The sequence below is a fragment of the Acomys minous genome, assembly GCF_964271855.1.
Source record: "Acomys minous genome assembly, chromosome: 17".
Classification (NCBI taxonomy): Eukaryota; Metazoa; Chordata; class Mammalia; order Rodentia; family Muridae; genus Acomys; species Acomys minous.
Window position 1 is genome coordinate 41,061,875 of NC_140500.1, and position 72,089 is coordinate 41,133,963.

Below are 72,089 nucleotides of genomic sequence, written 5' to 3' on the forward strand. Positions count from 1 at the left end.
TCTTTCAGCACCAAAAAGATGACCGTGTGGGTTACAGAGCCCGTATACAAGCTCCTCTTCCCAATGTGTGAACTGATTATACCCCTATCCTCTATTTTCCATCAACAATCAATTTCCCCTTAAATCCTTTAGTGGAACAGAAGTCCAAGCCTAGTGCACTGGGACTTCTAGTTACATTGGGACTTCACACAAAATCTCTACCTATATCTGGGTGAGTCTTGGACCATCTTCCTTCTCCTTAAAAATCACGTTATTATATCCTGACTTTTAAATGCGTGCTGGTTTTCAAAGGCAAAGATTTACATGTTTTGTTTAAGAGAGTGTTAGCTGCATTCCAATTAGTCCACAGACTGCTAAAAGAATTAATCAAAAGCTAAGGGCAAAGGCATAGGCATGTATTTTTGATAAGGAATCTACTGATTAAAGGAATGCATTGAGAGAGAGAGAGAGAGAGAGAGAGAGAGAGAGAGAGAGAGAGAGAGAGAGAGAGAGAAAGAGAGAGAGAGAGAGAGAGAGAGAGAGAGAGAGAGAGAGAGAGAGAAATTTAGTATATGCACACACCAAATCATTGAGAAGAGAGGCGAGATCATTATTTAGCATAGCACAAGTTGAAATTAAAGAGGTAAATTTTGAAAAGGAATGAAGAAAATTATTCCTGACAGTAAGAATAATTGGGCTGTAAAGTCGTGTTCTGGGAGAGACAGAGGACACTTTGTCTTGCATGATGTGCGAAGATGAGAACACAGCAAGGATATTCTGCACAACCCCAGGAAGGAATTTCACTTCTCTCCTGGCATATTGGTTTCATGTGGCTCAGCCAGCCTGTTATTTCTGTCTTTTGGAACCAATAGTAAAAAAGTGCAAAAGAGGCCTACCAAAAGTGATGAAGAAATGCACATATGCTCTGTAATTGTAGTGAACATGAATGTGTTCCAAAGCTTAAAATCATTAGCAGTGCTGAGAGGAGCAAGGAAACTAGGGGGTAGCAAGACCGCAGTCATTAAGCCTGCCTCAGCTTCCAGCTTCTGTAACTACAGAATAAGATCCCATAGGAGGTCACATAACTGAATTTGTGTGGGGGAGGGTCATAAAATTTTGATAATAATAAAAGGTTTCTGTATATGTAGTGACTAACAATTCAAAATCAGATGTGTAGTGAATCCAAGATGTTTCTGGAACCAAGTTACCCATGATGCATTGTGCAACATTACTTAGCTTTGGCTCTGAGATCAACAGCTACACCCTGCACAGCACATGACACATGTGACACCATGTAAGTGAGCCCTGACAGAAACACCAAGGCTCTGATTTAAGACTAGTGTATGTTACGAACTGCTGTGCTTCCTCTGCACAGTGTTTTCAGCTCTTCTAGAAACATGGCAGTGACACTGTGGAATGCAAGGAGTTTCAATGTTTTCCTGTCATCACTCCTAAACAAATTAGTCTGTCTCCAGATTGCATTAGGTTAAGATATTAGATTTTAAATTTTGTTTGAGGGCTGTGGAAAGAGCCCTATGGTTACAGGATTCAGTGGCTCAGATGTTCAAGAATGAAGATTGAGGTTGCATCTCCTGGACCCATGAGAGACTGGGTCTCTTGTCCCAGGGCAGGTATGTCACCACCAAGATTGGTGTGCCGAGATCACAGATAGAAGACACAGGAGGCTTGCTGGGACTTTGCCAAGACAGCAAGCTCTATGGTCTTAAGAGACACTGTATCCAGCAAAAGACAGGGGGAGTGCTAGGTGTGATGGAAGAGTAGAGGAAAAGATGGAAAATAAGAGATGATACTTGATGTTGACTTGTGGCTTATTCACATGCACAGATGTTTACAACAGTGCCGACTTCCCACTGTTGTATGAGTTGCAACTTGAGTTTCATTAAGACAGGTTAACATGAAATTTCAGACAGTTTCTAAAATGGACCTAACAATGCTTCTTCCATTTTGTTTCATAGTTATGAAAATAAAATAAAATAATGATCAACTCTGTAAAATGTAAAACATGGTCTGTGTAAGGTAGTGCCAAATATTCTGCCAAGATTGCATTGTTTATGTAAATATAAACAAGCACATCCATCTCATTAGTATACCAATCTGTTTCATCCTCCCCAAATGGTAAAACAGCAAGTAATTGTTTTAAAATAAAAGTCTTTGCCATTTATGTTCAGTGGATGTTTGATTTACAAACCCATTTCATAGGCTTTCTTACATATTGGGATCCTATAAAAAATATGCCCGGCAAAAGGTTGCCAAGTGGAAAAAGTTCAAGAAACCCTACCTTAAATAATAACTATCCTTTAACAGTGAGCTGTGTTGAATGTGTACACTCTTTTCTTAATAAGTCACACCCATTCTGGTAAGTCAGGTTTTTATAATCTTTTCACAAGAAGGAGGAAACTAGACTGAGAGAACTGAAACATCCAGCAGAGTTCTCACAGCTGCTGACTATGTGACTCATGGACTCAAGGCCTTAACCAGTTGGCTTGGCTTAGAAACTCAACTGCTTTCTTTCTGCCATGCTACTTACATACGTTCTCATAAGGCAAAGATGCTGAGGCTCACAGGGGTGGCACTTCTGCATCTGGGATTCCCAGATGGTTAAGACCAGTATAACACTATCCTCAGATCTGTTGCCAGCTCCTTAGGCAGACACTCTATAAGAACATCATGGCTTTAGGGGGCCAGGCAAGCCATAATTGCCTATCTAGGTTTTCTGTTTTATTGAGATAGGGTTTCTCCATGTAGTCCTGAGGACTTGTCTTGCAGACCAGGCTGGCCTCAAACTCACAGTGATTTGCCTGCCTTTGCCTCCTGAGTGCTTGGATTAAAGATGTGTGGCACAATTCATGGAGCCACTCTACTTTTTTGAAACTGGTGTGTGTGAGTGTGAGTGTGAGTGTGTGTGTGTGTGTGTGTGTGTGCGCGCGTGTGCGTGTGTATGTGTGTGTTTGTTTGTTAATATAGCCTCCTTTACATTGATATATTTTTATAATTGCTTAAGTTCTAAAAACTGCTGGAATCTTCCACCATGCCTGACTTTATACTTAAAAATTGGATATAACGTTTTCCCTAGTCAAGCTTGGTCACATGTTTACTTTCCTCTGTACATTCCATCCACAAATTCCTTCAATTCTCATGATTGACCATTTCTGCTATTTTCTACATTCAAATCAATTGCTCCTGTGCCTTCTTGCATGTACTGTGTTTTCCCCTAATTTGAGTATCCTGCCTCTGCCCAAGGCTTTGTTGGCAAGGACAGTGTTTTATGTCAAAACTGGCCTGACTTCTCTTTTGAGAATCAGGCTTCCTTCCGGTAATGAATTAAAGGTCAGCCCTTATGCTAGCTTTGTGGGGAGGTGCCCACTGTTCTCACTTACAAATGGCAAAAAGCCACTGGCTACATTCTCAGTACAAGTGACCTGGTTTACAACTTTGACTTCAAGCCACCCACAGCCTTAAGCCAAGGGGGTCCAAGACAGGCACTGAGATGAACATTTAAAGAAACAATGGGCATTCAAGATGAAAGTATCTCTTAGAGTTAAAGAGAGTCTTCCTTGGGTTTCTTCTTTATAGCATTTGCTTTTTCCTTTTCCTTCAAAGTCCTCATTCAATGATAGGGTTGTCTTTTTCAATTGCAAATGAAACACTGGCTCTCTAAATAGAGTTGGCTCTTGGCAGGGTTGGCGAATTGACCTTTCAAAGTTGGACTGAAAGTAGCAGAGGGTTTCAAATTCTGGCGACATCAAGCAAGTGATTTCCTATTGGTAGCAAGGGGTAATACCTGTGGTTGAGCATGGCAGACCACCCCCTTCCGATGGTCAAGGGGAAAATGTTCTTGCAAATTTAAAACGAAAATAGCAGTGCTCACAAAGGCAGCAAAAACATTTACATCTGGGAAATGTGGAAAACCTCTGCATTTTCATTGGCACCTGACTTGAAACTTACTGAGAGAAAACCACAGTCCTGGAGCTGAGAGAGGACATTACTGGAAGATATTTGGGAGCTTTGAAACCACAATGGACTTAACATTTTCATCCATGAGCAACAATGCAATTTATGACAAGATCTAAGAGACATCCCTTTCAGAAGAAAAACCCTTCACAAACGTGTTCACAAACATATACATGCAAGTGTACAGCCTGAGTCCACTGATAGGTGGTCAAAGGAACCCGACACCGTCGACTGGGTTCTAAAAGGGCACTTTAGAGGAGAAATAGTATTCTGTGTCCTGAACTAAAATTCATTGCACAAGAACAATGCTCTCTTCAAAGATTCTGGCACATGGACAGATAGAAGGAGCCATCCAAGAACCCTTGATAATAAACATACCGAGACGTTTGCTGTGACCAATAGCACAGAGCTGCAGCATGAATGAAATGTTTGGACCTCAGAACAAAAGCACTTCTTTGCCCGATAGTAAACTCTTGAAACTCAAGTCTTTCAGGGTCTCTGAAGTCTAATTTTTTTTTCTGGTAGTGTTAATATTTTCTCCCTTTTAAATTATAAGCGGTAACTGGATGATACAAGTGACCAACACACTGCAATTGCAGAAGAGACTGTTTGGTTTTCCTGTTTTGTTTTCTTTTTGTAAAAGAGGATCAGATGCTAAGACTTCTCAGAAACATGGAAAAGCATCCTCACAGATCACAACCCATACAGCTTTACTCACGAAAACAGGGACTCTAATCTAAAACCCACTCTGTCCTCGACACAGTTCCCGAACGGCTAATGTGGAAGGTGTATGCAGCTTTTGAACTTGCATTTCTGAGGGGGGATTTTGCATTGACAGTAATTCTGTGCTGCTTTGCTGTTTCTCTTTTGCAGCCACGTTGTAAGAACCACAGCTGAAATTTGGTGGTGGGTAGGTAATCTAGAAGAAGGCTACACACATATCAATCACCTGCTCTGAAGGTTGCTGTATTTAGCTTCTCTCTCTCTCTCTCTCTCTCTCTCTCTCTCTCTCTCTCTCTCTCTCTCTCTCTCTCTTGAAATATTTTCTCTGAATTTTTCTCTCAGGCTGATAGTTGATTTACTATTTGTGAGATGACGATATCTAGATTTAATGTAGTGAGAAAACTAACATTTCATGAATATTAAACGGCACCTCTCGGTTTATCACTCAAGTTTGATCAAGGCTTTGCTGGGGATCTTTGTCTGCTTAGTTTTTATTTTGTTTACTCGCTTGCAGCTTTTCTGAAGAAACCTAGCCTATTACTATTTTTACTTACTTTATAATATTATATTATGTAATATTTATGTGACATAGTTATAAATTGATTACGTATAATGCACTATATATTTACATAAACATATGCAAGGCATGTGGATCGTGCCACCCGGGGAAGAGGCACGGAACTGGTGAGGTGGAACATGTTCAAACCCCAGAAAATCTCAGACTTGACATTGGTAGGAGTAAGAACCCTCCCTCCCACTTCTGAGCCTGCATGTCCTGGTGCATGGAACCTGGCAGCCTTCAGCTCTCCAGATAGTAACATAGGCTGCACCTGGATGTAAACAGATCATCACCAGCATGCCAGCCACCACCAGTGGATTGTATTTACCCCCAAACCCCTCCCAACTCCCCAAGGTTTATATAGTGTTTGTTCATCTTGGAAAGGAGGGACTTGAGGTGCTTCACTAATAAACGCACACAGGCTGATCCAGGGTAGGCCATTTAAGAACCATTGATTCACTTGAGCTGTAACACTTGAAGGACTGGAGAGGGCCTTTTGGACCTTCGGACCTGCCCACCTGGTGGCCTTGCCGGCACTTGTGCTGTTCCCCTTCTGCTCCCTCTTGGCAAAGGGCTATAATCTCCCCACCAAAGAGCTGTAATCCTCCCCAGAGAAGGCCTTTTTCCCTCCCTACCCCAGCTCCCCAGCTGCACGGGAATCCTGCGGACCACACCAGTTCCAGATTGTGCTTCATTCTTCCTGGCTTGGTGGTGATGGTGTGTGTGTGTGTGTGTGTGTGTGTGTGTGTGTGTGTGTGTGTGTGTGTGTGTGTTTGCTCGAGTGGGTGCCTCACACCTTCAATTCCAGCACTTGGTAAGCTGAAGCAAAAGGAAAGCAAGTTTTAGACTTAGATTGGGCTATATAGCAAGACCCTATATCAGGTAAAAATACTGTAGGATGTGCATAATATAAAAGCGGTCAGTGATATGATGAGCAAGACAGTTGTGCTCCTGCCTTCGTCTCTCTTACCATCCAGCTGAAGAGACAACAATACCACCTAAGAAGTTACGAATCCCTGAGTGTGGAATGTGATCATGACTAAGAAATGACTGAGCCAATGAGGGGCTGAAATAGGAGAGAGAGATCTACTTTAAAAGCTATAGGTACAAAGGGTTCTCTAGGGATGTGATGTCTTAAACTCTCCCCAAGAAAGAATATGTAGTCACACAAAGCAATGAGCAGAATGGCAAGCTAAATGGAGTTAAGACTGCGAAAGGTGCCTGAGATAGGAAAAAGACTGGCACAGTGAAAAGCACTAAGACCAGTGAGGGAGGAGATGGGCTTCAGGGAGGGTCAGAAAACCCAGACAGGCTTCAAATGGCTGTCCGTACAAGCGTCGGACCCTCGGGTGAGTGTCAGTCTTGGAGTTTCCATGGACACGTGGGCGTCAACACTGAAGGGTAAAGCCCTGAGGGAATGACACCCAGAGTATATCTGTCCAAGGTGTTGATATCAAGTTCTATGAGTTGGGGACTACATTGAGTGGAATTGCTGATGTGAAGGCTGATGAATGTTTTTTTTCATTTTTGTTTTTGTTTGTTTGGTTGGTTGGTTGGTTTTTGGAGACAGGGTTTCTCTGTGTTATTCTTGGCTGTCCTTGACTCGCTTTGTTGACCAAGCTGGCCCTGGACTCACAGCGATCCACCTGCCTCTTCCCCCTGAGTGCTGGGATTTAAGGCGTGCACCACCGCACACGGCATAACAAATGTTTTCAATCATACTTTGTAGAAAATTTCAATACACAAAGCAAAATAATATTAGTTTGGGAGTAGCATAGAGATCAGTTTCAAAGGACAAAAATTGAAGTCAAGTAAAGCCAAATGACATTACAAAGGAGTACTGAGTCCCCTAGGTCCCTGGGAAGCACACGTGGCAGGCTGAGGTGGCAAGAGTAGAGAAGATCGAGATCAATACGGCAGAGTAGGAGCGGGGACCGTGTTCTTGGTGTTTGCAGACTCCTGTTCAAGACTGCAGAGGGAAATCTTCATCTTCACATTTCGTGGGAAAGAGGAGAAAATTCTACATTTTCACCAGTAAAAGAAAATTGAAGAAGGTTGGAAAATACTCATGTCTGGATATTATGTAACTATTAAATGAGCTTTATTTGCTTAATTGGGCTTTTAGAGACCAACTCTTAAATCCTAGAATTTGGCCCTCACAATGAACGTTGTCATGTTCACAAACTGGTGGCAATCCTTCTGCCTTAGCTTCCCAAATGCTAGAATCACAGATACATGTACCATACCTATCTCCAATGTGATACTTATGAAGAGATTTGGTTGATATTTGAACTGCCGCTTATAATTAACATGGAAAAAAGAAGGGTATAACAGGTTAAAACAATAAACAAAATGTTGATATCTTGATATACATACATTGAAAAAAAGAAAAGACACAAGCAATTATAGACCATGACATTCCATTATGAGATCTACCAGCTTTATTTTAAAAAAATTTTATTTTTCTTATGGGGGGGGCAGGAAGGCTTGCACACACAGCACCCTGAACATGGGTTTGTGTGCACCGTGTGACTGCAGGGGCCCCCAGAGCCCACAAGACGGTGTCAGATTTTCTGAAGCTGGAATTATACGTAGTTGATGATGTGATGTTGGTACTGAGGACCCAGTCAGGGTCTTCTGCAAGAGAAGTGAATGCTCTTAACTGTTGAGCCATTTCTCTAGCCTAAACGCTACCAATTTTAATAGTTGTTATATGCCAGGCATTGTGTTAAGCTGATATTTGTGATCACACCAAGCCTAATACAAATGCCAAGAAATGAAAGCGCTCTCCCTCCCTCTCTCTCTCTCTCTCTCTCTCTCTCTCTCTCTCTGTGTGTGTGTGTGTATGTGTGTGTGTGTGTGTGTGTGTGTGTGCTTTCCGGTGGTCTCCTGGGCTCATGTTATCTATGGTGCACACATAAAAGGATAATTTTCAGCAGTCAGTTCTCTGCTACCATAAAATCTAAAATCCAGGGACGAAACATATGCTGTCAGGCTTGCACCACAAGCCACTTCACCAGCCCAGTCTCTGAGGCTTAATTAACTCCCTTCGGGTCAAAGGCCAGACCGTGGCCGAGTCAAGAGTTAATCACAGACTACTGTCTAAATCAAATTTTTCTTTTCAAAATTTTCCTCTTTTTCAGTATGAAAAGAAAAGAAAAAAACATTGGAATTTAAAAAATGAGTCAAATATGGATTGCACTGAATAGACATAACTCCGCGTTGTGCTGTGTTGGTCAACCGCACAGATCCCTCCTCCAAGCACTTCTGGACTCTGTCATTACTGCCGGCTCTCTGGTCTGTTCTCAATTCATTAAGTGTTCATTTAGCGTTTGCTATGCTGGTGGTATTATTGATTCTCTTCACTCTCAGAATCACAGGGAATGCCAGCTCTCCTCCTCAGCACTCCGCCTTGGATGATGGGAATTGACTAGCGGCGCCAATGCCGGCTCTTCTTTGTTAAATCTTAGTTGCCACCGGAACCTCACAGTTCAAGTAGGCTGGCTGTTTTCTAACTTACCCTCAGCGGATTCTCTTTATTTATGTGAAGAGGCGGTGTCATGGTTTCAATGCACGGTTGTCTCACGATATTCATGTCTCTGCCGAGGAAATAAGAGACATTTTGCGATCCCCAAAGAGGCCAGTATGAATCGAGTCAGTGACAGTGTAGGCCTCTGCTTCTTGCTCCTGGCAACACATTCCTCTCCTTTTTGAATTGTGGGATCTGTGGTTTACACAGGCTTCATTCTTATCTTGTTTTCTGCTTGTGGCTTTACAAGAATTTTCCCAAACTGCTTTCCTATATTAAAATGCTTCTTAAAATGCTTCAATCATTTCTATCTTGATTTCCATTTGTGGTGGTGGTGATTTCTTGAAGTTTCTAACCTAGAAAAAAAAATGAAAATGAAACCATTGCTTTATTTATCCTACATATTTGTAAACATAAACATTTATAAACTGACATTTAAAAACTAATTTTAAAACATTTTTCCCCAAAAATGTTGCTTCTTCTTCTGAGACAGGTTTTGAAAGAGGTTTTCATAGTAGTAATCAAGACTGGCCTAGAACTAGCTTCAAACTCATAGCAATCCTCCTGCCCCTGCCATGCAAATGCTGGAATTATAAGTATGAGTCACCACCCCTGGGTTAGAGAATTTCTAAATGAAATTGCTAAGAATTTCAACATCATTAAACAACTTAAAAAAGCAAAACCATAATGGAAACAAGTCACTAAAGTGTTCCTGTATGCCTGACACTGCAGGATGCTTCGAGGGAAGATGCTGGAATTGAACCTCACGTAACTGCATCTACACACTTAGGGTTTGTGCTTTGCAGGAAATTTGTTATTATATTTATCATAACAAAATTATGAGCTAGTATTATTACTTCTCATTATGTTGCTAATGAGATCAAAAATTGGAGAGCATAGATTTATCTACGGACCCACATCCATAAAAGACAGACCGAGCTCATTCCCACATGGTGTGTAACTTTCACGGTCATAATATACTATAGGATTTAATTGTATCTGTCAAGTAAGAAGGTATTTGTGTCCAGTTACTTTTAAGTAAACTCTGAGCTTGCTGAGTCAGAAGAGTTTCATGGACACCCATGTCAGTCAGCGTAGGCTCTGCTAATAGAAATCTGCCCCTAGATTATTGATCAAAGGCTATAAAAAAGCACAGTGGAAAAGAAGAAAAAGGAGATTTAATTTATTGACTGTCAGTCCCTAAATGCAAATTGATTCAATCACGTCAATCTCCTGATTTTAATAAACCTTCTCTCTACCTCATGCATAAGCAATGGATTTAAACCAGCTGTCTCAGTTGGCTAACAATTATAATCCTTGAATTTGGGAGGCTGAGTTAGAATTTCTGTGAGCAGGAAGCAAGCCTGGGCTATATAGTGAGTCTCAGGCACACTTGGCCTATGAAGTGAGTCTCTGTCTCAAAAATAGTAAACACCTGGACATGGTGGCTCATGCCTTTAATCCCAGCATCAGGAGGCAGAGGCAGGTGAATCACTGTGAGTTCTAGGCCAGCCTGGTCTACAAAGTGAGTCCAGGACAGCCAAGGCTACACAGAGAAACCCTATCTTGAAAAACCAAAAATAAACAAACAAACAGGTTAAATTAGCCCTCTTATGTTCATATAGGACTAGTGTGTAACATGGAATAGTGAACATTGTATGTGATTACATGAAAATGTTTTATTTTGACTAATGTCAAGCTGGACCATTTCAAATTAAATAATGCTTGAAATTAGACACATGAAAGTGTGCTTTAACGACATCCTTATATGGATGACAGAGTACATAGTAAGGTCAAGGCCAGCCTGGGCTATGAAAGGAGTCTGTGTCTCAAAAAAAAAAGCAAATATACAAAGAAACAAGTTAACTTAGCTGTCTCACAATTGTATAATAAGAATGGGTAATATGTAACTCTCACCATCATATGTTGTTACATGAAAAGTATGTTTTATTTTGACAAGTGTTAAGCTGAACCATTTCAAATTCAATAATGCTTGAAACTGTGCATATGAAAGTGGCCTTTATTGACATCCTTGTATGGAGGAAGCAAAGGAGTAGAGTTGTCAAACGGCTATCAAATTTTAAAAGAGTGAGAAACTCTGGTGGGCACTGCAGTTTGTTGACCACAGTTACCACATTCTGAACATTTTGAGAAGATGAAGTGGCCCCAGATGTCCCTTGTATCTCCTTAATCTCCTTTAGCTGTCTTATTGTTTTGGCTAGAACTTAAAGTACTGTATAAAGTATAAAGTATCCTGAATAGATATGGAGAGAGTGGACAGCTTTGTCTGTGATTTTAATGAAATTGGTTTGTTTCTTTCCATTTAGTTTGATATTGCCTATTGGCTTTCTGTATATTGCCTTTATTGAGTTAGATATGAGCCTTTGATCCCTGAACTCTTCAAGACTTTTAACATGAATGGATGTTGAATTTTGTTAAAGGATTTTTGGGCATCTAATGAGATGATCATGTAGTTTTTTTCTCTTTCAGTTTGTTTATATGATAGATTACATTCATGGATTTTCTTATGTTGAACCATCCCTGCATCCTTGGTATGAACTCATTTAATGGTGAATGATGCTTTTGATTTTTTTTTCTTGGATTAAGTGTGCAAGTATTTTTGAATTGACATTCATAAGAGAAATTGGTCTGAAATTCTCTGTCTTTGTTGAGTCTTTGTGTATCTCAGGTGTTATGGTGAATGTGGCCTCATAGAATCAGTTTGGCAATGTCTCTTCTGTTTCTATTTTGTGAAATAGTTTGAGGAGTATTGGTATTAACTCTTCTTCGAAAGTCTGATAGAATTCTTCACTAAAACTACCTGGTCCAGGAATTCTTCTATTTTCTTTCTTTTCAAAATTTTATTTATTCACATTACATTATCCCCTCTCCCTTATCTTCCCATTCCCACCCTCCCTCCATCTTTCTCCCTATTCTCCTCCACTAGACCTCTTTTCCCCACCATATGACCACAAGCTATCAGGTCTCATCTGGATAGCCTGTTTCCCCTTCCTCTGTGTGCCCATACGGCTTCCCCACCAAGGGGAAATGATCAAATTGGGGGCATCAGACTTCATGTCAGAGGCAGTCCCTGCTCTCCCCATCACCTTGGAAAATAAGCTGTTCATTGGCTATATGTGAAAAGGGGGTCTAGGTTTATTTCACGCATTGTCCTTGGTTGGTGCAACAGTTTGTGTAGGTCCCTGGGTCCAGATCTGCCAGCTTTGATGGTCTCCTTGTGGAGCTCCTGAACCCTTTGACTCCTTTCATCCCCCTCCTCTTCCATACCACTTTCAGGGTTCCACACAGAGTTCAGAAGCAAGTCTCAGCACCTGCCCCAAGCCCAAGGTCCTATTTCAATTTAATTGTGTCTTTTAAGGCCTGCTTTGTGGCATATTATGTGGTCAATTTTCAAGAAGGTTCTATGAGGTGCTGAGAAGAAGGAATGTTTTTTGTGTTTGGATGGAATATTCTGTAGGTATCTATTAGGTCCATTTGATATGTAATATCAGTTAGTTTCATTATTCCTCTTTTAGTTTTGACCCAATGAACTGCCCATTAGTTAGAAAGGGGTGTTAAAATCTCCAACTATTAATGTGTGGGCTTAGATATGTGATTTAAGCTTTAGTAATGTTTCTTTGATAAACATGAGTGCCCTTGCATTTGAGGCACAGATGTTCAGAATTGAGATTTCATCTAGACGATTTTTCCTTTGACGAGTATGAAGTGTCCTCCATCTCTTTTGAATAATTTTGGTGGAAAGTCTAATTTATTAGCTATTAGGATGCCTCATCCAGCTTGTTTCTTTTTCCAACCCTTTACTCTGAGGTAATATCCTTGTCGCTGAGGTATGTTTATTGTATGCAGCAGAATTATGGATCCTGTTTTCCCATCGATTCTGTTAGTATGTGTCTTTTCATTGGTGAATTGGGTCCATTAATGTTGAGAGATACTAATAACCAATGATTGTTAATTCCTATCATTTTGATGTTGGTGATGTTAGTAGGTGTGTTTGTGTGTGCATCCATTCTTTTGTTTTTGCTGGTGTGTCATTTTTATTTCCTGTGTTTTCTTTGATTTACTTAGCCTCCTTGGATTGGAGTTTTCATTCTTGTATTTTCTATAGGGCTGGGTTTTGGGGTGGATATTGTTTGAATTTGATTTTGTCTTGTAGCATCTTGTTTTCTCCATTGATGGTGATTGAGAGTTTTGTTCAACATAGTAGTCTAGGTTGGCATCTGTAGTCTCTTAGAGGATGCAAGACATCTGTCCAGGCACTTCCAGCTTTTAAAGTCTCTGTTGAGAAGTCAGGTGTAATTCTGATAGGTCTGCCTTTGTAAGTTACTTTGCCTTTTCCCCTTGCAGCATTTAATATTCTCTCTTAGTTATGTGGGTTTATTGTTTTGAGTATTATGTGATAGGAAGATTTTCTTTTATGGTCCAATATAAGTTGGTATTCTGTATGCTTCTTGTATGTTTATAGGCATCTTTTCCTTTAGGTCAGGGAAATTTTCCTATATGATATTTTTGAAAATATTTTCTGGTCGTTGGTGCTGAGACTCTTCATTTTCTTCTATTTCTATTATTCGTAGGTTAGGTCTTTTCATAGTATCCCAAATTTCCTGGATGTTTTGTGTCAGGAATGTTTTATATTTACTATTTTCTTTGACTAGTATATTAATTTCTTCTATCATATCTTCTATGCCTGATATTCTATCTTTCATCTTTTTAATTCTGTTGGTGAAAATTAGTTATTCAAGACATGGAAATCCTTATTCACTCATTAAAATGTGGCTTTTGTTCTTTAAAGAGCCAAGAGTTATTGCTTATTAAATTTTCAAGCATGTATGTAATTGAATTTCTGGCACAACAGCATTGATGCAAATTTTATAACAATTGTATAAATAACTGTAACACCAAGGCTACTTTAAAAACTCTAGTAAAACACACCAAGTAATTTAAATAGGCTAATATATGTATCAAAGTGAACTTCTTACTTTTCTTTGACTGAACCTACCTTGCCACATAGTATCTTGGTATGGGGATAATTAAAACTGCAAGACATGATTCGCTACCTGGGCATAGGAGAGATGACTCACAGGTTAAGAGCACTTTCTTTTATTCCAAAAGTCCTAAATTCAATTCATAGCAACCACATGTTGGCTCACAACCATCTATAATGAGATCTGGTGCCCGCTTCTGGAATGCAGACACACATGTGGCAGAATACTGTACAAATAATAAAAGATTCCCTACCTGTGTGATCCACCTGGGGCACAGCCAGCAAAGGTGAGCTATGTTTTGTCCCATGGGTTCCATTGCCAGGAACCTTTTCACTTCTAAGAAGGCCTGCTGGACCCCAGGAACATTCAAGTGCACCTAAAATACAGCTACTGGAAGTGAGCAGCAGGCTGTATCCTGAGCCTCCCCGAGGGGTCCTGAACTGAAACATTAACCAACACCAATGACAACCAAATGTGACTTGATGAGTTGGGGTGGGTGATTAGGGGGGCTTCCCTTTTTGAGGAATAGGGCAGGAGGATGGGACGGGGACGTGAGGAGTAATGAGACTACCTCTAATATGGAAAGTGAATAAATAAAGTATAAAAAGAGTAACAATATAAATAATATTAACACTTTATCATGTGCCATCATGTGCTTTATTAACATGAAATGTAATTGTGGTTTTAAAAAGATGTTTTCAAATATAAATGTGAATTAGTATTCCCAGTAATCATAATAAAATTCTCACAATACATTGCTCTCAATTTATACTCATTGAGACCATGATCCCTGAATGATGTGTGCAAGGACACAGGCATTTCTAAACACAAATCTGTGATGAGTCTATTCTTCCATGCTGACATTTAGACGACATTGCTGCCATAGTAACAGTTTCAGGGATGCTTCACTGAGCAACTCTACAGAGTAATATTCATATGTTCTATAAGGAATTTAGTCCCGAGTCGTGTTTGAAAGCTCAAATTGGATGGAGTCGTATGCTGGAGCAATTGTTCAATATTTGCAACTCAAGTGGCTTTACATTTCTTCTTTCAACTATTTAACTATAAGATTCACCATTTAAATTTTTTTTCATTAATTAACATGACAATAACGACTCAGTGTATATTGCATTCCAAATTCATACACTATATAGAGCACTGAGTTTTAGAGGGTGCCATCAGTATTACTACAAATAACAGATTCGTGACAGGACATTGTCCTAAAGTTGTCCCTCTTACCTGACGTTGTCAATTTATGTTCTTTGAAATTGGAAACTACCACCCTGCCTTATATTACTTTGCTTTATATCTTTCTGACAGACTCTGAACTACTTTCATGGCCATCATCAGTATTTCTTCTCCAGCCTATGGCTGGCGGCATCTCCCGAGGGGCTCCTCAGTTCTTTCCTATTTCCTAGATAGTTAGCGAATAACCTCTACATACAATATTGTCTTTGAGACTCATGCCAAAGTTTCATATCTAGTATTGATTATATGTGTTTCTTTTGAAAATGACAAAGTTTCTTTGTATTTGTTTCTCTACCAGTCAGGATAATATTGCTCTCACGTGATTAACAGGATTTGTTTGAGGAATGGGCATATGTAAAGAGTAGGACACCCCCTCACATATACCATTCTTCGTTGTTATAATTGTATGTCATTGTTGTCCCCACCCCCTCTGGAATTAGAGTTGCTGGTAGTTGTGAGCTGCTTGATACAGATGCCAAATCCAAATCCTGGCTCTCTGCAGAAATAACAAGTGCTCTCGACTACTGGTGAACCATCTGCTAGGCCACAACCCCACCCCTTTAACACAAATTATTTTTTGTGTGTGGCAGTTTCTCTCATTGAACCTGGAGCTTACCATTACTTCATCTAGACTGACTAAATAAAAAGTGCCCAAGATCTTCCTATATCTGCCATTCACCCAGTATTGCGTTACAGGTCAGTCAGCCATGCCTAGTTGTCTGCCTTAGACTACAAATTAGCCGGAATTACAGGAATGTGTCACTGTGTTCAGTTTCCATTGATATTTTATTGGAACTTAAATTCTTTGCATACTATGGATCATACCAGCCTTGATGATTATCATATTTTACGTGTCTATATAAGGCTCATAAATAGAAAAATGCCACAAAATTGTGACTGAGTGCAAACTAGCATCCACGTGTTACAGGTTTTGAATTGTATCCTGTTCAAATAACCCTACATAGGGAGCCAGGATGAGTGCAAGTTTCAGCATATCTGCAAACTTAAGTCTCTCAGAGAAGATAAGAATTCATTCAAAGTTGAAATTAACATTATAAAATTCTCCTGCTCCTTTTCATAGCTATTTTTTTCAAACTCCCCACACAACACTTGTCTGTAAAGACTTTTCTGTTTGTTATATTTTACCACCTGCCATTTTTACCATTTCTCTTTTTCTCATTATCATGCATTTTATTTTATTTTAACTCTACTTTTGTGTATGTGTGTGCTACCAGTGAGCATGCCCCAGGGCAAGAGAATATGGAGTCAGCATGGAGGAAGGCTCTGTCTTCCACTTCCCTCTTGAGAAAGTATAGATTTCAGTTCCAGTTTCTTGAGTCTTGCAACAAAAAGTTAGACAAAGAAATGGAGACTATTTGTTAAGACAGGGAAAGGCCCCCCAAGAGAGTAGAAATTGGCTAGAGAGCTGGGAAAAGCCTGAGGCTTGAAAGCCCTGGACACCAAGACTTGTATAACTCATTTGCATAGCACCTGCCTTCTTCCACATTTGTTGACAGCACTATTTTCTTGTACATGTTCTGTCTCTTATCTGTAGCCCCAATGGGAAGGAATTTACACTCTTTCTCCCAACTAGTTTTTTAAAAATACATTCATCTAGCTGCTTCTCTCTCCCTGTGTTCTGCCCTCCTGCCACATATACTGATTCATTTATTACTTGCACAGCTTTCACTGTGTCCCCACACAGAATGAAGCACATTGCAGATGCATGGTAAGTTGAAAGAACACCTGCAATGCATATGATTACGTTTTCTTCAAACCTGTGGAGCCTAGAAAAGCTAAATCGTCTTATAGAGCTGAAGGAGGTGACTATGTATACTACATGCTGAGACAATCACTCTGAAAATACTGGATATAATCCTGTTTAACTTAATTGCTTTATAATTCTACCAAACTTTCATCTGGAATGACTGTTGATATCAAATCTCATTATGATAGCGATGACATTCCAAAAGAAAGTTTTCAGGTTTTGGTGAGAGTTTACTCAAAGTGCAAAAAGATTACAGGACTGAATTCCTATCTCAACAGCTATGGAAGATGTGCTTTGAAATCTTTTAATCCGTCTTAATTTCTATCTCCACCTGACTTCATCTTCTGTGGATGTTAAGTGTAAACATAAAATATTAATCCACGCAAAAAGTTGGTAGAATAAGCTTGGGCTCATAAATAGAACAGTTTCCCTCTTCCCTCTTGTTGCCTTCCCACTTCTCACTCATCCTCCCCAGAGGCAGGCCGCAGAAGCTAGAATTGCTCTTCCATCAAACAGATATTAGAATATCAAATTCTTGTTCCCTCAAAGCTAGCAATAAAAATGTTACTGTAGATTTTGTGTGTGTGTGTGTGTGTGTGTGTGTGTGTGTGTGTGTGTATGTGTGTGTGTGTGTGTGTGTGTGTGTGTGTGTGTGTGTGTGTATGTTTGTGTGTGTTAGGAAGCCACAAAGACAATCTCTGGCCTACCTTATTTGATTGTGAGACATAAGACCTCCATTTTAGAAAGGGCCCTCCCTCCAACGGAAAATGAATACTACATAGAAAGGAAAAAGGAGACTCTGATCAGCCAGGCCTTCCTGCCACCCACCCACATGCAGACAATTAGTATTTGATCATCTTTATAGGCAACTATCTTTGCCTCATCAATACACATAGATAACTTATCCTGGATCTTTGATCTTTCAACCAAAAGATATCTATGCCACAAAATGTAATGAACAAATTTCTTATGCTTTTCTCCCCCTCCTTTCCCTTTTATTTCTCCTCCTCCCCTTCTTCATCCTAGTCTGTCTTTTTCTTTCATACTGGGGAATGACTCAGGATCTTATGCGTGCTAGCTTTACCTCCTAAGTACCTGGGATTGCAGCTATGAACCACCACACCCAGCGTCTTATGCTTTTCTCATATTAATTCATCTTTTGTTATGTGGAAATCAGCCATAATTCTTTATGATAATCAAAACAGGACTCCTCCTCTTTAAAAGCCTGTAGCTTCCATAATTATATATTATCTATGAAGGTTAAACAGAAACAAGAAATTCAGCAGCAGTGTTTAAAAGGAGACATACCAGAGTTTACCAGGAGTCAAGTTTTCTTTACTAGGCCATTTAATCTCCACATCTTAGTATGCTAATTGCTTCCATGGGACTGTTCGTACCTTGATTTTTCCACTCACACCCTTATAGTTCAGATTGCTGTTTTTCAAGCCCTGGATTAGTTACCATTCAAATGAAATATTTAGGCTACCCAGTTAAGGCTTTATAAGTCAACTCCTTTGGGGTTATGTGTTATCATTTAGGCATTTTCAGAGTCCAGATGTAGCGTCATGCCTGGGGTGGAAGAGTCCCCAGATAGAGCATTTTACCAGGTGTGGGAAGAAGGCTTTGCTCTCCTGGTTATCTTGCAAAACAGCTTTTGATTCTGCTGAACACAGACTGATCTTCCCCTCCCCTTCACTTCAAACCCTGAGAACAAAGAAACTGCTCCTGAGAGAGATTAGGTATTCAGCAGTGTTTGAGATGATTAAAAAGGAAGAAAAAATATTCCTTGTGGACTTTTACAAGGATTTCTCCTCCCTGCTGGTGGAAAGAAGTTTTGGTCAACATTCTGCCACCAGACCTGAGGTTGCAGTGATCCTGAACAGAGCATAACCAAGTAAAATAAAGACTTCTCCATGACAACAATAACCTGAGATATGTTTTCCAGGCTGTGCAATCTCATTTCTCTATGTGGAGGGCACAAGTTGCTTTTGATCTAACAAATTCACAGTATAGCTTCAGGGAACTCTTGTGTTTTGGTATGTATGGACCATCATCTGGCTGTGTGGATGATCAACTCTGAATCAAGTCTCATTCTTAAAATTGTTTCGGAAGCAATGTTTACTTGAGATGAGTGTTTGGGAAAGAGAGAAGGAGAGGTATATGGCCTTTCAGAAATGTGGGCTTTGAGGCTATTTTGTCGGTGACACTGATTTATACCATTTTGGGGATATTTTTTTCATTACTGAGAACATAGCACACACAATATCTTCATAAAGGAATCACAGTAGTAATTTCATGTTTACTGGCAGGGGTATGTCCTGAGAGAGGTGACATTAGCAAATCTCATTTATATATATACACTATATATATAGTGTAGATTCACACACACACCTAGGCAACAAAGTCATGTCTTACCTGGACTGTAAGTAAAACCCATTATTTCTGTTTTTAATTTCTTTTCTCTTTCCAAGACAATTTTCATTAAAGATGAAGACTCAAACAAGACATTAGTATTAGTCTTGGCTTACAACATCATTTATGTCACTGTCTGTCTTCCTCTTCCACATCTTGTCTCTCTTGAAATTTCTTCAATTGCAATGGCAGTCAAAGGGCTGCCACCTTTTTTTGATCACAATGCTTTCTTCTGGATACCTCCTGAAAGACATGTGTCAGCCTAGCTTACAGTTGATGGTTTCTATTTAATAAGTATAAGCAAAGTGTTTATGTTAAAGTACTAATAAATTATAGTCCAATAAATACATGAGCAAGTAGAATGTTCCCTAGTCATCATTGTCAAGCACTATGTATTGTACCTGATTGTATATCCTAAATTTTATGGACCATCAACACAGTTGGTCTGTTTATACCAACATCACTATAAACACGAAAGTAACACGTTATTCTACAGAGTGATAAGAGCCTTATCAATAGGCAATGAGAATTTCTCAGCCATCTTAAGTCTTATGGGACCATGATTGTATGAAGCATGGGGTATGGTGCATGGTTTAACCCATAAGGACACTATTGGTAAGAGCTAATTCTTAAACTGGGTGTATTGCATTCTCCAAAGCTTTCAAAATTTCTCTAAAAGTAAATGCAAACTTGGAAACTTTAAACAACAACCTTTTTTTTTTACAAGTTTGGAGGATGGAAATAGAATATTAAGGAATTGACAAGGTTGTGTTCTCTCTGAAGCCAGTGGTTCTCATCCTGTGGATTGCAATCCCTTTAGGTCACATATTAAATATCCTGCATATCATATATTTACATTATTATTAATAAAAATAGAAAAATTACAATGAAGTATACAGCAAAATAATTTTATGGATGGAGGGGTTTCCATAATATAAGTAACAGTTTTAAAGAGACACATCATCACAAAGATTGAGAACCACTGCTCTAAAGACTGTAGAAGATTCCATCTGGCACACATGCCTTCTAGACGATAGTAATATGCCAACAAAATACAATGGTAAGCAGGTGTAGTTAACAGTTACAGGCAATCCCATTTAAAAGAAGGGAAAAGATGAAAGAAAGAATATGTTTAGTGCTTCCAAGACTTCAAAATACAGTGGGAGAAATTCTGTTTAGGTTTCAGGAATTGAATACAATCCTGTGTTGTTTTAAGCTATGATCTCTGGGTCTGGCCTTAGAGTTCTTTTTTATTTATTTTAGTTTTAGCTTTAAACAATATGTTTAGAAAGTTGGTAGTTATTTACAGTCTCTTTCTTGACAGTAGGATGCAAGATGTTTTACAACACGTCTTTATTATGTTCATTATTTATCTCTTATGGCTTTTTTTTAAATGCTAGAATAGTCTCAGAACCTGTTTTTCTCCCGTGTGTGCCATGAGGACTCAGCATTATAATAAGGCATCCTTTGTGGATGGTCAAGTATATCTTTATCTGTGGTCCTAGTTTCTGTTGAGACATTCAGTGGATTCATGCATCACATAACTGTAATTTGTAGTTAATTTGCTGTCCAGCCACACTGTTGTTCCTCTAAGAGCATGATTTCCTACAGTGAATTCTTATCTTAGCCTTTCCACTTTGATGTGGAATAAACATCTGGATCCTTGCTCTTTTGAGGCTGAGGTAGGAGAATCACAAGTTGCAACTTGTGAGTTATAATGTGACTTCTAGGCTAGCCTACATAAAGAGATCCTGTACTAAAAATGTTAAACAACACGCTTCTGGATACAACTGAGTGATGGGATGCTTGCTTATCTTATGAGATGCCCTGGGTTCAGTCACCATTATAATATATATTATATACAATAATTTATTATATTCATACAGCATATATAATTTATTAGTATATATTTATATAAACATGTTTATATAAACATATATAAACATAAATATATTCTTATTTAATATATCTATATAATATAATACACACACATATATATGTATATACATATGAATAAGAAGAAAAAGGAAGGGAGGAAAGGATGAATGGAGAGAGGGAGGAAAAAATGAGAAATAGCCTTCACTTTCTTTTTTTTTGCAATGTGGATACAAGATAAATTCCTGAAGTTATTCGGGATTGGCTCTATTCAGCTTCCTTTCTCAGTTTATTCCTTTCTTCCCATATTTACATTACACTCATAAATATTCATGTTAATAGTTCACATATTTTCCTTTTTGCACAATAGAAAATTTCAACCAAACTTTCTACCTTTCTACAATACAGACTCTTTTTCTCTTTAGTTTTTAATCATAATAGAGTCTTCCTTTGCTCCTGTCTCTTTATTCACAGTATTTCTGACATTCTCACTTCTTTCTTTAGTACTAACATTTGGTTAGCACAAAAAAAGAAAAAAAAGTCTCATTATAAGGTTTTAAAGCAGCCCTTTGTTCCTATTTGCCTCCCCACTTTTACCTGTCTTCTCTTGGCACTCATATGTGCAGCAACACTGCCTTCAGGGTAACATACACACTCTCCAATACTATAAAAGGAATCCTCCTTTTCTCATTTCCTTATGATTCCTCAGAAGAATCTTTTTCACAGTCCACATTTCCACCAAGAGTCTTTTCAAGAAAATATAGCCACTTGCTACCTTACTTTCCCAAGATCTATACATTATTACTTGGTTGCAAAGCAATGTCCACATTTCTAGGAATTTACTGATGTAGAAATTAAAAATATGTTTTAAATTCCAATTGCTGCCATGAGAAATGACGATGACTTGAAATAATAAATACTCATAAATTCCTAATTCTGGAGACCTGGAACCTGAAACCGAGTTATCAGAGTTGACATCACATTGAAAACCTGCAGGTTATGTTCACACAGAAGACTCCAGCAAGAATCTGATGTCTGTTTCTTTCTGCTGTTGTTGAATGTTTGGCTGTAGTCTGACAATCTGTGACCTTACCTTGTCTTCAGGTCTCCTGCTATTCAGTGTGTTTGTGTCCGTATTCCTTTTTACTCTTTCTTTTAAACAGAGGAAAGGGATGTAGGCTAGCTGGATGAGACCTGATAGGCTATGGTCATATGGTGGAGGAGGAGGTCCCTTCTAGGGGAGGAAAATAGAGCAGAGGGGGGAAGGAAGGTGGGAACAGGAAGATACAAGAAAAAGGATAACAATTTGGATATAATCTGAATAAATTATAATATTTTAATAAAAAAATAAATGGTAAGAATCAGAAAAAAAAACCAAGTTCACTCTACTAAACTATCACCTCTCTTGTCTACAGTGCTTCTGACATTGAGCCTTAATTAAGAGAGAAGAACAAGGGTTGGGGAGACAGCCTAGCTTATAAAGCACTTGTGAAAGCATGTGGACCTGAGAGTAGAACTATAAAACCCACATGAAAGCTGGACAGATGCTGTCTATAATGGCCAGAGTTAGGAGGCAGAGTCAGGGCATCCCTGTAGCAAGATGGCTAACTAGACGTGTCAGAGTCGGTAAGTTACTGCTCCAGCAAGAGACTCTGCCTTAGTAAATAGGTAGTAATCATGGACATACGCAACATCAAGTTTGGGACATATGCTTGAAGAAATATGTCCATGGGGGACCTGCAAACACATGATTGCCTGCAAACATAGTAACACATGTGCATGTATGTGCATGCATGAGTGTACATACACAAGCATGTGCACACACATGCACACACAGACACAGACACACACACACTATTAAAGTGGTACATATGCAACCTAGTCACTTGTTTCATCACAACCTATGCCTACACTCTTTCCCTGAGTATACATCATCCTTTAAAAGCAGCTCTAAAGAATCTGATACACATGTAGATACATTCAAGGTCAATATGGAATTTAGGAATCCAAATGTCTATTCATTCTCACTCTTGGCCTGAGGCTCCTTATAGTGTGATAGTGGTATGAAATTCAAACAGTGGGACAATGCATATGAGACAGATAGCATTTGTCTCCTGTTACTAACCTATATCTACATCTCTCTGGATCCCCTTTGAGGAAGACAAATGAACAAAGATGGAGTTCCTTGGCCAAAGAGAAGGAAAGAAGCTCAATGTACTTAAATGCATAAGACAGAAGAAGAAGAAGAAGAAGAAGAAGAAGAAGAAGAAGAAGAAGAAGAAGAAGAAGAAGAAGAAGAAGAAGAAGAAAAGTGGTTGGAAAGGATGCAACACAGGAGAAAAGGTCAAGTATCTGCAATGGAGGAAGCTCCTAAGGAAGAATGTCCGGTAGTCTTGAAGAAAAGCATGTTCTATGTGTTGATGTAGGCGTTTGTCTCAGTAGAGCTCAAAGATGGCATTTCAAGTTGATGCGATAGTGAGATGTTCCCAAAATATCAAGTTATTTTCTTATTTTGGATGCCGTTTTCTTGTGGTTTTTCCCTCCTGACCCCCAAATCCTGGAATAATGACTCACGAGACTCAAGATATTATTTAAAATATCTTGGCCATACCGGTGGATTTATTCCTGACTAGATCATAATTTAAAATAAACATTTAGTTTAATCTACATTCTGCCACGTGGCTGGTTACCTCTGCTTAGGTAATATGTGTCTTGCCAGCTGGTTGTCCCATGCCTGGCACTATCCCAGAATCATTTATGCATGCTGGATTTCCCATCTCCTATTTCCTGTCTAAGCTATAGGTCATCAGATTTTTTTATTATTGACAGGTGTTACATCCACACAATACACAAGACATTTTCCCAACATTTTTATTTAGGTTATTCTTTTCCTCTTTGAGTTGAGTTCTCACTGCCCAGACAGGCTTCAAATTTTCTTTGTTGCTGAGGATGGTGTTTCCTAACTCTTGCTCTTAAGTGTTGAGATATAATGCTAAGCAAACACCACTTTGTCTGGCTTTTGTACTTTATCAAATAAGATGTATCCATTATCATGTATATTCCAAACAATAACATTATAATTGGTATATGACTTTGTGTCAAGCTATGTATGTGTATGTATGTGTGTGATACATTGTGAGTATGTGAAGTATCATGCTATCAAAAACACCAAATTTTGGAAAATGAAGCTTCATAAGGCTTTTCTCAGAAATAAACACTATTAACGATTTATAGCTACTTGTTCATATTTTGTTATTAGGTTTTTCTTGTTTTTGTTTGTTTGTTTGAAGTTATGGTTAGCAGGTTCCAATGCAGAGTTTTCTGTTTACTAAAAAGCTGTGACTCCTCAACGAGAAAGTTAAGATGGGTCTGACATGGTGTTGTTACCTGCAACCAGGTGACCCAGCTCCATGGCTTGGTTTACACAGACTTCTTAGAAGACCTGGGGTAAAAATGACCTGAAGGAATTTGTGTGACATAGCTTCCTGCATTTCTGTGTAACACTTGAGCCATTTGCTGTGGGGGTTGTTTTTGACAAGAGATCCATTGGCTGATCAAACAGAACATCTCAGGGGAAAGTAAGCGACCGCCCATGACTCTCATAACAAAATGAACAAAAATATTCTATAAACACTTCTCAGATAAGTGACCCTTCAGAATATTATTTTAATTGTAGTATAGTTTCTTTTTCCACAGAAGTGTATGCTTATCCATTCAATAATTCTTTATAATTGATGTTTAGAATGTTTTTTATTCTACAACCTTAATTTGAATTGCTCAGGGTTGAGTTTGAGGTATAGGGTTCACAGAAGTTACTAAATATTGTTATATTCTTCCCTTCAGTGTACTCTGGCTTATTGGACAAACAAATCAGCATGCACATACACATACATTCATGTGCAGAACCATACACACAAACTCCTCTTCAGAGCATATAAAATATATGAAACAGAATGGAGAACTTGAAACGCATATAGAGTTGAGTGATCAAAGTCAGTGGCTTCTAGGATGCCGTCTAAGTTTCTTCCTCTAAGCTGTTATTGATAAGAACTCACTATGCCAGCCAAGGTAATAAGTTTTTCAGGTAACTGTCTCATAGAACTCTCACAAGTTTATGAGGAAACATCTACTATCAACACCCTGTTGGAGTATGACTTGAAGCAGACAAGAGTAAATACTTTGATCAAGATTATATAGCTGCTAACAGGCACATTTTACAAGAAGTCTGCTGTATGGACATATATTTTACAGCACAATTAATTATGGATTTGAGAAGCAACTTTTAGTCACTGATCCTTATTCTGCTAATAAATACATCATAGCATGGTAGCATAGGACATAGCTTAACAGTATAGAATCCATAACACCATTATTTGAATTCCCGCTCAGGTCTGGCCCAATCTATGGCTGTGACTTGAAAGACTATTGACTTCTCTGTGCCTGTTTGCTTCTGAAAAACTCGACTGTTATAACTGATTACTTATAAAAATTGGACGAGGTAAATAAAAATATGTTCTTATAATTAATACTTCAAAAAAAGCTAGCTAGTATCAAAAATGATAACAATTAAAAAAAACATTAAAAATGAACAGAGAGTGGTGGCACATGTGTTATTCTAGCAGTTGGGATGTGGAGGCAGGCACACCAGACATTCAAGGTCCACATGGGCTACTGAGAGAGTTGCAGGTCACCCTACATTACATGCAACTCTAAAACAAACCAATTAACAGCAAAGTAGAAGCATTCAATCTTCAGGAGAGATCTAAAGAAGGAGAACTGTATTGGTACATACGTCCAATTGGGTAACCTCTGTTAACACTCAGAGCTCAGGGAAAATTAGAAAATACTAAAGAAATCAAACTGTCTTTGATACTGAGAATTGCACACAGGGCCTCATCCATGTTAAGTGTCTGTTTTACCGATGAACTATGTCTCTAGCCCGGAAATTAAGTTTTGACTCTTAGATATCATAAAGTAGCCATTCAGTCTTCTACTTGCTCTCATATTAAGTGCAGTCAATTGATATAAAAGAATGGGAGGATCTCTCTTGTAGCAATAAGACATCTCTCTGTAGAGTATTTGTCTAGCATAAGTGAGGTAGGGGAGAGGTGGCATAATAAGCAGGTGAAAAAGTCGACAGGCCTGTTCCAGAGATGGCCTAGTTTATGAAGACAGAGACTTGAATGGAAAACAATGACCTAGTATTCTTCCAAATCAACTCTGAAAATTAGTTCAACCTGAGAAACTTGGCTCATCCTAAATACAGTCTCCTTAGCACTTCCAGTAAAACAGAAGCTGGAGGGTCCAGGATGAATATGCTTCATCCTTAAAAGGAGCCCCACAGAGACACCATCAAGGCCTGTAGATCTGGACCCAGGGGGGCCTACACAAACCGATGCACCAACAAGGACCGTGCATGTAGAGAAACTAGACCCCTTGTTCAGATATAGTCAATGGACAACTCATTCTCCAAGATTGTTGAGCGGGGTTGAGTGGGGAAGTTCTCTGAGGTGAACTCCGTTGCTCATGATTTGATCACTTCCCCTTGGTGGGGAGGCCCTGAGGGCACATAGAGGAAGGAGAAGCAGGCTATCCAGATGAGACCTGATAGGCTGTGTTCAGACAGGAGGGAAGGAGCCTCCACCTATCAGAGTTCTACGGGAGGGGCATTGGGCAGAAGAGGGAGGGAGGGTGAAAATGGGAAGATGAAAGCTAGGTTAGGGGATAACAATTAGGATGTACGAGGAATAAATTATTTTTTTTAATGGATATTGGTCCAAGCACAGCAAACATAGAGTCAAGGGAGGTTATGGAAACAGAATTGAGTGACTTGCACAAAGTGCTCAAACCCTGGTTTCCAAACAGTTTTTTGGAAGTTTTTTTTATCCTATCATTTATGTGTTTGTGCATGGGTGTCTGTCTGTGTGTGTGTGTGTGTATGCATGTGTTTCTATGTGTGTCTGTGTGTCTGTATATGTATGTGTGTCTGTGAATGCAAGTGCATCTGTGTATATATGTATACATGATGTGTGTGTTTCTGTGTATGTGTGCCTTTCTATCAGTGTGTAAATGCATTTCTCTGTGTGTGTTTATGCATGTATGTTCATGCAAAAGCATATGTATATATTTCCAGGAGTGTGTTACATGTACACAAATGAGTACACATTTACATTAGTGGATATTTATTGCATAAATATGTGTGTGGATATATACATGATATGCATGTATATATTCATAAACATTTGAATATATATTTCATCCACTATACTCTATCAACTCTATCCCTACTTACAGCTCTGTTGCATAATTTATGTCATGAATAAATGATAGTATCTGTAGAGGAAGTTTAAGTTAATTTACATCAAGTTCCTTCTTAGATGAATTTAGCAGTATTTCACAGCTACCCTGAAAGCTGTGGGAATAGAGCTGTGGTTGTTTTGTTTGTTGACTTTGTTTTGCTGAGGCAGTGCTGAGCTATGAAGATGCTTTCAAAAAAGCACATCTCAACAAGCAAATCAAAAGGAATTGTAACTGAGGTCTGCGTCTTGGACAGGCTTTCCCTCTGCTCTTTGTCGCTGCCTAAGACTAGCCGTGCTGTGGTGTTTCAGACAAAGAGCTCAGAAGAGAAAGGCAATAAGATTCTTCTTGCCTGTTTATACACAGTGTGCTGACAGTGCCCTTCTGCTTTCCCTGTCACAGTGGCTCACTGTGATGAAAGGAAAAACATGTTATCCTTCCCCATTCGCAGAAGAAGCAAAGAGCTATGGTTTCCAAGCCATCTATGTTTCCTTAGTTAAAATTGTTAATTCCATATAAGGTCAGGTTAACATTTCCTTTTAATATTTCATTTTTGTAGATAATACGCCAAGCTCAGGGGACAATAGAATAAGGGCCCTTATCTAATACCTTCATCTTTAAAACTCCCTGTATGTGGAAGCCAGACGGCCATTCAGGTCGGCTGCTGAAATGTGATTTCTCTGTATGTGGTCACTCTGCCTTCCCCTCATCATGCCAGTGTGTAGGACAGGGAGGGGTCTCCCATGCTTGTTTTGATCTTCATTGTAAGAGGATGCTGTGCTTCTGCTTATTGCCCGTGTGAGCCTCATCACCAGGCAATAAGATGAGGAGCTTAACCGAAGATTAATATGTTCACTCGAATCATCTGTGTGTCATTTGTTAGGTGCTCATATGCAACCCACTAGAAAACATGAGCGTTCTGCTCTTCCACACCTACAGCACCTGGCGTGTAAGAAAAGACAGACAGGAGGAAAACAGGAATTTACTCTTTACATGTCCCTTTGGTGCCATTGTTCCTTTAAATTTTTCTTTTTCTTTCTTTTCTTTTGTTCTTTCTCTCTTTTTTTTTTTTGCCCCAAATGACTCTTTTTTTCAACTCATATATATCCTAGAATACTCATATATATCCTAAAAAAATTGTGTATTAAAATATCTTTCAGTTGTTATTATTCAAACAATATAAATGTAACACTTTTATTTAAACATAGTAGTTTATTCCTTCCCCCATTCAAATATAAGATGGAAGTCACACTTTGAGAAACAAGCAGATTTGACAATCTTTAAGCAACATTAATAGTAATAAAGAATAGTAACAGAGAGTAGCTACCATATAAATATTGTCTATATATATGGCGTGGGCTCACTTACTTTAATTCTTATAGTAAATCCTTTTGGGGTAAATAATTATGTTTCAGAATTTATTAAAAGGAAATGGATGTTCCACACAGTAATGAAACTGTTCCAAGGAAGAAATTAAAAATATTAAAAGTCAATACTAGAGATATGCGTCAGAGATTAAGGGCTCTAACTCCATCCAAAGGACCTGGTTTCAATTCTTAGCCCCCACATCAGAGCTAACTACCATCTGTTACCCCAGGATCCAGTGCCCTTGCCTGGCCTTTGCGGGCAACAGGCATACAAGAGATGCACAGATACACATGCAAACGAAATATCCACACACGTAAGAAATAATAGACAAAAATCTTTTTTTTTTTAAAAAGTCTATATTTGGGGAGTTCTTTTGTGCTGAGATTTACCTTGTTTGGGTTTCACTGTGATCCTGTGAGACACGCTCTGCTTCCTTCTTTCGGAGGAGGAAGCAGATGGATTTCTCAGCAATGCAGCTATCATGGAGAAATGTCAGAATTTAGTCCCAGTTGTCATCCATCCTATACTGGCAACAGGTGCTTGGGTCTGACAGAATTTGCATAATTCCCAGCATAGCATACTCCCCCACGGGGACACGTGCAGAAGCTTTGCACATACCTCAGCCTTGCTCTGCCTTTGGTACAGCTGAAGAAACCGCACGCCAAAACCCATGGCTTCAAAGCTCACAGTTAGACTAGGATTTTAAGGCACACAGAGGGACAGAGGCCTTAAAAAGACGCAAGGAGAACCGGCTTGGAGGCACCTGTGGAACGTCAATGCTCCAGAGTCTGAGGTAGCGGGAGTGAGACTCCAAGGTCAGCGAGTCCTACACAGTGGGTTCCAATATAGCCTGAGGCACACAGTAACAACAAGCCACACAAATAAGCAACATGCAACCAACCAACAAAAATATCCTTGCTCCCAAGTTAAAGTGATAGAAAAATTCCACAGTGTCAGTAAACTGACCAAGTGAACTTGCTCAGATCACCAAGCACTTCCGAGCAGCCTGTACACAGTACAAGAGTTTGTTTATATAAATATGGCAGCAAGCCTCCCGGCTCCAAGGGCAGCGGAAGGTTAGCAATTGACCTTTTGCCTCCTTTCAGGAAACGCTGAGGAGTGTGGAACGTTTCCAGCTTGGGAAGAACAGGATCCACAAAGTGCTATTTGTTTTCTTCTGTTTGATGCCCCTAGTTGAAGCACTTTCTCAACACTGAAGCGCAGACCTGTCATTTACCCACGGTCCCATTCTCATGTCTGAATCCCACTGGCCTACTTCAAAGGCAGGGGGATACACCCGCAGCTTCTGAATGGATTCCCTCAACAATGCCGCACCAATTGACTCACGTTTAAAAATACACTTTGATCGACCCATCTCTTTGTACGCTGAAGCTGGAAGCAATAGCAGAGGCTACTGGAAAGAAACTCGGCTTCTATGGCCAGATAATGTTGACTTAATAATAAAACATATTCCCTAGCTCTTTTGTAGGAAGGTGCACATGTCCCTTCAAGACTGATGCTTCTCAGTTTCTCAGTTACCTAGGAACAGGTGTTCCCAATTAAATTCTGTGAACCACATTCATTATATGAGCAGGTAACTCGCCTTTGTGAGCCTTTTTTTTTTTTTATTTTAATGCTAGTTTAGTCACCACAATTGATGAAATTGAAATGGTGCTTAGAAATAGTGTAGTAAAAAAATAATTTATTTTTGTATAGAATTCTCAGATGAACAATTGAAGTAATGTTCTATAATTTAGAATTAAAACAAAGCTATCACAGAAAGCAAAAGGAAATATATTTATAGTGTAAAATGCATAAAACATAATTATAAAGAAAACTATTAACAAGGAGAAATACAAACAATGCTTTATTTCCAGCCAATTTTTGTATATATATATTAACATAAAGGTTGTCAACACTTTGTATGTTTTATGAACTGATAACAGCCACTAAAGGGTAATTAGCTAAGTGATATACATTGTCATTGCAAACTAATGGGAAGACATGGTTAAGTAAAACAGTAGCATCATTTGGGAGCAGCACTACCCTGATACATGATTACTTCCGTTTTATATTCATCTGATAATTGATCTTTGTGTTTCTTATGCAGCCTGTGTGCCCTTAGGAAGGAATTTAAATATTTTGAAACTAGTTTCCTCCAAGTTTTCATTCTCATTAGAAGGAAGCAGAGGCAGAGCTCAAGCCCCCAGCGCAGATCTCTGGGTGATACAAAAGAAACGATTATGCATGTGTGCTATTACCAATCCTGATGGACTTTATGGTATTTAAAGGAACAAGGCTCTCTTTGTCATTTCATCAGCATGATTTTTGTTGCAGAGACTGAACAGCCCTTCTCTATTCCCTCCATGTTGAAAAAAACAACCCAGTTTTTCTCAAGCTCATCTGAAAGGAAAATGGCATTTGGATTAGCCATCATTGATGGAGGGTGTGTTTGCCCTTAATGCACCTGCTTCCATGGTTCATGTTTGGGAACCTCAGTGGGTCAAGAGCTGTGCTACCCCATATTGCAGTGGAATGTTAAGAGGCATTGATGCGCAGAACATAATAGACACCACAGATTATAATTCCACATCATCTATTTTGTTCATTCTTTTGTTTTCTTCTCTTTCCATAATTAAATGTTTAACTGTCGATAGGCCATACTGTTTTGAGAAGTATGGTGGGTTTCTTTCCTAGAAATTTACACAAGATCAAAGTGATACCATACTCTTCTTTACTTTCTTTAATTTGTGTGTGTGTGATGAATGTGTGGATGGACACAGTTGTGGTGTGTATTAACACTGGTGTACACATGGCACACAACATGAGTAGAGTCCAGAAGACTAACCCAGGTATCTGTTTATCTTGCACATTGTTAATCTCACTGTGTATATGAGCCAGCTGGCCAAAGAACTCTGGGGAGATCTCCCATCTCTCTGCAGAATCACTGATATTACATATTTTTACTCTTGTTTCCAGTTTTACATGCACTCTGGGGATTTGAACTGAAATCCACATGCTTTACACATGAAGCTATCTTCCCAGCTTGACATATTGTTTTTAATTGTGACCTTAGAAATTCACTGTATACAATCTGCAGCCTTACTAATTTAAATACATGCAAGTGATATCTCAATTGAGCCATGTATCAATAAGCAATTAACCATGTAACAATAAGCAATTGATTAAAATAATGAATGTGTACAATCAGCTTTTTACTTATTTCTGGCTTCTTTTGTTTTTGTAGCTCTGCAGTCTGAGCTGCCATGGGAATCACTTTGCAGCCAAAGTTAGCCTAAAATTCGTGGCAGTCTCAGCTCCCAGATGATGAGATGTTAAGGGTATGTCACTGTGTCCTACTCACGCCGGATATTCGGATATTTGAAGGACTATTTGGGGCTGACAAAATGTTTCAGCTTGTCACAAGAAACCTGAGTACCTAACGGGGATCCCTGGAACCCACAGGAAACAAAACAAAACAAAACCCACCAACCCACCAACCAACCAAACAAAAACAAGGCTGGATGGATTAGCTGGAAGCCCCACTTGTTTGTTGTAGCACACAAAGAAGACACGGAAAAACAAGGGGTAGAAGAGAGTTGAGCCAACCCCCAAAAGTAGTTTTTGAACCTACACATGTATGTCACATGTCTAAATCCACATATGTGATATGTGTTTCCACTTTTACACACATACACATCATACACATGCAATAATAAATAAAAATAAAAGAATGACACACTCAAGAGTATTGGTCATATATATATATATATATATATATATGATGCCTGCAATATATATACATATATTATTATATTTATCTTGTTGAATATATATATATATATATATATATATATATATATATATATAATTCAGTATAAAAATCAGGGGAGATGTTTCATTCAGTTATACCTAAGACAAAACTATGCATGCCAGTTTTGATCTTTCCATTTCCTACATGAAGCACACCCAGTGGCAGCTGAACATGGAACTACGCACTGCTAGCTGTACTTCCTGCACAGTCCTCCTTAGTCACTGAGCCAATGCTTCAAAGAAGAATCTCAGCATTAGTCACAGTGAAGGGTAGTTGGGTTGACTTAACAAAAGGAAAGAAGTGCATACTCAGACATACGCTTAGGAGAAAGGAAATGAGAACGATAGACTTAAGTGTTGAGCATCAACATGAGTACCGTTGCTTTAAAAATTGGGCGCAGGAAGACGTGTTATGGATAAGAGTGCTTCCTCTACGAGCATGGGGATCTGAGTCCGAATCCTACTCGCTCAGTTTTTTGTGTTTTTGTTTTGTTTTTTTAAGAAAGGGTGGATGTGGGGTGGGGAGAGAGAGGCAGGTGCAGCTTCTGCATGTGCACGTAATCCTGACATTATGGGAGTCTGGTTTGGGGGCTTGCAGGCTATGGCTTAGGTGTCCAGGTTCAGTGAGAGATCCTGCATAGGAGCATTAAAGTGGGCAGCGGTTAAGCGGCACAGCTAACAGCCTTCTCTGGCTCCCATGGCTACGCCCAGTTGTGCATGCCAGCATATTCCGTGTACACACAGCGAGTTCCCTTGTGTAAATGAGAGCGAATGGTGTTATGAAATCCTCCTGGAGGTCTTTCTACAGGTTTACAGATAAGAAGGGAGAGCTGATGAGACACAACAGATTGGAAAAGGTCAAAGGAGTTATAATTCTAACTTGGCTATTGGAAGGTCAAGACATGTGTCCACCCAAAACATGGTTTATAATCTTTCCTGTGACTTTTTCATCTCAGAAGACTACAGGTTTACAGATGACAGGGGTACTAAGATTCAACTCAAAGGTTGCCTCCAGTTTTGCCTTGAGCAAGGCTCTTTGCCCGTCCTAACATTCTTGTTTGCTACTTCCTTCAGAAAAGGATGCACTTTGTCTATGAAGATAATATGTACGATGGTTTTGTTGTTGTTGTTGTTGTTTGTTTTTTGTTTTGTAAATTGTCTGAAAATTTTGTCTTACAGTCAGCTAGGTGGCAGGGACACATGTTTTTTATCCTGCCTCTGTCCCACCTATAAAGGACTGAACCACTACTTTGAGTTTTTCTTAGAATGACTCCCTCATGAATACAAAGAAACCCATTTTAGGCAAATTGAATGTAAATTAAAACAAAGGATCATATTTTTGCTGTCTTCTTCTCCTCTTTTTCCTTCTCTTCTTCCTCTTCCTTCTCCTCCTCCTCCTCCTTCATCCTCTCTGACATCCCCTCCCCCTTACTTTTTTTTTCTTTTCACACTATAGCACAGCTGGGTTGGAATTTACCAAGTAGGACAGCTCCCTGCCCTCTTCTCTCAAGTTCTAGGGCTATGGGCATGTATTACTATGCCTTGTTTGAAGGGCTTTTAAATCTCTATCTATCATCTATGTATCTATGTATCTATCTATCTATCATCTATGTATCTATCTATCTATGTATCTATCTATCATCTATGTATCTATCTATCTATTATCTATCTATCTATCTATCTATCTATCTATCTATCTATCAATGTATGGATCATCTCTTTGTGTGTAGCATGGGGCACAGCACATATGCATTTACCCAAGAACAACTTTGTGGGACTACTTCTCTCTTTCCACCTTTATGTAGGATCCAGGGAATGAATGCAGGGTGCTAGGCTTAAACTGTTTACCCATGTAATCATATAGGTGGCCCTTTAGGGGCTGTTTTAAGGGAAGAAAGAAAGAACGAAAGGAAAAAAGGAAGGGAAAGAGAGAGAGAGAGACAGAGAGAGAGAGAGAGAGAGAGAGACAGAGAGACAGACAGAGAGACAGAGAGACAGAGACAGAGACAGAGAGACAGAGACAGAGAGACAGAGAAATTACAAGTTCCCAAATTACATCAGAAGTAAATGTTAAATTAAGAACTAAAAAACAGTTCCTAACAAATGCAAACTTGAGATGCAGGCATTCTTTTCTAAGATCTCTTTAGGCATGTGTCTAGGAAAGTATATATAGAGATGTTACCTAATTCCACCCTGTAAACATCTCCTCTTTTCTCCCAATGACTCACCAAGGAGAGAGAGACTGAAAACTGAGGCCTCAGTAGTAGATTTCCCACAGCTCTCCTGCAAGAAATATTCCCTAACTGTGCCTACTCCCGCCCTTATAGGCGATGCCTGTGTTTATGTATTAATTTACTTTGATGCTGGGAGTGGGAGGGCCAACTTAGCGTCACACATATGTTAGGCAAGCTCTCTACCACTGAGCGCTTCCCCAGCTTATTTTTGAAACAGGGTTTCACCACATAGAATGGGCTGAATTTGAATTTGGGTTCCTGCAGCTTCAACTTCCTGAGGAACAGCTGCTTCCTTTCTGTTACACCAATTTCACCCTTGAGCACAGTAAGGACCTTGCTATAGCTGGGACTTTCAGGGACAGCAAAACTGAATCAGACCTTACTCAGTGCATCTTCAATTTCTATCACAATCCTTGTCATACATTGTACCCCAAATAAACATTTGCCGATAATGGCAAAATAATACTATAGCAGCTAGTATATAACTCGAAGTGATCTAAGCATTTTGAATAGTTTCATCATGATGTAGCTAAAATTACTTCTCACATTATATAGATGAGGAAGCCAAGATGTAGACTTTAGAAGACAAAGATTTTAAATCAAAGAACTAGTCCAGGTGGAAGATCAGATGGATTCCAATCTACATAATACTTAGGGCAGTCCCTATGCCTGGCTTTATACTATACATTTTGCCCAGGTCTATGATGCTGTCTGTGGTGGCACCTCTGTCTGGGTCTGGTTTATTTTACTTACCTTGGTAGTAAATACTTTCTACTCTCCTACAGGCATTATGAGTCCATCCTTCTTTACAGCTCAGAGTGAATCCCATTGTGTTCCCGCCACATGCTTTCTCTATCAGTTCACATGCTGATGGAGATTTGAGGTGGTCTTCGTTGTTATTTTTGAATAGCACAGAATAAAATATGGAAGTACAAATAAAATGATGATGATGATGATGATGATGATGATGATACTAATAGTAGTAATACAACTGATGAAGTGGGTGACATGTGCTACTTTCTCTTTCAGTGGCATCAGAACTCCATGCCCCCGAGGCATTGTTCCTTACAAAAGCCAACTTCTCAAGCTTTGTTAATCCAATTTGTGGATTTTTGAAGGCTTGCAGCCTCTTCGCCCCCTGCAGTTTCTTGCCTGTAGGAAACACTTTACAAGCTTGTTAGTCCCTCCCCAGAGATGGTAGCAGGGATAAAGACCCTATTACCACAATTGTCCTCCACACCATACACTTATCCTGGAGGCTGGGGTGGGTAATCTTTGCCGTAGCTTGTCAGTGTGTGTTGTTAAGCCTTGGAGCAAACAGTTTATTATCTGCACTTACCCTTTCCACCCCTTCGAGCTTGGTCATCCCGGCCAGTCCTCTCATAGGAACCATATTAAGACACAGGATCAGCAACTTCAGAAAAAAAAATAATTGAATGGAAGAGTGACAGGATAAAAACTGTATTTAAAAGGGATAAAAGACAAACTGCCAAAGAAGAGACAGTAAGAAGGAGGCGAATGAAGGGCAAACTGCATTATTTCATGGTGTTCGCTTCTCAAGTACATGAACAGTGATGTTGCCAAGGGGCCAGCCCTTTCCACAATTTTCTTTAAAAGAATTCTTCACTGTAAACCATATTTTTTTGTGTGTGATTTCCTAAGTCCAGTGTTTCTCTGACAGTTTGTTTTAAGAACCCTGCGAGAAAAAGCTTCTTTTCTGTAAATAAAATATGTGTGTTCAACTAGGTTAATCAAAACAATTATGCTACTGTTTCCTAGGCAGCAAACAAAATTTACCCAATCTCCCTATCATGGTTTATTTCTGCCATGTAGATAGATCTTTTTGTAAGAGGAGGAAAGATAAAGCCATGGGGAAATTTTTCTTGCAATTACAAGCATCTGAAAATGGAAAGTGTCTCCACTGGAGAGAGAGAGCTATTGTGATTTTGTAATCCAGACCGTATATGTTTTATGCAACATTAATCTGCCTCGTTTTCCTCAGATGGGAGGTTTTATATGTCATTCCCAGGAAGAATTGGTGACTCTAACTGCATAATGAAGCGGAAGTCATAGTAGCTTTCCAGGATTGGATTCCTGACATTATTTCAGGGCATGCAGAGTCTGGCAAACATGAGCAGAATCGTTTCACAGTAAAATTGTGTTCATTTAGGAGGCACACTCTGGTGTTTATGACCATGTGACAGTAGGTGTAGTGACCGTGAGCTGGACACTGCCTACTGAATGGGGCTATCTGAACCTATCTAGGAAAGCAAACTCTTTCAAAGCACTGGTTGCCCCTTTGCAGGTACCGAGGAATTAATTAAAATAATTATTATCTCACCAGTTAAAGCAGGTGTCCTAGTCATTCATTGCTGCTGCTGGCTTAGTCTGAGTTAATTTATGTTTCTGGTTCAAATCACTGCGTCCCCATTGTCTGCTGCTATTCATTCTATTTTACTTAATAAAATAGATATTTCATTTATTTAAAAGAGCATTTTGTTTTTTGGCCATTCAATTCCATCATTATGAGTTAGGTATTGATACCTCGTAGATAAATATTTCCTTAGGTAGTGGATACCCAATAGATATATATTTCCCTCGCTCTCAGAATGAGATATATTTAATGCTGGATCCTAGTCTACAAACCTGGTTGTCTTTGTTTCCCACATATTTATTCCTTCTACCCATCACCAGGCTGCAAATGCCCTTTGTTGGACTTGAATTCCTTTTCTGCATAGCATGATCTAGTACTTATGAGAAGTGCTTTCCATTTCTTCCATAGTGAATGATAAACGAGTGATTTGATATCTTACATTGTGTCCTAAATTTGGAGACAGTACGTATGACAAAAGTACAGCATCATTTGGCTCAGAAAATTCTGGCATGATATTTCATCTATGTAGCAGGGAACTGACAGGTAGAGAGGAGTCAAGAGAACAGAGACCAGCATCCCAGGAGATTCTAGTGGGAATGGGCTGTGACAGAGGTACAGAGGCCGCAAAGAAGAGGCAAGGAAGGTGCTATAGTGAACGGCTAACCTTGGAGCTAATAATGGAATATCTCTATTGAAACAATGCCTTCATTGTTCCCTCAATTCAGTTGTTACTTTTTTTTTTTAACTGCACAATACCATTTAATGTGTCTGCATGGGACACATTATGGTACCGGGTCATTATATGTTTGTGAATTGGAGTTTGTTAAGCTAAAGCGCTACTAGAACAAAGGAATGACAAAGTTCAGTTAGGGTGCCAGCCATGTGTGTAGTCAACTGCCATGTGTCCCTACACATCTCTCCTATAGGTTACTGGGGACTCTGACAGTGTGTGTGTCCTAATCCAGAAATATTGCCAGCAAATAACTTTATTGGTACACCTGCTAATATTAACCTCCCTATTCCTAAAGTAAATGAATAAGCTTGAATTTGAGAGAGTTGAGTGGCTCTTTTTTTTTTTTAATTTAATTTCAAGATGGGACTGCACACTGGAACACAGACTAATCTGAACACACTATGTAGCCCAGCCTGTCCCCAAACTGGCAATGCTCTTTCTCCTTCAGCCTCTCGACTACTGGGATCCCAGGTGTGAGCTACTGTGCTCAATTTACTTTTATGGGTCTTTAAAAATCAGACTAAATGCCGTAGAAGTCTTGGTTCCATCTGCACTTAGAAATGAGAGATGTATTAGCTTTGAGTGGATGAACACAAAAAACACACAACATTCAGGAATTTATCATTATTTCTCATTTGATGAGCTATCTGTGTAAACACTGAGATGCAACAACAGCAGTGACATAAAATGATAATTTCTCTTTTATTAAAAATTTGGTTTTCATTTGATTAATCTGCACTGAGCAGCTGAATCCTATGGTGAGATAATTAATTAGAGGCCTACACATCATCTGGTTTTTCTGGTTACATCAAAGGGTTTATTACCATATTAAATGTACGAAAAAAAGAAAAAGGCTCTGGAGCCTTGTATGTCCTTGGAATCTATAATTATTTTTTGCATTCCAGAACTGAATCAAGCCATCAGCTGACTTGCTGAGTTTGGAAGAGGCATGCAGACCTGGGAGGTGGCCCTTCTGCCTTCCCTGTAGCAAAGATCATGTTGTCAGATTAGCAGAAGAGATAAAAGAAGGATGAGAAGAAATGAGGTCACCTGGATGAGGTATGGACCACCAGGAAGTCCTGCATCTGAGGAACAGAGGCTAGAACATCCGCAGGACAAGGCTTTGGCCTTGAGCTGCCAAACAACTTTGGATTAAACAACTAAAAACTAAATAGAAAAGAAGATGAACTAATCTTAAAACAGAGAAGATAGTTGCTTATAAATTGTGAACTGGGATTGAAAAATGGGAGAGAACAACCAGATTACATATAAAAAAATCATGTTGATAATGGGTTTATATTATTGATAAATTCTGACTTGTGGTAGGTTACTGAGTCTTGATTTCAGTACCATCATCTGATAACCTTCATCAACTAGGTTGCGTTCTTTACACAGTTTTTAAAGCCTTATTAAATATAAGTTGAAAGATGATGTGACTATCTAATATTTTTTGAAGTAGCTAATAGTTTTAAACTCTTGGTCATTTCTAGAAGCTTATTTTTCATGATGGAAGTAATGCTAACCATTAGTTAGCAAAACAAATAATGAGAACAATTTTTATGTAGTTGGCATACCTTTGTGGGTGGGTGTGGCCTGTGTGGAGTGAAGGCATTGTGATGATGTCTTACTATGTAGTTCTGTCTAGCATGTCATTCACTATATAACCAAGGTAGGCCTTGAATATATAAGCAATCCTTTTGCCTCAGCTGGCCTTCTGAGTGTTACAGGTGTGTTCATATATTTAAAGTAGATAGCTTTACTTATTCTCTTCATCCTCCTCTTTTTCTTCTTTGGAACCAGAGTTTTAATAAGTAGCTTTGACTGGCTGGAAACTGTCAATGTAGATGGGGCTAGCCTCAAACTCAGAGATTCTGCTGCCTCCCCTGTGCTGAGACTAAAGGTGTGAGCCACTATTCCCCAGCTTTCTTTTAGTTTTGTTTTGAGACAGGACCTCATACAGTACAGTATAAGATTACTTTGAACTGTCGGTATAGCCAAAGATGACCTAGAATTCCAGCTTCTTTCCTCCACCACTTCCTATGCCAAATGCTGGAATTTCTCAGTACTAGTGCTGCAAATCAACAATATAAACAAGTTACATATTATATAAAGTATCAGGTTTTGAAATTTCCTTCACAAAACCACAGTGACAATTAGTAGGAGTTTATGGAAAGCCTACTCGGTAACCTTATGTGCCAGATACAATTTAAAAAGCCAATCAAACTCAAGAGAATAAAGTAAAACCACAAGGTCATATTGATAACTTGGCCCCAAGTTGTATAGCAGACAATGGTTCTGTAGATGTTCATTAAAGGTCAGGAGTGAGTAGCTGTGGAAGTAGAAGAGTAAAACTGAAGTGTAATCAGTGCCTGACATGATGCTCAAAACTAGAAAAGCAAAGTTTTAAAAAGTGACTAAAGAAAAAAGAAGGAGAAGGGGAAAAAAAAAAGGAAGACAATGAGGAGGAAAAAACCATGAGAAACTGGGGGAGGGGGTCGTTAGGCAGAGTAAAAGAAAGGGGAGGCCCTTGAGGAAATTTAGGAGGAGAAAGAGGAGGGGGGGAGGAGAGGAGGGATGAGTAGGGGAGGGGGAGGAGATTACTTGTGCAATTCTAAGAAAACCAGAAGACATGTTTAAAGACAAATCCCTCCAGTCATCAGTTGTGTCTTTGTAAAAAAAAAAAAAAGGCATTTGAAAAGTCTACACTAGCATTTTCCACCAAAGAATGCTAAGTTAAAATTGAAGACAGGCATAAAATAAGCTTTAAATAGATTAGCTGAAAATAGTTCTTTTACAAGAAGCTACGGACACTAATGGAGTTGGCCATATTACTGCAAAAAGCATTTTGAGCAACATTTTGCAATTTCCTTTTTGAATTAAATTCAGTCATTTATTATAATATCCAATAGCCACGACTGTTGAGTAGTAGAAAGGGGGATTTTCTGTGGAAGAAAGAAATAAGGGATTGTTCTTGTGCTGGACCCGTCATCTTGGCTTCATGCGGCGATTTAATTTGGAGTGCCAATCTTTCCACACAGGAAAGATGAAAAGAAAAAAGGTGGACTGCCCTTAAAATGATCTTCCAAATCACATAGTGAGGAGAAGTGCCATGGGGAAAAAGGAGAAAGGCAAAAACAGAACTCCCAGAGCTCAGAGTTTTAAACCTACTGTTTTGGATTCAAATGGGGGTACACCTGTCTTCTCTTATTGACAAGAAGGTTCTAAGGACAGTCTGTCTAGTCCAGTGTCTTTACACAGACGGATAGGCACGTAAACACAATGTCACATCTCTCCATTTACCTTCCAAACTTTCACCAAACATATTATTTAAACACTGACATATGGAAACATATATATTAAGAAGCATGTATATGCTTGTATATGCTCACACACAAATTAGGACACACCGAATTTTATTCATATGGCCCATGAACACATACCACAGACATATCTCACAAACAACATGGAAGACCACTAGTGTGTCACATGCAAAACATAGCTATATATGTGCTTGTGTTTGTGCACGTTTCATACTGTCACCCATGAATTTTCTCATGTATGTGCATCTATCTCATACATATCATACATATGGCATTTCCATAAAGACATGTGCTAACACGAACAAAAAGAGATACACACATTGCTTGGGCATTCCCACATATATCACTACCCACATATGTGCAGACATGAGCTCATGAATTCATGTACACTAGTCTTCATAGAAATATATTCACAGACACAGTCTCAGAAATAAACATCTGAAGACTTTTGAGAAATAAAATAATCTGTATTACGATCTCTGGGAATTTCAAATTATAAAGAAGGAAAATAAAGAAAGAAAAAAGAAAATCAATACAAGGAGGAAAATAAGCACAATTACAAGCCCCAGAGACCTCTTTTTGCAGAGTGGAGATAGCTAGCTGTTTTAATTCAAAAGGAACCCGTTTTTAATACCATAACAAGTTAAGTAGGTGTGTCTCTCTGTAAAATGTCGGGCAGCTATGCTTAATCCGCTAAGTACACAATTCAGTTCCCAGCTGAGCCGAGCTACTTGATCAAGGTCACAAAGAACAGTAACCAGTAGGGGCCTGAGAGATTTTTAAGCAGGAACCACAGGGCCACTCCCCTAAATTCTCCTCCAGTATTTCATTTCATAGGCAGAGGGGAATGCGTATTTAAAACAGAGACTTCTCCATTTAATATTCTGTTTAATTCATCGCCACACATCAGAATTTTGACAGCGAGGGGGCTGCTCATCATTTAAAGATGAGTCTGTTGCATTTTAAGCATGCTAGGACATACAGAAGGTTGAACTTGTGTGCTGAGGACCAACGGTCTCTGCTTTAATGACGTCAGTTAGCAGGCTATGTAGGCTGACGATGCCGAGTGATGTTGCTTTAAACATTAGGCACAGTAAATTAAAATAGGGGAACGCTCCAAATCTCCGTACTGTGAGATATTTGGTAATTATGCTTTTGTATTTATAAAGCAAAAGGCCATCAAGTGTCCAGTTACAAAGCATAGTTTTATACTGCCCTCTGGTGGTAGGTACTAGGAACAACAGAATAAAACAACAAAAGTAAATCTAAAGGAGTATCGATATTAAAATTTTCTTCACCGATAAAATGTTTTAAGTGTTTTGTGATGTAGCATTAGGTAATCTTCTATCGCCCACGTGTATTCTTAACCAAGAACACTTTCAGATACAAATTACTTACATTTGAATACATTATTGCTTCAAATTAATTCCATATCTACTTAATAGTGACCAGAGTCATAGCTGTTGGTGGAGCCATTTAACCTCAGCTATTCACAAGCTTTAGGCAAGAAGTTTGTAAATGGTAAGCCCACATGGACAATTTAGGGAGACCCTGTTATAAAATTACTAGTAGTGACACAATGGTGTATATAACATTCTGCATATAAAATTCTGCAGCATTAACAAAATATTGCATAATATACTGTAAAACATTCTGTATATAAAACTATGCATAATTCACATAATGTCACATAATTTTCTGTATAACATTCTGCTTATAAAATTCTGCACAATTCACACAATATCTGTATTCAGGAGGTAAAGACAGGAGCCCAAGGCCATCTTCAGCTACTTCCGCCTAGTGCTCAGGAAAGCCCACTTTAAACAAAACAAAACAAAACAAAACAAAAACAAAAAGCTAAAAACCAAACCAAAACAACAAAAGAGTATGGAAGCTTAAACCAAGGGTGTAGTACTTGTCTGCAGACAAGCCCCAGATTCACGCCTGCACTGCGGATGAGGCACGGAATCAGAATTAGCCTTCGTTTTCCCCACTCGCTATTCACCATCATGACCTTCTGATCCCTTCAAGGCAGAAGATCCTGTGCTTGCCTGTGATCTCCTTTTTAAGCTGTGTGTCTCACTTCACAGTGGTGCTCTCCACCTCACCTAGCAACTGTGCAGACTTCTTGCTCATATATGTCTGGTTCCTTTGAAACTGGGCCTTATTTCTATTCCAGTGACAATTACTTGGACTGAAGTAATTAAGTGTTCTTCCCTATTTTATTATATAATGATGTTTCTGGCATAGGAATTCCCAGTTACATAATCATATATGGTAATCATATATGGAAGGAGAGATATGGGTATATTTACTCTCTATCACTTAGATATCTATTAGGTATCTATCATCTGTCCATCAATTAATCTACCTCTCTATCTATCTATCGTCGATCTATCATTTATCAACTACATATTTTGTATCAATCATCTATCTATAATCTATTCATCCATCTGTCATATCTAGCTACCTATCCTCTGTCTATCATCTATCTATCTATCTATCTATTTAAAAACAATAATTCTCCAAATAATCATTATCCTAACTCATTAAAACTGCAGATGCTTAGCTTGTACACCAGAGATAAAGATAAAATGGTAATTTACGGAGAGAGGATAGAGGGCCTTGAGTACTGGTTGGCACATTTTGAATTCAATCCCAAATCTGTGATAGCTCTTGGCCTTAAAAGAAAACAATAATTATATAGCATGTGGGCAGTTGCTGACAGGCCTTGGCATTCCAGGTATGTTGAAGGAAGCCAGAATAGCTACTGGTAAAGTCTGGAAACCCTGAGGCTACCAGCAACCCCTGAGCAACTCTAGAAAAGGGGTAATGAGCACAGTCTCTGGGAACTGGAATAGCAGTGAATCCTGCAACCAAGTAATAAAAGCGATAGCGGAGTGATGAACATAATCAATACATAGGCTGACATTGAGAAATACCCCTGGTACTCACCAACAGGAAATCATTCTTAGATAAAGGATCTGGCACTTTAAAATTAGAGGGGTGTGTTTGTTTTGGTTTTTCACCTGTAAGCAACAAAGAAGATACTTAAATTTTCCTCTAGGGGGCCTGCGCCGCTTATAAATGTTTAAGAAAATGCATCCTTAACTACTAACACGACCTTGAGAAACATAAAAGATGCTGCCCACGTCTACACTACTGGATAATGTTCGTATGGCTGCATTTTAAGTCTCTCATTGAATACTGGTTAGGCCTTGGGCGCCCGAATGCAGATGCTGTGGACATCTGATTTCAGCCTCAATGGCTTCAACTCTCTAATTACCGGTTTTCTTTATGGATTAATTAGCTGGGTAGCTGTGTGATTTATCCTGATTGATTGTCATCAAGGCAGAGTATTTGCAGATGGAGTAGCCAACCACGTGCATTTTTAGTAGTAGCTATTTTAGCTTCGTTAATTTACACAGAGTGTCAAGGCCTGGCAGTCATCCCCTCCATATTATAAGCCAAGTCTCATCGAGAATACAGCAACAATTGGATTTATTTAGGCATAAACACTTATGAAGTTGACTTTCCATGCATATACAATTTCAACCAGCTACACATAAAAGTCTCTGAGAATGTGGTTGTGTGAAACATGTGCAGAGCTTTTCACTTCATTATACCTTAATTATACTAACAAGTATACTAACAGTTTCACCTAGTACTTATACTGTATTCATCATTACAAGTAATACAGAGAATCATTAAAACATATGTGTGAATGTGAAGGATTATATGCAAGCATTAGCTATCCTATTTTTATATGAGGGCCTTGAGTATCCACAGATGTCAGTCTCAGCTGAACATCCTGAAACTTTGGGATTCTGAGGAACAGATATATTTTGCATCACATGGTAATGTTATATAGGGGAAAATAATTAGATGGTCAAACTGTCATTCATCCTTTTTACTACAAAATATTTTAACATCTCTGGCAAAATGTTTTCAAATTAATGATGATCTAGGCTCAAGACAGGTTTGGCTTAGACCACAAGATTATTATTATTATTATTATTATTATTATTATTATTATTATTATTATTATTAAAACAACATGGGATTGGAACAGATGCTGGGACTTGCTGCTGGAATCCAGGTGGAGTGCTGAAAGTGGTATGGAAGAATGGGAGGATGGAAGGAACCAGAAGATTCAGGAGCCCACAAGAAGCCCATCAAGGCTGGTGGACCTGGATCCAGAGGGGCCTGCACAAACTGTTGCACCAACCAAGGCAATGCATGCAGCAAACCTAGATCCCCTGTGCACAACAGGCAATAGACAGCTCATTCTCCATTGTTGTGGGGAGAGTGGGGACTACCTCTGACATGAACTCTGGTGCTCCTCTGCCGGCGGTTTGATCACTCCCCCTTGGTGGGGAGGTCCAGTGGCACACAAAGGAAGGGGAAGCAGACCTGATAGGTGGGAAGGAAGCCCCCTTCTGTCAGAGGTCTAGGGGAGGGGAATAGGGCAGAAGAGGGAGGGAGGGTGGGAACGGGTAGATACAAGTGAGGGAATAACATTCAACAAGTAATCTGAATAAATTATAATAAATTTTAAAATTTATCGCATTTATTTATTTATCTATTTATTGTCTGTGTGTGTGTATCCATGCATGTACCATAGTGTACATGTGGAACTCAGAATATAACTCCTGCAATTGTGAATTCTGTTATCAGACTTACGTCATCAGGCTTGGTAATAGGCACTTTTACCTCGTTAGCCATCTCACTGACCACACAGGTTGTTTTATGACTTTTTCCATGTGTGTTGTGTTGTGTTTGGGTATGGAGTGTGGTGAGGTATATTGTGTGTGTGTGTGTGTGTGTGTGTGTGTGTGTGTGTGTGTGTGTGTGTTTTAAAAGTTGAAAGAGCCTTGAGCATGTCATGGAAGCACTGTACCACTGATCTGCTGCACAAACCCTTCTTTCTCTTTGTTAATTTTGTCTCTCTAAATAACTCAGAGTTCTAGAGTCTAGAACTGGTCTAGAGTTGTTCACTCTATAACAGAGGATGGTCTTTACCTCATGATTCTCCAGTGCTAGCCACATCTTCCTCTACATACATCCCCTAAATAGCTGGGATTACAGGCTTATGTCAATAGACTCAGCAGTATTTTATTTTTTAGCTAAAATATTCATTTAAAAATCAGAAAAAAATTTACATTGAAGTCATTTTTGTTGTTGCTGTTTTTTCATATTGAGACAGTGTCTCATGTGGCTTAGGTTGGCTGTGGACTAACTTTGCAAATGAGGCCAGTATTTCCCTCCCATTCTTCTGCTTCTGCCTCCCCAGTTTTGAGGATCGCCAGCATGATCTATCAGGCATTTCTTTTTCCGTTAACAACCTTGGCAATCCTGCCTCTGAAATTCTGTATATCAACAACGGCTGCTCTGCACCTCCACTATGCTTTGTACAGGCTGTGCATAGAATCTCTGCTCTCTCACTCACTACTTTACTTAAGTAGCTCCTCATATTCCTCTGTGAGGGCTGTCTTCAGCCAAAAAAAAAAAAAACACTGCAGAGGGGGTCGTCTAACTCATAGAATTGCATTTTCTACATGTCAGCAAGGTAAGATAGCTCAATTAAGATTAGAAACAACTAAACTTGCTATCGGCTCATTGCCAGACTCTTTTCTGTGAAGTCACAACCTTGGATTTTCTCATTGCATCTATAGGGGGATTTCTTTGAATCTAATTCATCACCTCAAGTTAAATATTTTTTAAATTAATATGTTCGACCCTGAGCTTTCTCCTCTTCTCTTCTTCCTTCATCTATTTCCTTCTCTTCTCTTTCGATCTCCCCTTCTTTCTACCTTCTTTCTGGTGGTACTGCGGTTTGAGCTCAGGTCTTTTTGCCCATACCTGGCAAGCAATCCATCACTGACCTTTTCTCTACCTTTCTTGTTGCCTACCCTGTATCCCAGGCAGAACTTGAATCCGTGATGCCTTGGTCTCAGCCTCTGAGTGGTTGGGATCATAACCTTGCCTTAACAGACTCAGCAAGAATTCCTTTCTTTTAAGAATTCTTATAAGAATTATATCAGCATTGCAATGCTGATAATGGCTGTCCTATTTTTCTTTTGATCACAGTGAAAAAGAATCATCTGTATACTAATGCATGCTTCCTAAAAGCTGGCCTTTTCTCTCTGACAGGTAGAGATAAAGCTTAGTAGCAAATGTATGAGGAGTGTTCAGTCCTTATAGAATAAAGCTTCCTATAGTGGTAAGTTATAAGAAAATACTGGAAGTGTCTGAGGTTACTCAGGCAACATGGTTTGATAATATTATCAACAATGTGCATTAGTTTGAGTTTAATCTTGAATCCCCATAAAAAGCAGCTGGCTCTGTTGGTGGAATAATTGTCTTGCAAGCATAGAACTTAGAATGACTCCAAGTACCTGATTAAAAAAAAAAAGGCCAGATGTAATGCATGCTTGTCTTGCCAGTGGTAGAGAGGTGGGAACAGGTGAATTCTTGGCCTTGTTGTCCAGTTATACTAGCATCCTCAGAGAGTCCCAGGCCAATGAGAGACTCTATCTCAATAAAAGAAAGATGTGCAGTACCTGATCTGAGAAGACAGACAGCAGGGATTGTTTTCTGGTCTTACACATGCACATACATGCACATCCTCACTCCTATACATTTACATGCATGTGAACGCATTGTGCGCGCTTGCGCATGCACACACACACACACACACACACACACACACACACACACAAGTATGCACCAGCACACACATGCACAGAACACACAAAAGACCAAAAAAAAAAATCATCTCATCTATGTATTTACAAATTGTACAGGTCAATCCATCCTCAGCCCAGTTGAATAGGATTTTAAATAATATGAAGTCCTGAGGCCCTGAGGTTTCCTTTACGGGAAACATCTGATTCTCATAGCTGCTATAGAAGTCTCCAAGCTGAAAGCCATTTAACTTTAGCTTCCATCCTATACATTACTTGCACTAGAACTAGGAATCTAACAGAGTACCACTGGACATGTGAGGAAATGGGCAAAACAAGGAATTTACCTGCAGGAAGTCAACATCAGTACAGTGGAAACACCCAAACATTATTTGGAGTGGAATGAACCTCAGAGTCAATTTCTTCATGCGAAAGAAGATAGATCAAAGTAATTACTAAGATAAAAATGGTGCTGTTTCCATATTATGTAACATGAGGGCATAATCCACCACTCAGTTTCACTTACAATGAAACCTTCTGTTCTAGGCTGGATGAACTGAAAACCTATCTGATGTGATGTTACATTTTCAGAAAAGAATGTTAGTCCCAGGCTTCATTGGCCCTCTGAAAATATAATGCGCATTCATAGAATTAACTACAAAATAATTGTGATGATTTTCTCTTGGTGGGCCATGTAACAATCTCAATTTTACAGGACAGAACCCGTTCGCTATGCATCTCAAGGCCCATTAAATTCCCCAGGTCTAGAGATAATGAAGATAAACAATTTAACCTTTGCTAGACTTGGGACCCTGGTTACCATATTGTCTCATTAGGAAGACACACTCCTGGGAAAATGCATGATTAAGTGTGAGAGCACCAGATCTCTATGTGGTAACCCAACATACTGTTTTTAAACTCTTGTTTTGCTTGCCATTGCATTCTATGCATGTTCTTTGCTGCTACAAAATACTTTCATTCCAAAACACAAAGCCTGGGTTTTGAGAGTAAAAGTCACCTATATATTAAGAAAATAGCCTGAAACGCATTTTATAACTAGGAATTCTTTAGGGATGAGTGTTGCATATTCTCAAGCAATCAAAAATATTTCTAAAAAGATGATTTATAAATAATTAGGGCCCTAATTTTAGAACCATGTCACAATTGTATGATTGGCATACCCTATGCGTAACTTAAGAGCAAATATTCTACTTTTGTGCTGCCCTTTAGTACCTGGTAATAGCTTACTTCCTTGTGTGACTAAGATAAAATGATTGAAGTGATGGTGACTTTGCCTCATTCTTCCGTATAGACCTCAGAAGCACACTGGGCAGTGAGAAATTTTACTTCTGATCTCCATCTTTTGACCAGAGCAATGATCTCATCATAAAGCCTAGCTGTGAATGAATGCTGGTTACGGAAGTATGAGATAATGTGTAATACACTGGACTTAGGGCTTGCTGGGGACGTAAGAGTCAAGCTTAAATCTGAAATACTTAAAGCTGGTCAATCCCTTCATCTCCCAGAAAGGAAATCCAAAGCATCCTGTTGGTGGACAAAAGGGGCCCTTCCTTATTTCCCAACCATAAGGCAGTTTCTTTTATGAATGGCACAGACATAAATACTTTATGTGATCAAACCACATGAAAGATGTCTGAGGTTTAGAACTGAGAACTGTATCATGACTCTGCGTCTCTGAGTCCTCACAGCTCATACAGAACCTTCCCAGTTCATTATTGTGGAGCAGCTGAGATAGCCCCAGAAATCAAGCTTCTGCCCGGAATGTAGCTCAGTGATAGGGCACAAGCTCAGCCTCTAGATGACCCTTGGCTCAATACTTTACATGAATAAATGCAGTAAATAATGAATGAGCATTGGGAGAACAAATAATAGTGGACATGGTCTAATCTTAACACACATAGAACTGAGAACCGTAGTTCTTCAAAACCTCAAAAGAGAAGATGATGTGCCATTGAGGAAAGAAGAAGAAATCATTTATCACATTAAGCTAAAACATGGTGATTAAAACATGGAGAGATAGATCAGAAGTTAAGCACACTAGCTGCTCTTCCAAAGAATCTGGTTTTGGTTCTCAGCATCTACATGACAGCTAACAACATCTGTAACACTAGTTCCAGAGGACCCAATAACTACTTCTGACTCTTGAGGCACGACAGACATGGGTTGCACAGACACACATGTAGGCCAAACACCCATAAATAAAGACACATAAATATTTTTAAAAATTAAAAATAACACAAGAGCAGTGCTGTTTTTAAGATCTTATTTATTGGCCATTTCATGCATGCATATACATAAGGAATTTAAGGACACTCACTGCCTATTATAGTCTTATTCTTTCTCCATCCCCTATTGAAACTCTTCCCAATAATTTGCAGTCCTGCTGTCATGTCTATTTCATGCATATGTGCCCACTGAGTTTAATTAGAGTTGCCTATAAAAGCCCAGGTAGGAGCTGTTTACTGGAGCATGAGGTGACTTATCAGTGGTTATAACTGTTTGTCTTTATGCAAATGGCACGTTATGACTTTAATAAATCCCAGGTCCTTTTGCCTTAATGGGTCACTTCCTTCCTCTCCTCCTCCCTCTGTCTTTCTCTGAACACAGAACTATAAACTATGTAATCAGATATTCCCATGGTGTGAGGTTTTAAAATGTTTATGTGTATGAGTGTTTCACACACATGTATGTATTTGTACTATGTGCATGAATAGATGAACAGTGCCTGTGGACACCAAAAGAAGGTGTTGAATCATCTGATACTTGAAGTCATGAAGGGCCAATTCCAGTGGGAACTGGAACTGAACCAGAGTGCACTGCAACAGCAGCAAATACTGTTAACCACTGAGCCATCTCTTGAGCCCCTTGCATAAGAATTTTGACATAACACTTATTAGAAACAACTTGGATGAATTTTATTCAGTCTGGGACCCCTATAGTCAGCCATGTCAAAGTCTATGTACCACTTATATCATCCCATGCATCTGCCTGACTGATATGAAAGGTCATGATTAAATGATATTGGTATTATTTACTGTTTGCTTTACTTAAAAGTGAAATTTTTCTTGTAATTGAGGTAGAATCACAGTTTCTTAAACCCCTTAAATAACAAGGCCCTGGACACAGAAACCTCAAGTCCCTCATGGAGAAGCCTTTCGTGCTCCTATCTACTTGTATCTGGATATTATATGTCAGTGTGTATTAGTCAGGTTTCTCTTCAGAAACAGAGTGACAGAATGAGTGGATATAAATCAATGATTTGTTCTCATGTTCGCAATCCCAGGAACAGGAGAGTAAGGCAGAAACATTCCTATGGGTCCAAAGACAGCCTAGTCTACAGAATAAGTGAGCTTCTATTTTTAAAAAATAACAATAAAAGAAAGAAAAGAATAAAAAGATGAAAGGAAAAGAAAAAGGGAACAGCTTAGAGACAATGTTGTTGATTGGTACTAACATAAAAGAAGAGAAGTGGTTAAAGATGGGGAAATAGAGGGAGAAATTTCCTTGTTGAAGATGAATCAAATAGCAAGGGAGAATCCAGAAGCAAAGTGTGATGACAGAAAAAAAAAGAACCCTTAAGACCCTGAGAACTAACTTGGCTATAAACTATGCTTTTGTGTGCTCTAAAACCTCAACCCATGAAACCACAGTGTCACTCTTGTGTTTCTCTAATGTAGAACATTCCAAAAATGGAAGGCTTGTCTACTGCATTTTATTGTTCTGTCATCCTATGCATTTCTGTGTTGGCTTCTGCGATCAAACCTAGATCATACTCCCACCACTGCTACAACCTTTAGGGAAAGCGAGGTCAAGTGCAAGAGAGACATCTGCATTGCAGGATGACTTAGGATGCACTTGGCTATCTATTTTCTGCTTACCTTTCATTAACTTAAACTTGTCACAAAATGCCATGGTCAACAGCCAAGGAAGCTGAACCATGTCATCTTCACTAGGTGGAGTATTTACAACTGGAAGCACTTTGCCTCTAAGAAACGAAAGGGGAACAATGTGTACTTGCTGCTCAGGAAGCTATTCAGGAAGAGTTTGCAATGTCCAATGAATGATGAGTGCAAAATTCTGCCAGGAGCCTAGAAGGAAATTTTGTGTGCATGTAGTGGTCATGTAGAGAAGATACAAATACTTTAAAAACCTGAAGGCCCCACTATAGGGTAAGATAGAAATTAGCACTCCAAGTCTCTAATAGTCACATATACGTGAGTCATCGTGAACAGAACGAACTAAATGTGATTTATATCTATAACCTAAGTGACCATAGCTTGACACACTTAAATTGTGAGAATTTTGATCTGTGGATGCTATTGTAATGGACATTAATTATATGACAGAAAATCTGTTGTTTCATAAGTGTTCTATTTAGTAATCTAATTCATAAAGACTTTCCAACCAAAATACAGACTTTGGAAGGTGGAGAAGTATCCCCATTGGTGAAGAGCTTGTAGCTCTATGTTCAATCCCCATTACTGTATAAATCATATGCTGTGGTTCATACCTTGAATCCCAGCACTGCAAAGACAGAGGCAGGAGGATCAGAAGCTCAGGGTCATCTTTAGCTACATGAGTTGGAGGCCAGCAGTACTACGAGAGACTGTCTAAAATCAACTAGATTTATGTGTAGATGGATGAATAGATAAATTACAGATAGACAGACAGATAGATATAGATTATAGACATATAATGAATAAATGATGGATAATAAACAGATGATAGATGATAGATAGATAGATAGATAGATAGATAGATAGATAGATAGATGATAAATATGACATACTACGATAGATTATCATACTCTGGTAAGAGAAAAGGTTATATGGATTTGTTTACTGTATCAGAAATATGCGTTTTAGCTTACACTTCTCCATTTTGGGGAACGATGAATAACCCAGAGTAACTCAGCTTTTCTGGCTATTTGTCACTTTGTCTGCTTCTCAATTAGGTGTCACTATCAAATATGACTGCTTCCTTCTGTAAACTAGCTCTACCCTCATTGTTTGGCATTAAAGGTGTATACTAGGGACACATCTGTATTCCAGCCAAATCATACTGTAATCCAGGGTGTGTCTGCATTCCAACTGGCTCACACAGTCATGTTGTTGGGTTAAAATTCCTCTATAGGCTCCAAACCCACACCAAACCCACAGTGTGGATGAGGAGTACCTTGAGCACCTGATTACCCTTTGTCCACCTTTCAAGCTGTGGGGCTATAGGCAGGTAGCAGTACACCCAGCCCTTAAATTTAGAGGTTTTAATGTAACTCTAATTATTATGCACAAGAACATTTGTAGCCAGACTCTTTTTGACAAAGAATTACATTATATTTTAACAAGTAAAACCAAAAGTATAAAATAAAAAAACCCAAATTTAGTTTATTCTTTTAAAATGTCAGTGTACAAGTTAAAGAGAAAGCAAGTTCAGTGAAGTGAGGAGGAAGTCAGTTCTATATACTCTCAGCTGAATTCCAAGGGACAAAATGATGAACAAAGCAATATCAAACACAAAAGGAGAATTTAGGGTTTAGAAGTACTGAGAAGCAATATGATAATAGAAAAAAAGTTATATTTACATATGTTGAGGAGCTCAATCTTGTCACATCTAAAGACAAAAAGGAATCATCTATAAGTTACAGCAAAAATAAAACAAACCAACAAAAATTATACATGGACAAAAGGACAAGGAAATAAAATCTTAAAAGAAGGTAGCCTGCTTTAAAAACAAATAAGCAACACAGTAAACACACTGGGGCATAGTGACTTAAAATGTAAACCTCCCTGTCAGGATGATGAGACAGAAACAATGCACGTTTAAAGTCAATTTGGCTACACTGTAAAACACTGTCTGGAAAAGCCAAAAAAAAAAAAAAAAAAAAAAAAAAAAAAAAAAAAAGACTACAGAGTAGTAATAATAACGTGCTAATTTTCAAAGAGAGATAAGACAAAGAAAGGCATAAAGGCAGAGAATAAGGAATAATATCACACAAGTGACAGAAACAACTTCTAAAGTAGAATTGTATATGCAGAAGAAACACAAGAGTAAGGTGAAAGGCCAACTCTGGGATAATCTGTGCTCATTAGACTCTTAAGAAAAGAAATAGGAAAAGATTTCTTTAGGCAGGAAGAAAATAATCTCCCAGAAACACAGGGACTCCAGAAGCTAAGAGTAGAGCAAATGTAAGTGTTTGGCCTATTCCATAATTATATTGCCTTTTTAAAAGCAATGGCTTTATAAACAATAACAGTAGTAAATATAGATCAATAAGGTACTTCCAGATCAATGTACCATAAACACACAAATACAATCATTCATGTGCTTTATATTTCTGATATGGTCTAAGAATTGGTAAAAGTACTTATTATTATTTTTTTTAATTAGGCCTTAAGTATTTAAGTATAGCTATCCAGACAACTTTCTGACAACCAAAGATATGTATAGCCACCAAGTTCAAGGGGAGAGTAGATGAATATATTACAGCTCTGATGTAAAAAAACAAGGCAATTAAAAGTTAAAGGGACAACAGGAGAGGGTGGGACAAATGAGTACGTACCTTCCCATCATTCCAATCGTGAAATAGTGCCTGAGAGATGGTTCAGTGGTTACTGAGTACCGGAGTGCTGCTTTTGCACAGAACTCCAGTTGGGTGGTCAGAGTGCATTTTGGGTGACTCCTTGTAACTCTGGAAACTGATGCCTTCTTGTGTCATTCTTCGGCTCCCATATATATGTGTGCATATATACAGGTACACATACACACATATACATATAATCAAAATAATAATCTCAACTAATTAAAACTTCTGATGAAATGACAAAGACTGTAAGTTTTGATAGAAAATAAATCATTTTATATAGTACCTATTTTAAAGACAAACATTCTTCAAGTGCAACAACAACCGAGAGTTATCCTTTGATTTTTCAGAGAGGAAAACTCAGTTTCATAGCTCCAGAAGATCTGAAAATATGGAAAAGGTGACTAACAACTGAAGGCATAACCACAGCCCCATAGACACAAACACATTTTCTCTATGTTGAAGCCACCATAAGCTGTAATTTAATTCAAGAGAAATAAAGTTATGTGGAGTAAGATTCTTCTAAAAATTAATCAAGATTATTATTGTGGGTAGCTGACAAAATACAGTATTTTGCTTATAATAAAAGTGAACTGAACAGTCCTATTTTATAAACTCATGAAGTCTTATAAACACATGAACTTGACATTTTAAAATACTTCAAAGGCGTTTATATCATTGATGCTATCTATTATTTCATGCAAAGCCTATTAAAACTGTTTTTTAAATGATCACTAAACCTGGGTCATTTTTATGTAGTATAAATACTGGAAAGTAATGCATAAACACACGACACAAGAGATGTAATATGAATAAATTAATACAATATATTTAAGAAAAAGAAAAAGCACACAGACAACACAATACACAACAATCCATGCACACACAGCACATGCACATATTTTCACTGTACCTGCTTTAGTTTGCCAAAGTGAGATGTTTGCTCTCTTGCTGCATAAATGTAAGCCATAAAAAATACTAAATGGTGACAGCTTTATTCTACCTGAAATTTACATTAGGTAGTCACTGGGCTATGAAAGGTACAATGTCTATGAGAGAACTCATCAAAAACACAGATATAAAACATATACCTGCCTTTTGTCTCAGAAGGCTGCACGGCTTTTATCTCAGCCCATAAATAAAGGGGGCATCAGCACACTTATCTGCACACAACAACAAAGCCCATCCTCCTGGCAATTGTAAAAACGCTGGAGCCTGTTTTTGACCTTGGGTAAAATATAGAAATGGGTAAAAACACAGGGAAACTTTTTGTCTGTCGTTACCCACATCTAAAGCACCACTACACACACTGAAAACCATTAAAATAAACTCAATGACGTGAGAAAGAGGAGGAAAATATGTGTTATCAAAATAAAGCAAAACAGACATATTAAATAAGAAGACGCATGCACTGTCTCATTCGGTGCTCCGGTTTTCTCTGCTGAAGTTGTTTTTAAGGAGAGGCTGAAAACTTCGTACCTCAGATTAATGCTGTTACTTTTCACAATCTTTTACCCTGCCTACAGATTTTGCTAATGGATAGTTTCTACGGCTACACTTTCAACATACAAAACTGTTTTGTTTCAAAAGATTTTTTGACATACACATTCATATATTATTACACATAAATAAAAAAATTACATACAGGAAGAAGAACCATGAAACAATCATGGATTATATGAATGTTACATTCATGGTGTTTTGGCTAATTGTACTTGGCAACCTTGTAGAAAATATCTTTCCCTATACTGGTGATTCTGAAATTCTGAATGAGAATCAATATCTATCATATCTCATCTCTCTCAAAATAAAACATCTATCTAGACCTAAAATCATCTTTGCCCCTAAATAGCTAAGGTTAATTTTAAGACTAAATCCCTCTTTAGAAGGAATGAAACTTAATTACTTGAGTGAACCAGAAGTGCAGGTTAGCCGCTTGCAAAATGAGAAAAAGAAAAAAGAAAAAATTTACAGAGATAGTTTGCTGCCTGAGCAGTCACCCAAAACTCTTGATAACATTGTAACACCATCTTCAGCCTTCTGTCTCAGTATATCCAACAGACATATTTGTGAGGTAGGAAGTATCGATGACTTGTTTACCCTGTCTTGGCAGAGTCTGGCTGTTGACTCTGCCTGTACCCAAGCTTGCCCATTTTTAGGCAGAATTCTGTCTGTGGCAGAAATGAGGACATTTTGCTCAGTGGCTTGTTTGCCACATTTGAAGCCATCTCCATAAAGAAGTTCTTTGATGCTCATCATCTTCTTAAGGCAGGCTGGATGTTGCCAGGAATTAACCTGTCTTGTTGTCAAAGAACCTTTAACATATTAAATGCATCTTTAAGCACCATATTCTGTAGGTCTCTGCGGTTTTTGAAGGCCTTATCTAACTATTTTGCCCTATCTATCTATAGGATCATATCTATCTGTTAAACCTAGGATGTATAGTCTTGTGATAAAAATAGACTGGTAGCTGACATGACCATGATTTGATCAACTAACAATTAGCTTATATTACGTAATTATCCTAAACAGCCTGCAGTAGCACTTTCAAGGTATTAAGCTTTGTATTATAGTTGAGTTGTATAGGTTCAGTACCTCATAGTAGACTAGAAATATATATAATGTATGTGGAGAATGATCTTACATTTGAATTCTATACCAATGCATCAAAATTAAACTTACTTTGTATCAATAAACAAAATTCCATACCAATGAATTAACAATTACCTTTTTAGTTAAGAATAAATAAAGCCTTAGATTGAGGAGTAGATCCAATAATCTATTTTATGTCTTATAATCCCTATATATTTCTATATTTGTCCTTCTTTCTTTTCAATCTCTATCTCCCTATCTATGAAAGAAAGATAAAGAAAAAGAGAGACATACTTGAGTCCAAGCTAGTTTTCTTTCTGAATAAGACCAATAATAACTTACAAGCAACTCCCAATAAAAGTAAGCATCTATAGCTGAAGAGAGCAAACAAAAACCTACCCAACCCCTGTTAAGGGAAATGGGGCATCATTCTCTTAAGGTTTCTTCTTGCTGATTTGGGGCAAATGGTACCTTTGTATAGGCCTGAATAAAATTGGGGAATATAATTAGTCAAGCCAGGAATAACACTTGTGGTCCAGTTTCTAATTGCTGAGAAATTCCAAGTTTAGTAGGAGTCTTTTGTGGGACAGTCTGGAATGCTGGACCAATTTGTATCAGAAACTTTCTTCCAAACTGTCCTGTTCTTATAAATAACAGTAACTGAAGTGCTTGGGGCTGGAAGAGGAAGGATGCAAGATGTCAGCATCCAGTATGCTGAGAGGAATGAATCATGTCAGGTCTGATCCACCTTAAGTGTGTGGTTCTTTTGTTCTGAAAACATAAATTCTTACAACCATTATACATTCCTGAAATCATAAATGTATAAGGCGTGTGTGATGCACAGAAATATTAGGGCTGGTTCTCTGCTCTTTGGATGAGCAGAAGAAAGACATCTGCTAATCTTCATTCTTGCTATAGGAAGAATGGCATCAAATAAGAAGTCACAGGGATTGTGTAACAATAAGCTTTGTCTATGCACAGACATTCATGTCTCAGCCAGGATCAGAGCTATTCCCATGTAGTGAGCTTAGCACTATAAGTTCCCTGCTTGTCTTGCACTTTGAATTCTTTACATCCTGATTGTAGCCCTCTCCCTCATAACCTCCCTAAACTACACTCACTCCCTCATCCTCTCTATCTTCCTCCCCTAGTCATCAGATAGGGGATTCCTCTTCCCCTAACATCTGACCTCTGTGTATCAAGTCTCATCTTTACTACCTGTCTCTTCTTCCTCTGTGGCCTGGTGTTAGTGGGCCATCTTATGAGGGGGAAGTAATCAACATTGGAAGGCCAGAGTCTATATCAGAAGTTATCCCCAATCCCCTTATTGTGTGATCCACATGGAGACTGTGCTGTCTATCTACTACATCTGAGCTGAGGGACTAGGTTCACATCATACATGGTCTTTGGTTGGCACATCTGTCTCTGTATTATAATATGGTTGCCCTGAATTAAGTGGCTGATATCCACCTATGAGTGAGTATATCCTATGCATGTGTTTCTGGGCCTGGGGTACCTCATTCAGGATGATTGTCTCTAGTTCCATCCATTTGTCTGAAAATTTCAAGATTTACTTGTTTTTTAATAGCAGAATAGTATTCCGTTGTGTAAATGTACCAGAGTTTATTTGTCCATTCTTTGGTTGAAGGATATCTAGGTTTGTTTCCGGATTCTGGCTATTGCAAATAAGGTAGCTATGAACATAGTTGACCAGAGGCCAATGTTGTATGGTGGAGCATCTTTAGGGTATGTACCCAGGAGTTGTATGGCTGCTTCTTTAGGTAGACTTATTCCGAATTTCCTCAGATACCACTAGATTGATTTCCAAACTGGCTGTATATATTTGCACTCTCACCAGCAAAGGAGGAGTGTTCCACTTTCTCTCCATTCTCTCCAGCATGTGCTGTCACTTGAATTTTTGATCATAGCCATTCTGATGGGTGTAAGATGAGATCTCAGAGTAATTTTGATTGGCATTTCCCTGATGATTAGGGGTGTTGAACATTTCTTTAAGTCTTTCTCAGCCATTTGATATTCCTCTTTTGAGAAATCTCTGTTTAGCTCTGTATCTCATTTTAAATTGGGATATGTGGCTTACTCACGTTTAATTTCTTGATTTCTTTATATATTTTGAATATTAGCCCTTTGTCAGATGTAGGCTGTCATTTTGTTATGTTGACTGTTTTTCTGTTTTAATATTTTCTTCAAGAGATGTATCAATTTCTTCTATTGTATCTTTAGCCCTTGAGATTCTCTCCTCCCTATGTTGGACTCTGTTGGTTATACTTGTCTGTTAAATTCTTGCTTCTCCTGTGATTGTTCCATTTCAAGGGCTTTCTCAATTTATGTTTTTTAATGCATTCTAACTATGATTTCTTGTCTTGAAGACCTTTACTCATTTCCTTTGCCTGTTTTATTGTGGTTTTCTCTTTTTCCTTGATGGCCTCTATTTGTCTGTATTTTCTTGAAATTCTTGGAAGGATCTTTTCATTTCCCCTTTATAATTCTCATATAACTGTATAAGCAGAGCTTTAAGGTCATTTTTATGTGATTCAGCTGCTTCATATACTAGATTGGCAGACACTGTCCTCCTGGAGCTAGATTCATCTGAGCTATGCCACCTAGGATCTGTGATTTCGCAGGGTTCTTCTGGCTACTTGTTCTCAGATAAATCAGCCACAGTGTAGAACAGCAGTTTGGATGCCAGAATGCTGTCGTTTCCACTGCCTTGATGCTTTGTTCTTCAGGGGGCCTACCGTGCTCTAGTACTCAAAAGAGTGCAGTGTGCTTGGAGCGTGTGGTTCCAAATCCCAGGGGAAGTTCAGCCACCAGTGAGGAAGTGGGTGGGGGTAGGGGTTTAGGGGCTGGAATGAGGGCTTCTTCTTATCCTCCCCACTTCTTTAGCCTGAGAACTCCCCAAGACTGTGGTTTGAATCAGCAGCTGGTTCAGCCACAGTATTTTTGAACCACTGAACCACTGTTCCACAGGGGTCTATACTCCCTTCAGTATTCAGAGGAAGGCAGGATGCTTGGAGTTTGTGACTCCCAAACCCAGGGTGGAGGGGAAGTGAAGCTGTGATGGGGGGACAAGACTTCTTCTGAACTTTCCAATTGTTCAGTCTGAGACGTCTTCAAGACTGTGTTTTGGGTAGTAGCCCTCTCACTTACCTGTTTTGTTCAGCTGAACAGCCACAGGCCGCTGCAGAACCTCTGTTCCTCAGGGGATCTGTTCCTTCTCCCATATTTGGAGATGTGCAGGGTATTCCAAGTTTGTGCCTTCTGAACCAGGAGTTGTCCAGCTGCAATTTTCCTGGTTTGTTTTCTTTGGTCCATGTCCCAGCCTCTGCTCCTCTGCCCTCTAGACACAATACATACTGTGCACCACCATATTTGCATTTTTATACATGTAGACATCCAGTTGGACCACCACCATTTCTTGAAGATGCTATATTTTTTCCATTGTATGGGCTTGCCTTCTTTGTCAAAAGTCTCCATTGAGAAGTCAGGTGTAATTCTGATAGATTTGCCTTTATAAGTGACTTGGCCTTTTTCTTTTGCAGCTTTTAATATTCTTTCTTTGTTCTTTTTTCTTAGTATTTTCATTATTTTGTGATGTGAGGATTTTATTTTCTGGTCCAATCTATTTTGAGTTCTGTATGCCTCTTGTATACTTATGGACGTTTCTTTCATTAGGTTGGAGCAGTTTTCTTCCATGACTTTGTTTAAAATACTTTCTGGGCCTTGCAGTTGGGAGTCTTCTTTTTTTTTTTTTTTTTTTTTTTTCCTTCTATCCCTATCCCTTCTATCCCTTTTCAGTGTCCCAGATTTCTTGAATATTCTGTGTCAGGAGATTTTTTAGATTTAACATTTTTTTGACTGCTGTATCCATTTCTTCAGTTATATCTTTTATCCCTGATATTCTTTCTTTGATCTCTTCAATTCTTCTGCTAATACTTTTGCCTGTAGATTCTGTTATCTTTCCCTGGGTTTTTCATTTCCACAATTATCTCTGATTGTATTTTCTTTATAGCTTCTATCTCCATTTTCAGGTCTTGAAACATTTTATTTGTTTCCTTCTCCTATTTGATTGTAGTTTCCTGACTTTTTGCTAATTTTTTTTAAGTGATTTGTTCAACCCTTCCCTCTTTGCATATTCTTGTTCTATTTTGATGGATTTATTTTTCTCCTTTAAGGCCCCTATCATTTCCATAACCTCAGACTTCAAATCCTTCTCCTGTGCCTTAGCTGTGATAGTATCTCCAGGGCTTGTTGTTGTGGTGGGACTGCTGGTTCCTATGGTATTGAATGGACCTGGGGATTGTTCTTTGTGTTCCTATGATGACCTCTTCTCATTGTGATGTCTCTGGTTGGAGCCTATGTTTGGTGGCTGCTTTGACACCCAGAGCTTTCTGTGGGTTTTGTGGGTGACCTATGTCAGATATACTAGTGTTCCAGGCTGTGGTGTCTGCTGGAGGCTGTAACCCACTGACGCTGATCTTTTGGTTAGCCAGGGATATTTCTGCACCCTGGGAGTTTCAAAACCTTCCTGCCAGCCAGGCAAGTGTGTCCCAAGTGGTTGTTTGGCCAGCTGGAGTTTTCTGGGTGACCAGAGGTCAGGTCCACTTGTGTATCAGACTGTGATGTCTGCTTGGGATTAGCACCCATAGATGTTGGAGTTTTGTGAACCAAGGCTCTTTCTGCACCCGCATTATTCAGACAGACCATTCACCCAGGAGCTCGGTGGCTGCCCAGCCAGATGTGTGGTGCTAGCCTTCAGACTGGTGGGGACCTATGTCTTTTCTGTGATTTTTCTGGGTGGGCAGAGGCAGGACCCAATCATACTTCACACAATTTGGAACCCTCTCACCTATGGATTACAGGTGTTGGTGTTTTATGGGTCTTAAATCAGACCTTAGGTGCTGAATGGTCACTGCTGTCCTGCTGCTCTAACAAGTTGTGTGTTAGGCACCGCCATCTCGGATCAAAAAACTGTTTATATATTGCTGGAGGAATGCATGCAATATGACTAAATTGCGGTAAGAGATTAGCAAATATTTATTGACCACCTTTTGAAAATGTTTGTCTACCTCTGCTCTAAGCTCTGACAATTTTTCTGGAGAAGGCTCAAGAGCAACAATAGTGCTAAAGCATTGGTGTACATATGCATGCTTGTGTTATGAGTATTACTAAAGGTCTAAGCACAATAATTGTTAAAAGAGTTCATTTAAAGGAGTTTATTCAAAGCACCAGGCACATAAATGAAAAGAAGCTTCTTTTATTTTTAAGGGTTATTTATTGATTATTATGTATACAGTGTTTCACCTGCATGTCAGAAGAGAGCACCAGATCTCATTATAGATAGTTGTGAGCCACCATCTAGTTGCTGGGTATTGAACTCAGGACCTTTGGAAGAGCAGCCAGTTCTCTTAACCTCTAAGCCATCTCTCCAGCCCAAAAAGAAGCTTCTTAAGAAAGGCAGAGTGTGAGGAGGTCCTTCAAGATTAGTTTAGAGAGATGCCAAAGTAAATAATTTCATCATGGATGAGATGAAACACCAAGTCTTATTGAAGTGACGCATATGAACAAAGTATATCCTTTACAAATGAGATGGGAGAGAGGCATGGATGTGAATTTGGGCAAGGACCATAGGAAACTGTTATGAAAAGCCTTTAAATATATGCTAAGTTAAGTTAAAATTGAGTTGAAAGTAGACTCTATTAATTAAAACTTTAGTATAACTGAGTCATGGGGATGATTAGAACAGCTGTCAAAGGTCTGGATTTGGTATGTGGAAGTAACTCCAGAAAGTTTTCTTCTGACTTACACACACACACACACACACACACACACACACACACACACACACACACACAAACACACACACATTTATACACACTGTGACATGTGTATTTACTTACACAACCACAAATAAATACATATAACAAAATTTTAAAAAGTTACAGAACAATCCAAGTAATGGATATTGAAAATAAGTAAATGACAAGAATCTAATGGAAGACATGCCAAAGGTTAAGAGTAGAAGACAGACTTTGTTTAAAGGACCATCATGCAGCAGAGCCTGAGCATGCCTTTTAACCATGTTGAAAGTGAAGCCTCCTAACGACTTTGAATGATTCAGTTTTACCTCATCAATAACTTCATTAGAAATCTAGATGTACCAGCCTAAGACTAATATGCTCTTACGAAGCATATCTTTCAGATTTATCACATTGCTTGACTCTGAGATGAGATGAAATGTAAGAACAAAGATGACAACATCCCAGGCCCCTTGAGATGATATTGAAGTAGTTGATTAGGAGTGATATTAGTGAGTTATTGTGCGTTGCAATAGAATATTTGGGAAAAAACGCTACAACAACTGAAAACAAAAGATGTTTATTTGGGGTTATGACTTAAGAGTGTGTACTCCACAGTGCCTGAAAATATACTTAGTAGGTATAACTTTGACTGGTCAATTCACTACTGGACTGACTCCTAGTAGCCCGTTGTGGCTATGATGATCTAGGACTCCAGGAAAGATAACTAGCCAAATGTCATTCACTTTTTAAAGATCCCACAGTCTCACCAACGCTTTGAATAATTATCCAAATCCTTACCATTAAAAACTCCAAGATATGCCCCTTGCCTGCTCTCTGTTTTTTCCTCTGACCTCATCTGTGCTTTCTCTTCCCTGAAGCTTTCCATGCCAGAAATCTTTGCTCTTGATATATTCCAAAGCCATGCCACACTAACTCCTTTATTTTCGTTTGTCCTAATTACCCGTCTGTCTGGCACAGCATCTTGGTTCCTTATCTTCACTGAAATCTTTACCATCTCTTCTTATACATTCTTTCTCCTTCTCCTCTTTTTTTTTTTTAATAGGAGTTCACACTGTAGCTTCTTAGGCTTGTATAAAACTCTCTAGTTAGCCCAGGCTTGCTTCTAGCTTTGCAATCTCACTGTCACTGTTTAACCTCCTAACTGTCAGGATACAGATGTGATCAGTCACAACTAAGCAATCCTTATCTCAAATGAATAAAAAGTTAACATTTCATGCAACATGGTGGGATTCTATCTCCACTTTTCTTCTAACACGCATGCTCTTTTATTTTTTTACTTAATATTTTATTTGTTTTAAATAAATGTTTTATTTATTAATATTTTATACTATGACTATAAACCCACTGAAATGAATCTTTGCCTTATTCATGAATGTATCCAAATCACCTTTTTCAAAAAAAACTATGCTTTTGTTTCTCTTAAACAGGTTTTTCTCTGTGTAGCCCAATTTAGACTTGAACTTACCGTGTCGCTCAGGCTAGCCTCAGCCTTGCAGCAATTCACTTACCTCAGTATTTTGACCGTTAGGATTATAGGTGAATGCCACATTTGGGTCAAAACTATCTTGGAAGAATAAAAGAGCACATAATACTAATGTTAGATAAGACTGATTAGTGTTTCCCAAGTGCACCTGCTTTCCCCTATACATCATCATTCACCTTCTGTTGTAAAACTTCCTAATAATTGTTTGAGGATACAGATATTTAGGCTAAGTAACATGTTACAGGTTCCACAGCTTGAATCCACTTGCATAACTCCAGGTTTTTAAGTCCTCGGCATATTGTTGTGGATGGAACTTAAAGCAAATAAAAGTTTCTTCACTTTTGGCTCAAACAGGACACCTAGACGGGACACTATACAGCACTGACACAGTCTTAGTGGAGGAAAGTTGTTTTGAGAGCAATGTAGGAAAATGATAAAATGTCTCAATTTTAGTTGACTACAGTCAACATGCTACAGCAATGCCTCTAAAGAAGTGAGGACACTGCTCTTAAAATAAATTGTTGTTAGTGTTCCAATCATGTGCTGGCTGTTATTAGATTCAGAGCCTGTCTGTAAGGTTCTTAGTACAAAGAGCTAGGCTATGCTTGAATTGAAAAATTATTAAATGATTATATTTAGCATTTTGTGTTGAAACACACACACCCCTTTTCATATATTACTAATATGTTGTTGTATCTTATTTGTGCATAGGTTATATTAGCTGTTAGAAGGCAGCAACAAAGGTTTTTAAAACACCAAACATACTCATTAACCTCAAGTATGCTGCAAACCCCTATAATTATCCAATAGTATGATGATAATACAGTTCTTTAAAATGTAATCTTAGTGTGAACACAAAATTATAATACAGAAAATAAGAAAATTTCCAATATACTAAGTTCCTAGAATTACAGAATTTTTTTTCTGAAGGAGCAAAGAAAACAAGTAGAAAGAAATATACAACTGCAGCAGAGAAGAAAATTGGAAGTGCTTTTCTTATAAAAAGCAATATTCCTGTTGTCAAAGAGAAGACAAGCCAAAGGTAACTTATCTATTGATCCTTCTCATTTTGAAATAAAATCAGTGTCTCAATTAAATAAAAGAAGAGCAAAGAGTAAGCTTTAATCATAAAGACAAAGAAACCTTACAGAATCATGTATGTCTGTCAAATAATAGGTACTGAAGCAAAGGTATTGTCCTTACTGTTTTGATGAATGAGGGCTTTTATTATTGTGTTTTGGAATGATGAGTCTTTATATAAGAAGATAGAGGGCTAGAGAGGTGGCTCAGAGGTTAAGGGCACTGACTGCTCATCCAGAGGTCCTGAGATCAATTCCCAGCAACCACATGGTGGATCAAAACCATCTATCATGAGCACTGTATACATAATAAATAAATCTTTAAAAAAAGAAGATGGAGCCATCACAACACTACTTCTCAAGGAGTCCTACCAATCAATTTTTAACTTTTTTTCTTATTTTATTTACTTATTGGTAACATGTTTCAGCATAAAATTTCTCTTCTAAGAGCGATAGATGTGGTGTCGTATGCCTGTCATGCTCAGTTGGGGAGTAGAAGCAAGAGAACCATGAATTCAAGGTGTTGTGTGGCAGTTTCCACCGATATTGAAACCTTCTATCTTGCAGGGAAGCTCATTAAGAAATAAAATTTAAAAACTCAAAATAGTTTCAGGAAGTCCCTGAAACCAAATAGGTTCACTACTGCCCTTTCCAAGAGTACAGAAACAGTTATGGCTGCTGTGAGTCACAAGACAAGCTGTAAATAAATAAATAAATAATAAAAAATAAAATAAACAAATAAATGAATGAATGAATGAATGAATAAAAAAATTTAAAAAACAAAAAACAAAAACTCCTAGACAAGCCCAGATTCCTGGAAAAAGGAAACTAGCCAAAGTGCCAAAAAGATAGATTAGCTTAGGAGGGCTCAGACCAACAAAGCCACACCTGGAAATGGCACTTTATAACTTGTTGAGCTGCCTGCAGGATGTGCAGTATGTTTCAGGTTCCCAGCTTTTATAAGCTGACACCTATGCTGGCGTGGGCTTTGGTCATTTCTTTCCCAGTTAGTAGCCTTTCATCCATATTCTTCTAAGTAACCTCAATAAAACTCATTGGTTCAACAAGTGGATGTTAATGGTATCCATATTTTCGTCTGCCATGAAATGCAATGTCAAATCTCAGCTACATAGTAAATTCAGTATTCTTCAAATATCCAAATTTCAAAAAAGCTTATAATTAAAGAAGAAAAATAACCAATGCAGCATTATCCCTTTTTCAAAATGAGAAGTATTTTTCAATTTTGCTAGTCTCTTAAACAACTGTACCCTCATGTCTACGAACTTAAATATATTTCTTTCTTGGAAATATCAAATTGTTGGTAGTTGGCCTGGTATTCTATGAATTCAAATGTTGAGTTCTGGGCCCTGATACCTGGTTGCATTCTGGATGAGGGCATTTCCATGTTCAATGATCAATGTTGTATAAACTTTGCTCTCCAATTATCTTTGCTTAGCAAAGTTGCTGAGAACCTATAGGTGGATAAGTGAGAACAGGTGAGGCTTCCGTTCCCAGTTATGGGGTCTCAGCTAGTGACCACAAGATGGGAGAAGAAAGGAGGAGGAGAGGAAGGGGCATGTGGCCAGGAGGACTGACCTGAGAGTAGAAGCAGCCTAGATAGGACCAATATAGCATGTAACTCAGGGCACATGGCTGGGGAGTAGCAAGACTATCATAGATGGGTTAAAATAAATTATTATCTTCCCAGTTATAAAGCCAAGCTTATTAGTAAATCTAATAAATCTATGTCTCATTATTTGGGAGCTAGAATAGGTGAATAGACATCCCCCAATAACCAAATCTTTTCACTGAATGTTTTCCAAATCCTAACATTCTGTTTTTGCTCCCAATCATCACTATAAACATGACTAAAAGCAATCAGCAATGTCCATGTTTCCGCCTAGACGGTCCAAAATTTTCTTTAATCACTTCAGTTAAATTAACTTTAAAGAAAGTCACACCTAAGTTATGGAGAAAATATATCTACTCTCTGCCAGAATGTTGGAGATTGGTCTGACGTATTCTGATGCTAATTGTTGGCTCACAAGGTCTTGTTATTGCCCTAAACTTTGCCTCCCTGATTGGCTCAGTAAAAATACTTGGGCAAGGCAGAAGGAAGGGGTAGAGAGAAGCATCCATAGGCTTTGGGCAGAGAGAATCTTGGGAAGGAGAGGAGACAGGACAGAGGAAGGAGGAGAAGTGCCGTGAGATAGAAATAAAGCCACATGGGCCAGAGAAGAGGCTCTAAAGCTCCACGTGGAAAGAAAGCAGAACATTAGCAAATATCCTGGGATTATGGATAGGAGGTGGACCAAATAGAAATGATTAGAAGCAGACAGAATGGGATGAAGTCTGGGAGGTGTTGGAGGATAGCTCAGAAGGTAATATCTGCCTCGGCCCAGGTCAAGACTTCAAAAATGCATCAGGTGTCTGTGTTTTCATGGATTGCTAGTGGGTTAGAAAATACTGCCATAGTAATAATCATCCTAATAATAAACATTTATTAGGCCATTACTTATAAATTGACTGGAACACCAGAAGGTGACAAGAATGAACTCTAGTATGGTTTCAAGTCCGGTTTCTGTTCTCATGTGAAGCCTCGTGAGTGCGGTAACCACTTACGTCAGCATTCTGCTTCTTTGAGCTCCCAACAGAAAAGGCATTAAGCATCCTAGGCTTTCTCTAGGCTACTTCTCTAAACGGTCCCACACTTTTGGCCGAAAACATGCTTACATGGCTAAAGAATTGCATGGTCATGTTTGCTGAGGTCACAGCCATCACCCCATCTCTAGTCCCACTTCTCTTTGCATTCTTTTCTCATCATCGGGTCATATTTGTGTCAGAAACATTTTGAAACAAGGAAAATTTATTTAAGTTGTGAGTTCAGATACATTTCATATCTGCTATCTTTACACTCAGCTCCCGATCTGAACCTGGTTTCTGTCGAAAAAAAAAAATTTTTTTTTTTTGTGCTCTTTATTCATTTTGTTCTGTAGGCATTTACTTCAATGCATTCTGGTTCAATGTATTCAGCACTTCATCTCTGTTCAAAAAGAAATGCTATGGCAAGACATACATGACTTAAATGAGGAGAAAAGCAATTTCTTATGTAAGCTTAGGAAAATGGAAATCCCAAAGTATTTTGGAATAAAGCCTTATTAACAGAGGAGGCTTATGAGTGTTTTTGTCATGCCAGGATGCCAAGACTGTTCTAATGTGTTATCACAGCGTTCTTACTGCAGACATGAGTGTCAGGGTCAGCCCAGTATACGCATTTTGAGATAGTAATATACTGATCATCTAGCCAGCTTTGTGCTGTATTAATTTTATTCCCCGACACTGTCCTATTCCACAAAGCACTAAACTATTGGATCAAAGTGTATTGAACTTCTGAGCCTAAAATCTTTGAAGGCATTTTATCCTGCAAGTCAACATTGTGCTACTAATATTTGATAAGAATACTCTGTGGTAGACAAGTAAGTCCAAACCCTTCACACAACCAGGTGTCCATCTTTGCAAAGAAAATTTGAACATAGAGTTGTTGTATATATGGAAATCAGAAATTGTTAGAGATGTAACTTCAGTCATAAATTCCCTATAAATACCAATGTGGGATCACTGGAGTTTTGAAAAATGATTTTTTCCTGTGGATCACTGTGGTGGTATTTTAATTGTTCTAGAATATTCACTTTTTGGAAGGCAGAAGTGCAGGAAGTGAGTCATGGCCTTTTGCTCACCATGAACAAAGACTAGCCACTGACTCTTACATTTGCTAACTGAGCCTTGGAGTCCTTGGCTAAAGGACTGGCCACTGACTGACCTTAGAGTCCTCTTTTTCTCCCTCCCTCCCTTATATTCTTCTTCTTCCCTATCCATTAGCCCCACTTTTCAAGTTGGATTAAATAAGAAACATCAATATCAAAATTGTTTCTGCAAGTAAATCCAAGAAAACAAGCTTTCTTAAATGAAATCCTGCTTTAGTATGTGGTACAGACTGCACCACAAGCAAGTATTATGCACTAAACTGTGTACTTTAAAGAGTTATATTGACATATGTGATGTGTTTTAAATATTAACAATTGGAAGGCTGTGACAGACATACGTAATTTCCTTTTTAAATTTTATTTATTAATTTTTTCATATACATTTATATTATTAAACATGTATACAATAAACTACCTATAGCAAGAAGAACCATGGAACAATCCAGAATTATATAAATGTTATATTCATATTGTTTTGCCTATTTATATTTGACAACCTTGAAGAAAATATCTTTCCTATCTTGGTGAGTCTAAAATTCTGAATAAAAATCAATATATATCTTATTTCATTTCTATCGACCTAAAAACAATTATCTAGACCTAAAAAAAATCTTAACCCCTAGACAACTAAGCTTAACTGTAAAACTAAACTATCTGGTTTTCAACCCTATCAGAGACTTGAAAAAGAATAAAATTAATTACCCGAATAAACAGAAAGTACAGGTTAGCAGCTTCCAAAATGAGAAAATGACAGAGACAATTTGCTACCATAATTTCAATGGTAATGACATATGTTATGTTGACTTTATTTAGAAATAAGGTATTTCCAGATGAAGTCAAGTTAAAATGAAATCACATGCTTTTACAATGGATGATAAATCCAATCATAGGCATCTAGAGAAGAGAAGATTTGATGACACACTTAGACCTTTAGGAATAAGGCCGTGAGGAAACTGGAGTATCCAACTATAAAACCTAAGGAAGGTCAAGGGTTATTGCACCAGCAGACATAAGAGAAATCAAGGAAGGGACTTCCTACGAATCTTAAAAGAAGGACCTGATGGCCACAAGCTTTGGAGTTCAGCTCCAGACTTTAGAAGTATTAAGAATACAGTTTTGTTTCAAGCCACACATTTGTGTTACTTGTCACTGTAGTCTTAGGACACTATGATAAATAAAGTAAGCATAAAGGCCTAGTTACTTCCATGGGAATTGAAGAACAAATGACCTGGTAACCTGAAACCCTAATAAGCATCCTAGAGAATTTTGATTATCTGTATGTGCTGGGGAGAGAAACGCTCGTGTTGAAAGTGAGACAGAGAGAGGCTACAGTAGGAAGTGATTATCTTTTTTAAAGCCCAGAGGTTATCCTCTTGGAATCTGATAATGGTTTTAGAGGTATTGTGGTCAGATTTCCATTTTGAATTCTTATTGTAATAAGAATAAATTAATAAAAGAAAAATTTTAAAAAGGAGGAAAAACAAAAGAAAGTCAGCTTATAGCAACTGAAAAAAAAATAGGCTGGTTGACCAATGGAATCAAATCAAAGACCAAGAAATAAACCTACCTACCTGTGAGGGAGGGGGCTGCAATTGAGATGTAAAGAATTCCAACTGCAGAACAAGCAGGTAATTTATATTAATAATCCCACTACATGGGAATAGCTCCGAGACTGGCAGAGCTACAAATGTAAATGCATAGAGAGGCTTCATGTTGACCACAGATTCTCTGTGACTTATTACTAGACGCCATTCTTAGTATGTCATGAAGGAAGATTTGCAGACTCCTTACATCTGCTCTTACAATGAGCAGAGAATCAGCCTTAGTTACTGTGTGCATCCCACAAACCTCATACAACTATAATGCTAGAACTGTATAATGCTTGTGAGAAATTATGTTTTCAGAACAAATGAACCGGACACTGACACTGGATCATACCTGACGGGATTCATTCCTCTCAGCATGCTGGATGCTGACATCCTGCATCCCCCTTGCCCCAACCCCAGATGCCCCGTTGCTGTTACTCATCAGATTTGGACAGCTTCCTGGATGGCATTTTAGAAAGCTTCTGACCCTATTTGGACCAGCCTTTCAATCTCTTATTAAACCTGGAATCTCTCAACACTTAGAAACTGGACAACAAATGCAATCCCTGCCTTGCTTAACCATTTTCCCCCAATTTTGGGGGGCTCGTTTGAAGGTATTATTTGCCCCAATTCAGCCTGAGGAAACCTTGACAGGCTACAGAGAAAGAGAATGAGCTCAGTCCTGGTGTGACTTGATTAGATGGGGTGGGTGGGTATGGGGGCTCCCCTTTCCCAAGGAATATGGGAAGTGGTTTGGCGGACGAGGGGTGGGACTGGGAGCAGTGGAGAGAGAACGGGCTACAGCTGAGTTCTAAAGTGAATAAACAATACTTTTCAAAGGACTCATGCCTGAGATCTGCAATCAGAAAATAGCTGAGCAAATGGGGTAGGGCCTTACCATGGGATGTATGAAGAATACTGTGGGACAGCCGGCTCATCTCACACCTGGTGGGGTATGAGTCCAAGATATTACACAAAAGTAGGGGGGAATTCTGTGACATGAAGATAGACAAGCAGGGCTTCAGACTCTCAGTTTACACTGACCCCATCAAAGCGCTGCAGATGTCCATCACCCTATCCATTTGTAATAGGGAAAGTTATGGGTCTTTTTTACTTGTTCAAGAATCAGTATTCCTAGAAACCTTTAAAACTTACCGTTGCATTTTCCTCTAATGGATCCCATAAACTCTACCTTATCCATCATAATATGCTCTAAATATGGTGAAAACTGCTTCAGGGGGAATGGTGGTT

General features: G+C 38.6%; 1 long non-coding RNA gene across 1 annotated transcript; it reads right to left on the minus strand.

Annotated features, from left to right (window-relative positions):
- Positions 1 to 7,693: 7,693 nt before the first annotated feature.
- On the minus strand, positions 7,694 to 29,559 carry LOC311588348. Its single transcript, XR_014776170.1, has 3 exons — positions 29,352 to 29,559; positions 29,123 to 29,209; positions 7,694 to 9,118 (listed from the first exon to the last, which is right to left on the minus strand). It is a non-coding gene; the product is annotated as an uncharacterized lncRNA (long non-coding RNA).
- Between the last annotated feature and the right edge of the window lie 42,530 nt (positions 29,560 to 72,089).